The sequence below is a fragment of the Argentina silus genome (assembly GCF_951799395.1).
Source record: "Argentina silus genome assembly, chromosome: 5".
In the NCBI taxonomy this organism is placed as follows: domain Eukaryota; kingdom Metazoa; phylum Chordata; class Actinopteri; order Argentiniformes; family Argentinidae; genus Argentina; species Argentina silus.
Window position 1 is genome coordinate 20,613,236 of NC_139659.1, and position 70,312 is coordinate 20,683,547.

Genomic DNA, 70,312 nt, shown 5'->3' on the forward strand with positions numbered 1-70,312 from the left:
CTGTTATGTAGTCTGGTACTCTGTGGGAGTTGTAGGCATTTGAGAACAATGCATTCAGGGCTGTTCAACAGTGTTCTACAGTACAGGCCTGTTTAAGAGACTGAATAATGAACAAGATTAGATTAAATTAACTCCATTCATGACCAGGCTGGTAGCATGCTCGCCTGCTCAGAAAAGCATGTTTCATTCCGGCCATATTCAGGTAAATTCATAGTCAGTTAGTGGCAGGGGAGGCTGGTGGAGGTAGAAATCGGAGGACTGGCTCATTGTAATGGAATGAGGAATGGTGTCAAACACGTTCCACACATTCCAAACCACCGCATGAATTACAATGAGCCTGTCCTCCGATTTCTGCCTCCACCAGCCTCCCCTGACACCTACTCACAAAGCTCCTATATCACCGTAACAGACAGGATTATTAGAATCTCAGCACATTAAGGCACATCTGTTTCCTATTATCAAACCACACAGCACCTATAGATCATGACTCTCTGTTCACAACAGCTTTGTTCTGTATTCAAGCCCTGTTACTATAAACATTTATACGTAACTATTCCAGGTGCCGTGTTCCACGCCGTTTATTAGGAAACTCACACCGGGGACACAGAAGGACGATAATAAAAGGCAGCATTGAGTAGTTGGAACAGGGTCCCATAGGCTCCATAGAAAACAGGCACTCACCATTAAGGGCAAAGAGACTCTTTTATTCCCTACCAATAACGTGTTTAGTTGAAGGAATACTAGGCTGAGCTAGAGTCTTAATATAGATTCCCATTGCACCTTTCGAGAATGAGGTCTTTAAAAAGGCAAATATAAACGGTAAGTAGGTTTACATAGAAAGCATGTTGATGTAATGGGTTGTTAATAAAGGATATTTTTGTTCGGGGAAAGGTACTTATTTTGAATGATTGGCGTGTAATCCTGGCTTGGTACATTGGTATAAGAGAGTGAAGGACATAAGATATCAATGTCCTCAGTGGAATAATTCTCCTGAGCATGGGGTGATTCATGTCAACAAGTTTAGCGCGCGCACACACACACACACACACACACACACACACACACACACACACACACACACACACACACACACACACACACACACTTTATGTAACTCCAACTCTTGAGACATCAGTGGTAGTGTGTGTGTGTGTGTGTGTGTAATTCAAAGCACACAGTCTGATTCAGTCTGGTTAACGTTCAAGTCTCTCCTCCATAGAATACTAATGCTGTGGTCCTTTAACTCCCTAGCTCTTGGTTGGCACAGTCTCTACTGCAAAGACCCTTCATGTAGGGAAAACTGGAGTCCCTTGGATGCCAAAGAAGCATAGCCAAACTCTATTACTGAAGGGTAGGTTACTGGCCACTTGAGTCCCTTGGGCAGGACAAAATAAGGACAATGAATCTCGTGGCCAATATGGGCTAGGGTTAGGGCTAGAGTTAGAGTTATGGTTAGGGTTAGGGTTAAGGCTAGAGTTAGAGTTAGAGTTCGGGTTAGGGTTAAGGCTAAAGTTAGAGTTTGAGTTAGGGTTAGGGTTAGAGATAAGGATAGGTTTAAAGTGAGGTTTGGAGCTGGGATTAGGTTTGGAGTCAGGGTTAGAGTTAGGGAAGGCTAGGAACTTAACATCTTAACCCACTGTTAGATAGAAATACATTTAATGAACCAACCGTTCAATGAAACCCTGAAGAACAGCGGATTTTTAGTCCAAAGATGTTTCCGACTGGTAGTATCGTAGACATGACAAGATCACCACCTGGTGGATAAAAATGATAATGAGTTCCAGTTATGATCTCATGTCCTAACCTTAAATTACTCCAGAGCAATAAATGTTACAGCACCACCAGGTACAATCCAATAGGAACCTGTTCTTTGAAGAGGTGTGTTCAAAATGTGATAAAATTAATGACAAACAATGGCAACCCAGATACTTCGAGTTGAGAATGTATCTCACGTAACCTATTACCCAAGCAGCAGGCCAACCACACCACACCCATTAAATTACTATGTCTGCTGTGACTACGCATTACTAACCTGAAACAAAACACTAAAACCTGCACATCAGAAATGGATTAAGCCATGTCTTCTGACCTGCATAGGCTACTGCATGGGTGTTTTATGCAAGCTCTCCAGATGAAGAAAACAACGAATTGGTTGACATACTCACAGCACTTTTTTTTTTAATTTAAATTTTTACCCTAAATCACCTACCGAGACATTCGTGCCATATCAAAACACTGTCTTGTTTCACACAATGGGCAGGTATGAGATCAGGTGTCTCTACCTGAGTTTACGGTAGGCATACCTGTGGTTCCCTCGGTGGAGTGCCGGACGGGAGAGCGCTGGTGTGCCGGGAGCGGTACATGTGTTCATTTGCATAAGGGAGTGTCTTCTCGCCAAAAATGTGCACTTTGTTTTTTTATTGAAGACATACATGTGAAAAACCTTTCCTGAAACCAAGCGGAGTTATCAAAGTGGCAATTTGCAACAGGCCATATTCTATAGCGGAACATTGAAAGAATCCGATAGGTCAGTGAAGGTTTCATATGAGCCACAGTTGTGACATTCCCCCAGGACGGTTGGTAAACAACAAGCGAAAACATCCGCGTCGCACACACACACGGTCGGCCGCTGTGATATACAACTTCTGAACTTGGATTTATTTGACGTTTCGATTTTCGGTGATTATTGTTGGAAAGAAAGGTAAGTCGTCGGTATTATAGAACTCCTCGAGTTATTGTTATGAAAAACCATGGAGCTGAAGAATGCTTTATCCTGTCGTAGCCGAGGGGTAGGAATAGACGATTGTACAATGGAGTAAACGTTTTAAATGAAGACTTTTAAGTAAGTGGTGTTCCCAAGCGCTGTAAACATCCAACATCAAATGAACGGTCGCCTATACCTTGCATCCCCCTATTGTAATTCAGGTTTGTTTAATCTACTTCATAAAGTCTACTTATTAGCTAATGTCTATGTGCAGATGAACACACGCCCTTGGTTATATTTGTAGTTAACTGTGGTGGCATGGCGCAGAATCTCTTTCACACAGATAGTTGTGCTGCTGATTAGTGTAAGGTAGCATTTCCTCTATATTCAAAAACTAGACTGGGCTTCAAATAGCCTATCAGAGTGTAATGGCCTCTTTCAGTTTCTTCCATATCTGATTCGTTATCTTCTATGACTGTGTGGACAACATATCTGCCTCTTTCTGTCTCTTCCAGTGGGGTTTCAGTGAGCAGCACAGCCATGGACCTTTAACAACTCTACAACATTTCAGCATTCAGAAGTCATCCTCTCCCTCAACTGTCCACACCGACTCCTGAGTTTGACTGAAGAGATCTGGGAAACAACCCACGTGTTTCACTGCTCTACTCAACCGCTCCAGGGATCCTACTGTGTGACACCTCCTCGTCACGATGCTGCAGCAGATTTTGACGGACATGTTCATCAACCCGGAGCTCCTGGCTGAACTGAACGAGGAGCAGAAGCAGGTGCTGTTCTTCAAGATGAGAGAGGAGCAAGTCCGCCGGTGGAAGGAGAGAGAAGCCAGGCTGGAGAAGGAGGAGAGGAAACCCAGGAAAGGTGGGCTGTCAGGAAGGTCACCCCTGAGCTGTGGACGGTTGTCCACAATCACCTCTTCATGGGAAGACTGCTGACTGATTTGTGTCTAGATTAATTGAATTGCTTGTAGCTGATACCTTGGGAATGTTATCAATGCTGGTAGCACTGGTGAATAACTATCTATGGAAGGAGTTCAGACTTTTTCTTCAACCTCAACCCCACTGTTTCCCAGTGTTTTTACAACTCAGAAGGTGTCATGGTCATACTTCGACTCCCAATGTTCTGCTGGGTTGGCCTGAGAAGTATAGATCTAGTGAGGGAGAGGATATGTCCAGGCACAGACTAGCAGTGTCCAGCGGACTGACTGTACATGGAACAGTAGGTTACTGTACTCCAGGGCTACTGTAGTGTGCGCAGCGGAACATGACCTGAGGTAATGCTTTGCTACAGTAAATGTGTTTCTCTAACAGACTGTAGTGGGTGTGGGTGGGGGTGTGCACGCATGTGCCTGCGTGTGTGCGCAGCGGAACATGAATTGAGTAATGCTTTGCTACAGTAAAGTTGTTTCTCTAACAGACTGTACTGTGTGTGTGTGTGTGTGTGTGTGTGTGTGTGTGTGTGTGTGTGTGTGTGTGTGTGTGTGTGTGTGTGTGTGTGTGTGCCCCCCCCTCCAGACTCGAGGAAGAGTGTGTCATGGCTGACAGGATCAGACAGTGACATCTGGGTGTGGGTGATGGGGGACCACCCTGCTGATAGACCCTACGACCAGATCTGTGATGACATCATTGCCCAGAGGGCGGCCCAGCAGGCCCAGAGAGAAGCAGAGGAACTCAGGTGAGAAGAAATTACAAAGTGCTTACTGGTTTCTACAGTACAAAGGCTTCCTAGGCCTCTCACACACACACACACACACACACACACGCACATGCACACACTTCATCTACATCAAGAAATGGCCAAATAATGGATCACAAATGCCTGCGTTCCATAACATGTCATCACATGCTACATCTTCATGCCCTGCAGATGAACATGGTTATGATGATGCTGCATATGTCATCTGTCCATAAACAATCTGCATATACAAGTGTGCTGCTCTGCTCTGGTGCCATGAAGGAGTGTAAGATTATTTCCTCCCAGGACAATCAGAGCATTGTGCTTCAGTGACACCAGAGCAGACTTTTTAGATTAGGGGGCAGCATAAGAGTAAATTGAAAACAGCTCTAACTCACACACAATGCTATCCTACATGAAGGCCAGGCCTGTGTATATGGGCTATACATACACACACACACACACACACACACACACACACGCGCGCTCACACACTGATAAAATTGGATTCCACATTCCCATTGTCAGTGTGCTATCTCTCTATTCAAAATAACACTTGTATGAAGGGTTCTCTGTCTATTACTGTTACTCCATAAAAGGAAATGGCATTAAAATACAATGCACTCTATATATATATATATATATACACACACACACACACACACACACACACACACACACACTCACACACTCACGGATGTGGTAGAATGTGAGATTCACAGCTTGAAAGTGCACCTGAAAAATGTGCAGGAATTGCGTGATGTCATCATGGACCAGAATCTCAAAGGAATGTTTCCAACATCTTGTGGAATCAATGCCACAAAGACCTGAGGCTGTTTTGAGAGCAAAGGGAGGCTCTACCCAGTATTAATAAAGTGTTCGGTGAGTGTACTGTATTTCTACGTTTCCTCTTTTAGCAGTGTCTGTTCAACAGAGTCAGACTTTGCACTATAAACACCAGAGGTCAACTTCCAAGTAAATGCAACCACCGTAGTGTTCCCCTTGAGATAACGTCTTGGATGCTAGTAATGTTCGTGTCAGAGTTCAGACTGTACAAACTGGTGGTCACTGACTCGTGTTGTTCAGCATGCTTACCTGTAATCTACTGTATGTTTTAGGGCTTGTTGTCATCACAGAAGCCAATAGAACCTGTATAGTGGGATTCTATAGCTGTCAGTCGTGTGTGTGTGTGTGTGTGTGTGTGTGTGTGTGTGTGTGGGTGTGGGCCCAAATCTAGACATTGTTCTACTGTCATGCTACTTTAGAAGCATAGGATTGGTGTAAGCACCACATCTATTCCACCAGTCTGTTACTTGAGGAGTGAAGGGGTAGAGCATTGGGATGCAGCCCTGGACAAGGCTATGCCCTGCTCTCTCCTCAGCGGCCAGCCAGGAAGCCTAGTTAAACATTTTTCCAGCTCCAACTTGTCTTATTGGCCATAACCACTCCCTGTCTCCTGTCTGTGTGAGCTGGGCTGTTCCCTGGGTCCTGCCTGTGGGGGCTAGGCTGTTCCCTGGGTCCTGTCTGTGTGAGCTGGGCTGTTGACAGGGTCCTGCCTGTGTGAGCTAGGCTGTTCCCTGGGTCCTGCCTGTGTGGGCTAGGCTGTTTCCTGGGTCCTGCCTGTGTGAGCTAGGCTGTTCCCTGGGTCCTGCCTGTGTGGGCTAGGCTGTTTCCTGGGTCCTGCCTGTGGGGGCTAGGCTGTTCCCTGGGTCCTGTCTGTGTGAGCTGGGCTGTTGACTGGGTCCTGTCTGTGGGGGCTAGGCTGTTCCCTGGGTCCTGTCTGTGTGAGCTGGGCTGTTGACTGGGTCCTGTCTGTGGGGGCTAGGCTGTTCCCTGGGTCCTGTCTGTGTAAGCTAGGCTGTTCCCTGATAATGTTGTTGCCTGTGGCCTGGATTTGTGGGTGGTAGTGGTGCATGTGTCATGTATGGACGTGGGGGGGTTTATTTCTCTGTCATGTTGGTGATAATAACTGGTCAGACCTGGTTTGGCATGCCCAGTCATAGTCATACCTACAGTTTATGACAAGCAGGGGAGGCTGGTGGAGGTAGAAATCGAAGGATGGACATGGAGGCAAACTCTTTGTTCTGTATTTGTTGTGTTTTATTATTTTTATGTTACCTGTATCTGTGTTGTTCCATATTCTTTCCAAATTATGAAAACGCAATCAAAATGTGACAAAAAAAATGAAAAATCGGAGGATGTCTCATTGTAATGGATGGAATGAAATGAGGAATGTTTTGTTACTATTACAATGAGCCCGTCCTTTGACTTTTATCTCCACCAGCCTCCCTTGATGACAAGATATGGCTTGTGTAGGCTGCAAACAATTGCTTCACCTTCAGCTGAAAGGACAGGCTATAAGCATGTGAAGTCTGGTGTATTTGTTGAGTATCTCTTTGAAGTCACTTTGCTCCAACTGTTCAAATTCTTCTCTTGAGTTTGTAGTGAAAAGTGCCCCTTTCTGCACCTCCCTGGAATTCCCCCAGTGGAATTCCATTCCAGAACAGACTGTACAGAACTGTCATTCCAGAACAGTAATTCCAGAACAGTCAGTTCACTTCTGTCAGACACTGCTGTTCTGAGCTACAGGACTTGTGGACACCATAGAAAACATGTTTATGGTTTTGATACAGGAAGCAAGTTATCCAAAGGTAACCAACAATGTTCCAGTGGATGGCTAAAGCTGGTGTTATCCTCAGAAACACCCCCTTTCTCTTACATAGTTCATACTGTAGAAGTATCTCTGATGTGTGTGTGTGTCTGTGTCTGTGTCTGCAGGGCTAAAAAGGAGGCTGAGCTCGTGAAGAGGTTCTCTACCGTGTGTGTGGACGTAGAGCTGCAGGCCTGGAGGGAGGAGGAGGAGAAGGAGCAGAGACTACAGGAGGAGAGGAGGCAGGAGGAGGAGGTGCAGAGACTACAGCAGGAGGTGCTGAAGCAGGAGCAGGCCAAGCAGGCAGCAGCCACTGCAGCCGCTCAGGAGCAGACACGACTGGAGGAGGAACTCAAGGTATCCAGCTACCCAGCATGCTATAGGTCTACAGCCTCCACCCTGTCTGTCCCTATCCGTAACTCTAAAGATGAATCCCAAACAGACCCTAATCCCACCACCTAACCCCAACCCTAGCCCTTACCATCATCACCTCATCGTCATCTACAACCTCAACCCCAACCCTAACCCTAACCCTAGTCATCTCATCCCCAACCCCAACCCTAGCCCTTACCATCATCACCTCATCGTCATCTACAACCTCAACCCCAACCCTAACCCTAACCCTAGTCATCTCACCCCCAACCCTAACCCTAACCCTAACCCTAGTCATCTCACCCCCAACCCCAACCCTAACCCTTACCCTAGTCATCTCACCCCCAACCCCAACCCTAACCCTAACCCTAGTCATCTCACCCCCAACCCTTACCCTAACCCTAACCCTAGTCATCTCACCCCCAACCCCAACCCTAACCCTAACCCTAGTCATCTCACCCCCAACCCTAACCCTAGTCATCTCATCCCCATCTTCCAATGGGTATTTTCCTCTCCTCCTCTCCTCTCCTGGTACATCTCTGTCCATCATCCTTACTTAAAATGAGAATGTTTACTTACTTACTCACTTAAAAAATTACCAACAGTCATGAAATAAAATACTTCTGATATCACCTGTTGGGATCATAAGCACAGATTAATAACTGATAAGGAAGGAAGGATTCGTAAAACATATGTCGGGCGTCTTTATGACATCATTTTCCAGTTTATTGAGTGCTGAAGTTGTATAAACAAGGAAGTGGATTGATGCAATGAAATGAAATTACATGACATGACCTCACATCACAAAGGCTGTAGGAAGTTCATTCACGAACCACAATAGAACGGATGACTTGCAACAACTGTTCAATGTCGGAAGACAAAGAGATTTCTAAACTGCTCTCTCGCTCTGTTCCTGCCAGAAGAGAGAGGTGGAGGAGAGGAGGAGGGCTGAGGAGGAGGTGAAGAGGCTGGAGCAGGAGAGGAAGCAGGAGATATACATGGACCTGAAGGCGGTCAGGGAAGAGAGGGAGGACAAGGACTGGCAAGAGACCTGTAAGGATAGAACACACACACACACACACACACACAATTGAAGTTGATTGTTACTCCATATGAAACTGTGTTGAAGTGAGCGTTAAACTCGTGTCTTAGATTGCCAGAGGGAATGTAAGAATAGTTGGTGTACAAGTTTGATTTAAATCCTATAGTGCGAAGGATGATTCAGAGGCTCCCTGCTTGCTAGTCCCGCCAAATGTAACGAACACAAACGAGTTATAGACGGATTACACTTTTAAACGTTGTGGCCGCCAACGAGAGCACCACACTAGACTCTTTAAATGTCAGATTAGTCAGGAATCAATTATACAAAGAACCAGTTATTAAGAGATCTCTACTCACATGCTATATGTCGAGAGTAACTCTCCTAATTATGAGAGAAGATTTTAATTGCCGAAATCACAGCGCCTCACTCGCCAAAACGGGACACCTTTACCATATTTGTGCGTCGAGCATCGAGTTATGCAAACACAAACTAATTGATCCTAAAGATATATCTAGGCGTAACCAGGCCAAAATCATTCAAAGCGATGTGCTAGCAGATTATCCTAGCATACGGATTTCACCGTAGCATTCTTGGGACAAATGAGAGAAGTGTGATCATCAATTCAGAGGATTTATTTAGACGAGAAATATAAGGTATTTAGCTTTATTCATTCATTCTAGCGGTGCAAAATCATTTCCATTCCAATTGTAATGAGCTGATTGACCATTTGGCTGAATCTCTGTGGAACGTTATCAAAGATACACATCAAAATACTGACTGGAAAGAAACGTCACACAAGAGTGAAAATGACATCAAAATACTTTTCATAAAACACGTTAAGATAAGATCAAATATACACCCATCTATGAAACATTCAAATGTCATAATAGAGAAAAGGGGTGTAACGATGTGATTGCAGACAAGATGTCTGTTAGGTGTGCCCATTCTTCCATGACGCAATGAACCCAAAACACTTAAAATGATAGCAGTTGATCAAGGCATTCCCTTTGGCTCACAAACACAGAGAGTAGTTCACACCTAAACACATGTAAATAGAATACAGTGGTCACCATTTTAGCCAAAGACTGCAATCATATGTTGAGACCACATTACTAATCAGCCTGTCTTCAAATCCATCGACATTGTTTCATGCGTAGAGCACTCCCAAGAACTGTATATTAACAGGAACAACTAGTTCAAGCCCAAGATCAAATCAGTTAATATTTAACCCAAGTGTTTGACTGTTTGACAGAGATTGTAAGTGACCTGCAGCGGTACTACTAACAGTGTAAGTGCTAGGCTGGGTCCTCCTATGGAAGCCTCTCTCTCTCAGTCTCTCTGCCAGAGTGTGGGAAATACACCAATGTTTATCTAGTGTGCACTCTAAAGTTCAAACACTAGTCATGTTTGTCTCAAGTATACACACCAGTCTGAAATGTCCCCACGCTGAATATACTAAACCTTATCACTAAGAAGTGGGCTGGCCATGTTTAAACTGATTCGAAGGAAGAGCCCCGATTAGCTCTGGGGAGTTCTGGGGAGCAAAGTAGCAGCTGACTCACTCACACATGACCAGTCCCCGGCCTTGAGACACTACCCCTATGTTTACTGTACATTCAATTGGGCAACCACAGAAACTATCTCAGTGTGTGTGTGTGTGTGTGTGTGTGTGTGTGTGTCTGTGTGATTACATACACTCTGTGTATGCTGTGTAGGCCTACTGTATGTATTTGCGTTAATGTGAGTTCATGTATTTCCTAGTACGTAAGTCCAAAGCGGCGGACCTGCGTCGGCGGTCCATGGCCAAGCAGACTCGTGAGGACCACCGCAGGCGCTCTGTGAAGGCTCTGGAGCGGGGTCGCGTGGCTGCTGTCACCAAGACCTTCGGAGGAGAGAAACCAGCCCTGCCGCCCAAACCAAAACCCAGGCACCTCACTGTGACCAGCGACACACTCAACCCGTGAGTCCACCCATAGGGCTGGAGTCTGGAGTCTGGTTCAACCTCACTAAGACCCAGCAGGCCAACTGAGACTCAGTTCAACCTCACTAAGACCCAGCAGGCCAACTGAGACTCAGTTCAACCTCACTAAGACCCAGCAGGCCAACTGAGACTCAGTTCAACCTCACTAAGACCCAGCAGGTCAACTGAGACTCAGTTCAACCTCACTAAGACCCAGCAGGTCAACTGAGACTCGGTTCAACCTCACTAAGACCCAATTAAACCCTGCTATAGTTAATTCATTGAGGCGTGGAGGCATGGTTTTGGTTTAGGATCTATTCCAATTCCAATCTCACGGAGAAGGGAGCTACTTTGCACCACTTTGATGGAACAGTTTGTTGAACCAACTGTGAATTTACACCAGTGAACTGTATTGTACTGTGGCTTCATTTGAACCCAGGCTGAGATGGTTGTGTTTGATAGACTGTACCGTATGCGGAGTTACACTATCTCCCCATCCTAGTGGTGGTCTGTAGTCTCATTCATAGAGAGCTGATGTCCAGGGATTCCCAGGCGGGACAAAGCCATGCAGAAAAACACTGAGCTTTAGAGCTTAAACGCATGACTGCTCTTCACCGGTCCGCCTCGCTGCCTGGCCCGGTCTGACCCACTTCTGTCTCCCACAGGAAGCAAGGCGTGCAACGCACATTGTCCTCCTCCACCAGGGAGCACATCATCCGATGGTTCCAGGAGGAACAGCTGCCCCTGAGAGCAGGGTTTGTGAAGGACCAGAGTCGGATCGCGCCGTGGTTCCATGGTGAGGGTTCAGACTTGTATTGACATTGTTATGACCTGTCTGAATGGTTGATATGGGTCTGTTAGGCTGTCAATAGAGGTTTCCATTCATGCGATTACACAAGCAGTAGGATATACGTCAGTTATGAATAGAGCGGCCACGTCAACCAACCAGTGTGTCAAGAGGTTGACTACAATGGGGAGTTGCTTTGTTTGGTCCTCTGCTGCCCCCTGCAGGTTAGACACCACAGATACTCAAGGTTGATCGTGGTACTACTGCACCTGTGCGTGCCACACCCACGCAGATTCCACTTCTGTTATGAGAACAGTGTGTGAGTTCCCTGTACTGTAGCAGGTGAATTGCTGCCAAAATAACAACATGCTATTGTTCCAAAGACTGCACTCCACAGTGGTGACAGACACCATGGCCTTGACGCCATCGTCTCTTCTCCCTCATCAACTCCGTCATACAGTACAGTATCAGTAGAGGCTGGTGGAGGTAGAAACCGGAGGACGGGCTCATTGTAATGCATGGAATGGACAGTATAGAGCTACACAGAAGGAAGCAATATGAGCTGACCTAGTTTCACACACGGAAAAGAAGCTCTACAAGATTTCTGATGGAGCGTATCTGACACCTTTACCTCTCCATCCACATTCTGAAAGTCAACACCTGTTCAGTAACTAACCGTCATTTAAATTAAAAAATGATTGAAATTCCTCTTCGCCCAGGCATCATTTCTCGGCAGGAAGCAGAGGACTTACTGAGTGACGGGACCCCCGGGCACTTCCTGGTGCGAGTCAGTGAGAGGATTCTGGGATATGTCCTATCATACCGCTGTAAAGACACGTTTAAGCACTTCCTGATCGACGCTACAGAGGGATGCTACATGCTACTGGGAGACCAGATCAGATTCAGCTCCTTGGTAGAGCTGGTCGAGTACCACGAGGTAGCGTCCTGCTAGCGTCATGCTAGCTATTCCCAATGTGCTGTGACTACCACCCACCAATATTTATTTGACAGTAACATAGTACTGCATTAAGATAGATCACTAAGTTAATTTAGTAATTTTGTGGCCACAATGTGTCGAAGTACAGCAGTGTGAATATATTATGGACTGCATTCTCTCCTTGTGTCACCAGGGGGAGCCCATCACCATGTCCGGAGGGGAACAGCTACTTCACCCCTGCGGACAGAAGGCTGCTGGTGTGGACTATGCCGACCTCTTCAACTGAACCTTGAACCCTTACCTGAACCCCCCAGACCCTCACCTGAACCACCCACCCCCCCCCCCCCCCCCCACCTGTATCCCCCCAACCCTAACCTGTACCCCCAACCCCTCACCGACACCCCCCTGTACCCCCCAGAGATTCACCCAAAGTGCTGCTTCTGCTACGCTTGACCCACCCAGTGGCTGAAGAACAACCAGAGCTGATTTCAGAGCCATGCTGTTGGCCCATTGACATTTTATTGTTTACCACCCTCTAGTACCAAGCCCCCATTACAGTTTACTACTCCCTACTGTTGTCAGACACCTATCTTTCCCCATAGCTGATATCATATGAATAGCCCTGTATTACAATGTCAGGTACTGTATAGGGACCAGGGGAGGCTGGTGGAGGCAGACATCAGAGGACGGCTCATTGTAATGTGTTTGATACCATTCCTCATTCCATGCATTACAATGACCCCCGTCCTCTGATTTCTACCTCCACCAGCCTCCACTGACGGGGAAGTTACCTGAAGACGGTGGCCGTTAAGGTACATTCGACAGCAGGCTATACAACTGTTGCTAGTTCTGGGAAAAATGACTTGAATAAATTCTGCACTTTGTATCGCAGCTGTCTAGTTTGTCAGTAATAATTACCTGAAGGGGGGTTTGAAAGAAAGTCAGACAAGATGATACTTTAGAATTTTTATTTATAGTTTCTAAAGAACATACCAAACACTTTATTAGGAACACTATACTAATACTGGGTAGGACCTCCCTTTGCTCTCAAAACAGCCTCAATTATTCGTGGCATTGACTCCACAAGATGTTAGAAACATTCCTTTGAGATTCTGGTCCATGATGACATGATTGCATCACCTGCAGATTTTCAGGTGCACTTTCAAGCTGTGAATCTCCTGTTCTACCACATCCCAAAGGTGTTCTATTGGATTCAGATCCGGTGACTGGGAAGGCCACTGAAGAACACTGAACTCATTGTCATGTTCATGAAACCAGTTTGAGACGACTTTTGCTTTGTGACATGGTGTATTATCATGCTGGAAGTAGCCATTAGAAGATGGGCAAATTGTGGCCATGAAGGGATGCACATACACAGCAACAATACTCAAATAGGCTGTGGCTTTCAAGCGATGATTGATTGGTATTAACGGGCCCAAAGTGTGCCAAGAAAACATTCCCCACACCACCTCCACCATGAGAAGGTGTACAGTTGTTCCTAATAAAGTGCTCAGTGAGTGTATATGCACATAAAATACATTACTCGAAAAGCAACACACATATTTACAATGTTTAAAACAGATTTAGTTTTGGAGTCTCCACGTTGCATGTATCAGACACACAGCCCTAGAACAAGCAGTCATTCCACTCCAGCAATATTTAAACTATTTTAAAAAAAAAGAAAAAAAAAAAAAAAATAGAAAAGGAACATTGACCATAAAACTCTGTATGAAATTCTCCCTGCATAACGAGTCACTCTGATTGGTACGTTACAAAAAGGCATCGACTCCATAAAGGAGTGGAATGGAGGGCTTTGGAAAAAGCTAGTCGCTCCTAACCACAGATTTCCCTCCTAACCACAGATCTACGGTCAGATTTCCCTCCTAACCACAGATCTACGGTCCGACTCCCCTTCCCCAACTCTAACCTGAACCATGAGGGGAAGGAACGGACATCTGAACCGGCATCTGTAGTTAGAGACATCTTCTACACACCTCTCAGAGCCCACAGCGAGCAGAAATAGCAAACAGAAAACTTAACGATTCACAGTTGTTATGGTCTGGCAGCAGGGGAGGCTGGTGGAGGTAGAAATCGGAGGATGGGCTCATTGTAATGCATGGAATGGAATGAGGAATGGTATCAAACACACCATTCCTCCTTCCGTTCCATACATTACAATGACCTCCACCCGCCTCCCCTACATCTGTCTCCAGATGTACTATGTGCTTTAGCTAGCTCATGCCATAGACTGGGGAGCTGGTTAAAGCACTTCCATGTCTGGAGCCTGACAAGCCTGTATCCTCTACTATCATCCCTTTACCCATCCACTGATGTTACATTCAGGTGCCTTATCTCTGAAGAACCACGAACAACTACAAAGAGAGAACTGGTTCCAAACATAGAACTCAATGATCATAGCTTCAACTCGTTCAAGTACACTGTTGGCGCTCCTAACAAACTATGTATCAGAGGAGGCTGGTGGATGTAGAAATCAGAGGACAGGTGATACCATTCATTACAATGAGCCTGTCCTTCGATTTCTACCTCCACCAGCCTCCCCTGATGTAGGGGTGCACAGCTCCATCTCCGGTCCTCAAGGAATACAGTCCACACTGGTTTTGGTTCGTCTCATAAAAACAGATGCTACACTTGATCTTAGCCAAAAGGCCGGGAAGCTATGGGGCTCCATTTTCAGCCGGCGCAAAACGGACAAAGTCCAAACACGCAGGCATATTGGCAATTTGTGTCGGCAATAACAGGTGAAATTACACCAGCACTGTCTGTCTCGTCAGCACTCAGGTAGATGGAGTAGCAATAACATGTTGATGACCATGGGCGGGTCAAGTACCAGTATCAATTGTGCTGAGAAATTCTGGCCTAAAATAAGCACCAACATCTCAGACACGGCGCCCCCTAGCACCAGCGGCTGCTTTTACGCCTTTCAAATGTTTTGGTTTCTCTCTTCAATCAGAGGCAGATTTCTTTTAGACCTTTAGACCTTTGTATTTCCTATCGTTAACCGACAAACATGAATTGACTGATTAAAGTACAAAAGGAGAAATGAAACCATTCAGACTGGTGGATTGCTGCGCTGCACCCTTGAACTATGAACCATGTGCATGTTATAGTCATAATGTAGTGTAACGCCAAGACCCCCCCCCCCCCCCCCCCCCCACCTTCAAACACAATGTCTCTTGGCCTTGACACAATTACTTCGCTTCCCTGCTTTTACAGATCAAACTATTTCTCTCCAGATGTTCATAGACAGCATATGTAATAACACATATGTAATAACACATGACATGATTTAGCATTTCCAAAACGCTGGAGTAGTAACATTACACTCAGGAAAAACAGGGAGGTCAAGGTTAGAGGTCAAGGTGACGTGCAGTAACGTGATTGGTCAGTCTACAGTGTCACTCTCTGGGGAACGGAGGAGTTCTAGATACAATAACAATCCCACAGAACTCTCCCTGCAGCACAATGCTACTGGAGACCAGCTATGCAAGCCATAGAAAGCTTCAACTGCTTCATACGGTGTGTGTGTGTGCCAAAATTAACTGCATTCAGACTAAAACTAAAAATGTAAGTGTTGTGTTTTAATTACAGTATCTGATCAAATAAATAAATGAACTATACAATAAATATGAATCGAGATAAAATAACCTGAAACTAATTTTATGCAGCATAATGTTAGAGGTTTAGTCCAAGAGGGAAAGTCAATGCCCGTAAAAAAATACACTACCGAAATGATGGGAATTGCAGGGTTTGTCAAAATACTTGTATGAATTTTATGACGGGGGGGGGTAAATAAACAAAAATGTCTCTTATAGGCCTGAAGGTCCCACTAAAGCAAGGAACAGGCTAGTCATATTTCCCCAGAGTGTGTACTGTGCAGACCATCAGTCTCTCCCGACCGTGACATACTAAACCTCTATATACTCTACATACGTACATGACCCCAAACACAACCCACCCAGGCCCAGCCAATCACAGAGTGAGGTGTCAGAGTCTACATGAAGAACTGTGCAATCAGGTTGGCCACCCCCAGGACGATGAGGATGCTGTGGAAGAGGAGGGAGGGCCAGCGCAGCTCGCCACGCCGCTTCAGAGAGATCATGTGGACCATGGCGGGGAAGATGAACACCAGGACCATGCCGCACATCGCCCCCGAGTATCTGAGGAGGGGGGAGAAAGTTGAGTAATATAGGTCAAACTAGAGGATAGCTCTGTCTGAAAACCCCTAATCTTTTCCTTGATAACATACCACCCCCTGAACCTACTGCATAGTACAGTACATAGTCTTTTTTCTTCTTCTCTTTCTTGGTACATTGGTTGCTGAATCTCGACGTGGTCATTCAAAGTCTCACCGTATAATGGATCCGATGTTGGGGTAGTACTTGGCCATGAGGACCCCAGCACCCACGATGAAGATGTTGAGAGCCAGGACGTGGAAGAAACTAGGGAGAGGAGAGGGGAGACACAGCCAACAAACACATTGAAGTCTTCTGCTTCCGGAACGAATTCCATCCGTCAAATACAGCTGAGGACTGTAGAACATTTCCTATCAGTGACTATAAGCAGTGAGGAAATCTGCAGAGGAATCTCTCCTTCATGTACAGTAGCCGTATGAGGACCTTGAGAGTTGTGGTGCCCCCTAGGGCAAGCCTGTAGTTTATCCAAATCGACCTATGATGAGCGTTAGATTCTCCTCCTCCGTCCGCATGCCTGCCTAGAGCAGGTCTGAGGTGTCCAAATAGAGGTTCAATACAAGCGGAGCTACTGGTCCTCTGTGGCTCAGTTGGTAGAGCATGGCGCTAACAACGCTAAGGTTGTGGGTTTGATTCCCGCTGGGACCATATATACACTGAAATGTATGCACTCACTACAATGCAAGTAGCTTTGCATAAAAGCGTCAGCTAAACGGCTATATGCACTCCCAGCAAGAATCAAATCAAACCTAGGTATTGCTAGTGCCATGCTCTACCAACTGAGCCACGCAGGGACCTGAGGAGGCTGGGTGGTTACCTGGGGTAGTTCTTGCCGAAGATCTGTCCCATCATCTGGACTCGTATCAGGTAGCCCAGGAGAGGGTAGACTGTGGTCATCTGGAACAGCAGACAGAACCGCGCTACAAACACTTGCACATCTCCGCTGGGGAAGTTATCTAGAAAGTTCTAGATGAGGGAAACAGGAAACAGGGATAGCATTGTTAGAGTGAGGCAGAAATGGGGAAATAGACAAGGGGGAACTATCATACAGCCATCTGGGATATGAATGCCAAGGTAGACACCTGCTTTACTAAAGTGGCTTCTCAAACAGAAATCTGGACACAGACTAAAATGTATAATTAAGTGGGGGTGTTCTACTGATAATGTTATGTAATCCAGGACTAGGCTTAATCTGGGTCTGGGAAACCGGCCCCAAGAGATTCCAATTTATGACCTCTCTAGTCTTGACATAAAAGAGCTGAGATGTGACAGTAGAAGTCTTACTGGTTCGATGCAGTCTTTAGACAGGGGAGGAGAAGGGAACGTAGCGAAGATCAGCACTCCTACGTACAGGTAGGTTAGTCCTACTAGGAGGTAGGCTACTGACAGGTCCCGCACCTGGAAACAACAACAACATCAACAAACCCTCATCTTTACAAAGACAATTCATGTCATGTGACGTTCCTTTTCTGCAATGACTCGATGAGCGCCCATTTATTCAACGGCAAAGAGGAGCACCCGTGTGTATTCTTGTTGAATGTAGCTATGTGGAATAAATCAAGTGAATGGAAAAAGTCCTGAACGTTTAAACGTTTGACTTGTTCAGAGCTAAACGCTCGGTAAGCAAGGCTATTCTTGCCAAGACATTTCTGTCAGTCAGGGATGGAATTTGCTTCATCAGCAGTGACGCTGGACCCCATTGCAAGTTCTCTCCCAGTTCTCACCGGAGGGGCAGACGTATAAAGGTTCTGGCCGTAGCGACTTGTGACTGGGGAGACGGAGCCGTCGTGTAAAGAAGAAACGTGACATGAAAGAGGCAACAATAGACCAGGGGAGGGAAGTGTTGAGTCAGCTGTGGTCAGGCTGACACTAGGGAGTTTGCCTTGCTCAGGATGAGTCACATACAAACGCTCAGCAAAAACACCATGGAAAATATGTGTTTTACTGCATGTAAGTGATTAGTCAGCCAGCTAAGAGCAGTAAGCAACACTACTGCAGCCTATTTCATTGGTTCCACTGTACCAAGCTAGCTAAGCAGGTGTTTGGTGTGTGTATTTGACCCAGGTCGGATGTGGTGGTTGTGGTAGTTGTTTCAGGAAAGTGCTACAGTTCCAAATAACCTCTAACGTCACGCTCCGCAAACAGTAAATATATGTGCTATTGCATGTTAGAAGTTAGTCAGAGAGCTAAGACACGCTACTGAAAGCATTTGTAGTAGTCCTCTGTGGCTCAGTTGGTAGAGTATGGCGCTAACAACGCTTAGGTTGTGGGTTTGATTCCTGCTGGGACCATATATACTTAAATGTATGCACTCATTGCAATGTAAGTCGCTTTGGATAAAAGCATCAGCTAAATGGCATATATTATTATATTAGTGAGAGTCTGTGAGAGTATAGGGGAAGTGCTAACCACTTGCGTGTCTAGGCTGACTATAGTGATAGCTACTGTTTGCCAAGAAGTGTACTAGCGTGGCTAGCCAAGCCATAAAGACAGAGGCCATTTCTCAATTGTTAGAAATTCGATTCCTCGTGTCCTCTCCTCTGTCCTCCACTCACTTCTTCTCAAACAGCATTGGAGGACAATATCTAAGGGGAGGAACCTAGACCTTCACCTCTAATGCTTTTTGAGTAGGAAGCGAGTGGAGGAGGACGGGGGAGAGGATGCAAGGAATCATGTTTCTAAAACAGAAGGGACAAATACACATCAGTATCGATCTCTATGAGGCTACCAGCTAGCATGGCTAGGCTACCAGCTAGCATGGCTAGGGCTAGGCTACCAGCTAGCATGACTAGGGCTAGGCTACCAGCTAGCCTGGCTAGGCTACCAGCTAGCGTGGCTAGGGCTAGGCTACCAGCTAGCGTGGCTAGGCTTAGGCTTCCACTCACGTTGTTCTCCTGGTGCTTGTTGCTCTTCATGAGGGTGATGATGCAGTTGTGGATGAAGAAGGCCAGAGTGAGAACGCCTGTCAGCTGGGGGAACAGCAGACGGAACTCTGGACGGACACACACACGGAGATACAGACACGCGCACACGCACGCACACGCACGCACACGCACGCACACGCACACACACACACACACACACACACACACACACACACACACACACACACACACACACACACACACACACACACACACACACACACACACACAATGAGCAACTAGCTACTGTAACAATCAAGACAAGACGGGCCAGGCTGTGACTTGGGTATTGATGAAGACAGTAACCTCTACTTCACACTGATGTTTCTCTTGGGTGATTTCTATCATTCTTCCCTAACCCCATGCACAGACAAGACTACAAAACTAACATGTTATCATATACATTATCTGTGGGTCTGAATCTAGACTAAAATCAATGTTCTCAGTCAGACAGACACGTTGAACAGGAAAAGTACAGCCAATACTGTGATGAAGATAGCATTGTTGTTCAATGGGCTGAGCTTATCTGAGAATGTTCTGAATGTTCTTATCTGAGCTTTATTTGTGTGTCATAGCTGTGGAAACCACTGGCCTGGGCTACCTCTCTGTAAACAATGACATCAACACTACTCAAGACACGTTTTCTTTCTGCTTGGCCTTGCTCTTTGGGGGTCTTACTGTAGAGGTTCTAGCCACTGTTAAGCACAATTATGACCAATGCACTGTACAATGAAAGATCTGATTGATTGATTGATTGATTGAGTATTTGATGGATTGCTACCTGGAACGTAAAACTGTGTGGAGTCGAACCAGTGGAACTCCAGGTGGAAGCCCAGCCGGATGGCTTTCCATGTGACCAGGATGATCAGGTACACCACCGAGATGGTTCCTGGAGGAGGAGGAGAGGGGGGCTTAGCTCAGCCAGACACAAACATACACACTACTCATCCGTTTGTTTATTTGCTTGCCTCATTGACACACTGTAGCAATGCCATCACCTCACTGTTACCTCGGTAACGCGACTATTCTCTGCAAATCATCCCGTGGTCACACAGTCTGAGGAACATATAATGATGTTTGGTTGACTACTGTACAGCATGTCAAGAGACCCCACACTTACCATCAATAGCTGTAACCCCCTTCAGCTAACAACAACACCTGACCCAGATGGCTCTAGAAGGTTCCCCCAAGCTAGCTCTATATGCTAAAATCCACAGTTACTCCTAGCTCTTCAGGCTAGCATACTAGCCTCTTCCTATCTCTCTCTCTCTCTCTCTGTTAGCATACCAGCCTCTTCCTATCTCTCTCTCTCTCTCTGTTAGCATACTAGCCTCTTCCTATCTCTCTCTCTCTCTCTCTCTGTTAGCATACTAGCCTCTTCCTATCTCTCTCTCTCTCTCTCTCTGTTAGCATACTAGCCTCTTCCTATCTCTCTCTCTCTCTCTGTTAGCATACTAGCCTCTTCCTATCTTTCTCTCTCTCTCAGTTAGCATACTAGCTATCCTCCACAGCCCCTCCTTCCCAGCAGGGAAGAAGACTTTACAAGTGTCTAGGGTTAGGGACTAGGGACTAGGGTGTAGGGGCTAGTAGCCAGGCTCGGTTTAGGGGCTAGGGCTAGGATGGCCGCTCCTTACCCAGGAAGGTGAACCGGGCGAAGAAGGACGCAGAGCGGAAGTTGAGGAGTGGCAGCAGCAGGATGATCAGGTAGAGGGGGACGGTGTTGGTTTTACTCCAGTAGCGGTCAAACAGCTCCGTGGGCGACGTGTCATTGTTGTTGTTGATGATGTACATGCTGATGCCGCCGCTGCTGCAGTTCCCCCCGTGGTCAGTGTTGGGGTACGGACAGATGACTGGGGAGGAGGGGGGGCAGTGAAGAAATGGAATGACGGTTGTGTCCTCACAGACTGCTTATGGGGGGGGGGGGTCAGTAGAGGTGTGATACTACCAGACTTGGATCCAAATAGTGTTCAAATACTTCTGTGTTTGCTTGAGTCTGCCTAGAGTGCCAGATGGGCAGGGTTTGCACTTTTGGGACTATTCCATTGGTTCCATTGCACCAGGCAAACTCAATCGAGCACCGATAGGTATTTTTATTTATTTCAAATACTATTTGAACCCAGGCCGGGGTACTAGACAGAGGGTTGCTGTCCATAATAATGGAACATTTTTTGACAGAGACAGTTTGATGCCATATAAGGAAAGTGTCCTCACCTCTGTCTGTCCCGTTGGTTCCAAAGTCTGAATCTGACATGTTGACATTGTGAGCATAGTCTGGAGAGGGAGAAATATACACACTTAGTTCAAGATGAGACAGACAGACAGACAGACAGACATCTCTTCTGCAGGTCCACTCTGATAAAACCCAAGGCTAGTAAAGGTGTCTTACTGAATGTGATATGGAACCTGTCTTACTGTCTATGAATGTGATAGGAAGCCTGTCTTACTGTAGATGAACTTCCCAGTGTTGAAGAGGAAGTTAGACATGAGGACCCAGTAGACAACCATGGCTCCTATCAGGGACACCATGGAGAAGATCAGGCTTGACCACTGGCCAAACTTCCCAAAGTAATACCTGCACACATCAGGGAATTCCCAGTCTGACGTGTCCTGGTAGGCTGGGGGAGAGAGTGTGAGATTAACTAGGAGTAACACAAGTTAATGTACACCAGGGGAGGCTGGTGGAGGTAAGAAAAATCAGGAATGGTATCAAACATGACTCTGGGCTTGTGGCATTTCACACACCCTTCAAATAAACCAATAAATACACCAATATTCTATAAAGGCGGAGGTGAAACTGCTGGTCCACGTGTGACCGAGGGTAACCAGCTCTGACATCACTGCGTGCGTTATGGTATGAGGTGCTAATGTTAGCATGTCCCTGTGAGAGGAGCCCGTCCTCACTGAGCACGTGCAGACAACAGCTACTCTCCACTATGTACATGTGCTGGGGACGAACACAGCTGTCAATCATGCTGTCACACTGGTGATGAGTCATCAAAAAATAGATATGCACTTTAATGTTATACCGGTGCTGGGCCAAAAACAGAGTCTTCAAATAATGAAGAAAAGCCCACACACGGAATCTGGCGCTGCTTTATTCACCAAAAAAAACTTCAGCTGAAAGCAGAAGAATCCTCTTGTGCCACTGATGATACCAATAGGCAGATATCAATAAATAGCCAATAAATTGGACAGACATTTAAATCTAACAATGACATTTTACAGTATATACTGTCATCAAAACTATTGTCAAAAAGACTTTTGAATACTACCAATTCTATCTGTCAGATGTTGCCTCTCTATCAAGCCTTATTAGACCCTGTAAAGTAATGGCTGACTTATTTATTGACTTCAAAAAAGAGAGAGAGAAAAGAGAAGTAGCTATTAAAGCAGTTATTTTCATTGACCAGACTCTCGAAGGAAACTCTGGTTATACAACTCATGTATAGACTTGGTTGATTTGAGCTCTCTGGCTGACTTACGTATAGACTTGGGTGATTTGAGCACTCTTAAGCAGCAGTAGAGGGTCAACAGGCCCATGAAGACAAGGATGATGATCCCCAACGTGAAGCCTGCCTGCAGGGAGAGAGAGACAGACAAGTATGAGCATTCAAAACTAGGACGAGTTAAGGTTGAGTGAAATTCTCAATTCTCAGACAATCTAGTTAGAATACACCTGCATTTACCTGCGTTATGCCCCATGGTATACTAGTAGAGAATACACCTGTGATATTTACCTGCTTAATTCCCCATGGTATACTGAGTATAGAGGTCCCCATCATCGTATTCCATATGGCGAAACTAGGAGGAAAGGAAAATCTCCATGATCATTTCGAAGTCGTACATTTCAACATACTGAACATGGCACGGACCATGGTTGTGTTCTGTGGGGGTAGGGGACATTGGCGATAGGTGGTGTAGGTGGGCTAGGTAGGGGATATTGGTGTTTTGTGGGGGTAAGGGACGGTGGTGTTTTGTAGGCTCTCACATAGTGATGATGCTGGGGTTCTTGGACGAGCCGTCGCCCCCGGTAACCTTGAAGGCCGTTCCCAGAGGACTGTACACGTAGAGCTCCTCTGGGCCAGGGATCACATGGTCTGGAGGGCTCTGATGAGGGGGGGGAGAGAAAGAGAGTTAATCACAGGCCTCACTCAACAACACTACATTTAGTACAGGCTGAGCTCTGGCTCAATCAATAGGGGACAACGAGTTTAACAATGGGGTTAATCTACTGTACATCCAGGAAATAGGCCTGTAATGTTTATAATATTGATATATAAATATATATATATATAAAAACCAGGATTATCCTGTGCTTGTGCTGATATTCTTCTCTGTGACACATCATAGGTCACGGTCTGAGCTTATAACCATCGACTTCAAGGGGAAGTGTGAAAGTTTACGGACACAGTCGATTGATGTTAGAGGCGAAGAGACAGACAAGGCAGAGCCTTCATAGGCCAGAGGACTGTGAAATATGGCTTACTAGAACCAGAACTCCCGGGACAGGGGAGAGAAAGAAGTCATTGACCATCTCTTATCTACCCTCCCAATGCTTGTCATCCTCAACTGACACGCAATTCTCTACCCTTTACAAGGTGATATTAAACAAGTGTGTAAGTGTGACTGTGTGTGTGTGTGAGTGTGTGTGTGTGTGTGTGTGTGTTACCAGCAGTCTGTCGGAGGATCCAGTGAGTCTGCTGTAGTAGTGGACTCTGCTGCTCAGGATAGAGGCCTGATCAGACACCCTCTCCTGAGGGGCATCTGCTACGATGTTCCTGGGCTCTACGTGGAACGGCCTGGGGGAGGGGAGGGGAGGGGAGGGGAGGGGGGAGGAGTTAGTGACTGTATTTGTGAACAGAAAGTCAGGAACATCTGAACTGCATTAGCCAAAAAAAGTCTAACCTTAATTGGTGCAGTTAAATTGCTCATATAAAAAAACACTAAACAAAAGACATTGGACTCTCTCGTCATATTTTATGATGAGGGTGCATTTAAAGGGTCTGGAAAGTCAAATGGTGTTTTGTGTCAAAGTTCAGTGTCTTTTTGAACATCCACCAACATTCTAACCCCAAAAAACATCAATACGTATGATAAAACACAGCTTCTTGTGAGGCTCAACTTTAGGGTCAGACAGGCTGTGTGGGCGTGGACTTTGCACGCTTGATTGATAGGAGGCCTTGAAAGGGAGCTATGTCGTACAAACAAACAAACAAACAAACAACCAACCATGTTTGGAATGCCGCTAGCTTGCTGCGTTATCATCCATGTCATTCATCTATTAGAGGTGCTTATAGTTCTGTCCTTTAAATTACCAACTATTTAGCTACTGTTGAAATGTGTAATTCCTGAGCTAATTCAATGATTTGGCTAAGATGCTTATCGTTATAGTTATGGGCGGAGGATAATATGCAAGACAACTTTCTGATTTGTGCGTGCAATCAGTGGAGAAACATGTGCGTTGATCCCGTATGTGATGGAAAAAATGGGGAAATGTTTCGACCGATATCTCAAAATCGCAATGCAATACATTTCTCATACCTTTTTGGTGCTTATTGTATGCATACAAGTCCTCGAATGACATAATAACAAGCCAATCAGGCAATTGACCTGCCAGACCCTTTAAGCACCGCAGTGTGAAAAACAACACACTTGTCCTGTCCCAGGCAACAACATCAAACATACCTTCATGTTTTCAACGTTCAACTATAAATACCTCTCCCAGCAACTAAACCAGCTGCACGTGCGTGACTATTTGGAGGTGTGTGTCAGGGTGTCCTGGAAGGCAGGGGGAGAGAGGGGCCCTATTGTTTTTCGAAAAGGGTGCAGCCAAAAAGGCAGTACTCACACCACCTCGCTGGTGTTTGTGAAATACCAAAGTGGATTAATTGAGAGTGAGTGGGTGGGGAGGGCTATAACCTAAGAGCTATGCACGGATAGGAGTAAACAACAACAACAACAACAACAACAACAACAACAACACTGCAAGCCAGCTGACAAGCCTTTCTGAGGACGTACAGAAGGACTGTCAAGGACTGGAACAGGAACGATTGAATAATGAGATATTCCTAACATGAACTTGTTCTCTTACAGAAAAAAAAAAAAAAGTCTGTAAAAGTGCTTACAACTTCAGATATATACAGAACTACAAACGCAGTATCCTGTGTTTTGCAATGCAGAGTGTCTGTTTGTTTCAGACCACTGACAACACCAGCCAGCCGCACAGACTGTCATGTTCCTCACTCTGACATGTCTCCACCGTGCTTCAGCAATGTGGTCCTCTGTGGCTCAGTTGGTAGAGCATGGCTCAACACTTCGGTTGTGGGTTTGACTCCTGCTGGGACCATATATACTGAAATGTATGCACTCACTGCAATGTAAGTCGCTTTGGATAAAAGCGTCAGTTAAATGGCATGTATACTGTGTGTGTGTTTATATATATATATATATATATATATATGTGTCAATGAACCATATTATCGTATGTTATTTCTTAAAGTAATATCGCAAATGTACTTCTTTTTTTTTCTTTTTTATTATCGCCCAACCCTAGTCTGTAAGTTCAGGAAGGAGAGAGTCTCACTGCTAGTAAACAACCTGTTGGGACAGGGGTGGGGCAAGGCGCTACAGGGGCTGATACAAAAGGCAGCCCCTCAATAACAATGGTGAGTGTGCTTGCTCCCGTGGTTAAGTTACAGTACTCAGCCCCTCAATAACAATGGTGAGTGTGCTTGTTCCCGTGGTTAAGTTACAGTACTCAGCCCCTCAATAACAATGGTGAGTGTGCTTGCTCCCGTGGTTAAGTTACAGTACTTAGTGTACAGCTAGGTTGGGCCAGGGGACCGGGCTACACAGGACAGCAGCCTCACGTGCAGCATTAACTTCCTGAGTGGGCTTATATGACTTCATAAATAATCTACGTCATGTGTGTGCTCAGCAGTCAGTGATTAATTTAAATGGGCCAACTTTATTTTAGCTCAAGTTAGGAAGCTGACAGAATGACGTGACGGCTGAACACAAATCGTGAAATCATTCCGGTTTGCTCAATGCGTAAAAGATCAACATGACCGACATAAGACACAGCACAAAATCCAGATACGACAAAAATCATGATTCACTGTTTGTACGACTCCCTCTCGGTGTGTGAAGGGAGACGTCGGAGGACAGGCTCATTGTAAATCATGGAATGGAACGGTACCAAACACACCTCTGACTGTGTAGAAACACACGTGTTTGATACCATTCCTCATTCCATTCATTCCAATAACCCCCCCCCCCCCCCTGATGTCTACCTCCAACAGCGCCCCCTGGTGCTGCTACTGTATAACACACTCCAGCTACAGCGGTAGTTCACGCACGTCTGACTGTGTAGATCCTTCCGTACCTTTTAGCCCTGGGGTCCAGGGAGTCGGTGGAGCCTCTGTGTGTGTAGCTAGGGACCTCTCCCGTCCTCAAGGAGCCCAGTAGTGGTTTACAGTCGTCCTCCATGGTCACGCTGGGTGGGTTGGATCAGCGCCTTACGGTCATTACCTGAAAGGAGAACAAGGACAATACCGACCGTTTACCTCGAATACACCTGGAGATCTGCCCACCTATCCCAAGTCTTCTGAGAGGTGGTGTTGCTCCTACACAGTTACTGTCGGCTAGTCCACACACACACACACACACACACACACACACACACGATATGTGAACAGCTAAAGGAACTTATCAATTTATTGTACATCTAGTCATCTATTCTTTCCAGTACTTATTTGTCCTTTGTGTTGTTATTTATCAAAGTTAGTTCCATTGAGACATAAATCTCTTTTTCAAGGTCCTGGCCAAGCTGCACAGTAGCAGAAGAACTATAGAAATGACTGTGTAACAAACCCCCCCCCCAAAAGAACAGTTTCTTCCTTTCTTTAGCACTGTGACTGCCGATGGCACTTGTTGTTGTCGAAGGTTTTACTGTTGACTGTTGTATAGTTGATTCACTGACTTAGACAAATGTACTTAATGTAAGTCGCTTCGGATAAAAGCGTCTGCTAAATGACTTAAATGTAAATGTAGTCTCTCAGTCTCCCTGTTTAGGCCTAGGGAGGGTGGAGTCTAAGACAATGATGCCAACCTGTACTGTTCCAAACTGAAAAACAAAAATCAGCCTAATAGGCCGTTGAGGATGTTGGGGGTTATGCAGTTCACTTCCTGTTAGTTTCACACAATCACGCTGTAGCCTCACACTGCAGGCTCTGATGTGCCTCAAACACAAACCTGCAATCACTGTGCTGCCGGGGCCTGACTAATTAGTGGAGAGGTCAAAGGTGAACCTCACATACATACGCTTTCTCACCTCTAGGAAAGGGCGAAACAACAACAATGCTACACTCATCAGACTGATGATAATCAATAGATAGCCTCCCCCGAAATCCCTGACAGAACCCAGGCTCCCCCGAAATCCCTGACAGAACCCAGGCTCCCCCGAAATCCCTGACAGAACCCAGGCTCCCCCGAAATCCCTGACAGAACCCAGGCTCCCCCGAAATCCCTGACAGAACCCAGGCTCCCCCTAAATCCCTGACGGAACCCAGGCTCCCTCTAAATCCCTGACAGAACCCAGGCTCCCCCTAAATCCCTGACAGAACCCAGGCTCCCCCGAAATCCCTGACAGAACCCAGGCTCCCCCTAAATCCCTGACAGAACCCAGGCTCCCCCTAAATCCCTGACAGAACCCAGGCTCCCCCGAAATCCCTGACAGAACCCAGGCTCCCCCGAAATCCCTGACAGAACCCAGGCTCCCCCTAAATCCCTGACAGAACCCAGGCTCCCCCGAAATCCCTGACAGAACCCAGGCTCCCCCGAAATCCCTGACAGAACCCAGGCTCCCCCGAAATCCCTGACAGAACCCAGGCTCCCCCTAAATCCCTGACGGAACCCAGGCTCCCTCTAAATCCCTGACAGAACCCAGGCTCCCCCTAAATCCCTGACAGAACCCAGGCTCCCCCGAAATCCCTGACAGAACCCAGGCTCCCCCTAAATCCCTGACAGAACCCAGGCTCCCCCTAAATCCCTGACAGAACCCAGGCTCCCCCGAAATCCCTGACAGAACCCAGGCTCCCCCGAAATCCCTGACAGAACCCAGGCTCCCCCTAAATCCCTGACAGAACCCAGGCTCCCCCGAAATCCCTGACAGAACCCAGGCTCCCCCTAAATCCCTGACAGAACCCAGGCTCCCCCTAAATCCCTGACAGAACCCAGCCTCCCCCTAATCATTGTTAACATTATTAGTGGTGGCCTGTGTAGTACAGGAAGTCATAATTGATTGACCACTGTCTAAAGAGAATGATGCAAATCTACTAACAACAAAGCACTGCAATAGCCATCAAGAAAGCAATATCCTACAGCTAGCATTCGAGGTTTGGCCTAATCATTGGAAATACTAGGGCTTCTTTGAAATACAAATTGGGCCAGTAGACAAATTGATTAACATTCAACTGAAGTACTGTCAACAACAAAGGACCCATCACAACTGAGAGTGTTAATTAACTTGATCAATCAGGGCTATCTTCAAGACAGATTCCTTTCATATACTGTTGATAAATTGCCAAGACCAACAGCAATAAAAAACATTCTCAAAAGAAACGTTGAATTGCCATGTAGGCTACAGTAAGAGGCTTAAAACCTCTGACATCAGAGCAAGCTTCAGTGCAAGATGTAGAGATCATGCTCAAGTGTTTCCTCCCCCAGCAAACCAATCTGGTGTTTACCATCCCAGGTTTAACTGTTACAGGGGAGACACAGTCATGACCAGAGAGGGAACCTCTGTGTAAACGTTAAGAGCCGTGGGCAACCTAATTCAATGAGCTCTGATTAGGTAGCCTGAATCAAATATAGCCCAGTAGCTGGTGGTTGTCACAACACAATGGGAGTTGAGAGAAACAATGTCCCATTGTTCATCACATACCTCATATCTCATGAAAGAAACAACAATGTGAAAGCATTACCGAAACAATAATGGTGTACGGAACATTGCTAAGTCGCTTCGAGGAAGAGAGTTGACGGATTAATTCACAGCTCAGTCTGAAGTTCCTAAGAGAGGGAGACTGGCATACTGTAGGCTTGGGAATGACTAACTAGAACACATCCATACTGTAGGCTTGGGAATGACTAGCTAGAACACATCCAAACTGTACGTTTGGGAATGACTAACTAGAACACATCCATACTGTAGGCTTGGGAATGACTAGCTAGAACACATCCAAACTGTAGGTTTGGGAATGACTACTAAATCAAAATCGAATCAAATTTCATTTGTCACTTATAACGCATACAGTTGTAATTGACAAAGTGAAATGTTTTGAGATCTACAATAACACATCCATACTGAAGGCTTGGGAATGACTAGCTAGAACACATCCAAAAGATAGCTCGCCTGAAATGCCATTGGATCATGTGACAGATCAATCTCCATGTATGTGGCATCAATTCATCGTGATCTTAGTCACAAAATCCTACAGACTGAGATTGACAGAGTATACTGAAGATTGGCATTAAAATAATAGCCAAATAGGTCAAATACCATCATCAGAATCAATTTACACAAGAATATAGCTTTTACCTGGTCGCCCCCCCTGTTAGCGGTGTGCAGCCAACTACTATTGTTGACCAAACAAACAGACCTGAGACGATCAACCAAGTCACTAATGGATCAAACACATTTTCAACAAATCTGGCAATGTTGCATACAGCTATTTTCAGATCAGCCAGAAATATGTCAACAGGTAACATACGACAGTAGCAGCATGAGCTGACTAGCAAGCTTCTGCCTCAGTGGTTCACCAACTACGCGGTAATGACATTAGTCACCATGTCAACAATCTACTAAGCTACTGGGTAGCTACGCTAACCAGAGCAGAAAAAAAACCAGCTTCATCTAAGTTATTCGTTTGAGCCCTTGTCAGCTTCGAGATTCTGTCCTACTAGTCACATATTGCAAAAGCAATGATGGTAAATAGCTCACACTCATGATCCTAGAACGAGGATATGTGTGCCAGAGTAGCAGTACTCACCACCCGAGGCTAGCTGGTCGCCTCTGTCAGGAAGACTGCTTCTCCGGACCACGGACGTACAGTTTGAAAAAGAAAACAACGCGAACGTGAACGACACGTGCCAATTGGGAGTAATGCCTTGTGGGACATGTAGTGAATACTATGTCAAACGGCGCGCATCCTTTTTGTAGTTTAACGCTTGTACGACTACAATACCCAAAAATACCGTTGATAGTTTCATTTTCAGGTCAGCTGAGGCTCCTGGTTTAGCCTTTGTTCGGGTTGAGCAATCTTTGATATGAAAATCGGATTGAGAACAAAGTCGTTCAGTGGAATGCTGTATGTCTACTGTTGGTGTTTGTTGTATACGTGTGTTTTATTATGTGCGCCAAATGAGGTCCGTCAAATGAGTAGTACCTGAAGAAATCAATTAGAAATTAGAAATGTGAAGTACCATCGCCATCTAGTGGCTAAATAAAGTTGTCAAGGTAGCATATATTTGAGTTTCGGGGCGGGGGGGGGGGGGTGATTGTCAAGAGAACTGATTGAGGATCAGTTCTGCTTGCCTCAGGCATGAATCTAGCCACCACAAAAACCAAACAACCAAACTGATCTTGAACCAGTTTGTTTCGCTTTGACCAGTTAAGACGCCACCAGATCATTTCACACCTGCTACTGTGACTACGCAATAGCCAACTGATTAACTGGTACAGCTAAGTAGTTCCGTAACAGTTTACTGCCTTTAACAAAAAAACTTATGGCTACTTATGGAATCCATAGCTGCTATTTTCAGATTCAGATAACTTGAAAGTATTCAGAGACAATGTGTTAACAAAATACAAGACAGAATATTGGTATCCATAAATTAAGGTAAATTAAGGCAAACTTTAACTTGGTTGTAAACTATTTCACGATCTCACATTTTTACTGATAACGGAGTTAATTGCGTTGTTGTTGTTTTTTCAGAAGTACACAAATTCCCCCGCTTGTTTCCTCTCACGTGTTGCCTTCCCGCCGACAGGTAGATTTTATTCCCTAGTTGTAGACGAGTCTTTCTTTCTGACGATCCGCAGGCCGCAAGCTGCCACGTCTAAGAAGGTCCAGACACTGCAGAAAGCGTTCTATATTGTATGGAGAAGACATTTTTAATATTTGATCCATTTACATATGAATGTGTTAATGTATTACACGTGTTGCAATTATGTCACAGAATTAATCTTGCTTTACCCGTGTGCACGTCGTTGAACTAGCGGTGTCGGTAGCTAGGGCTGCGCAGACACATTTCGTCAGCCTAGTTGCCATTAATTAGACCTTTTGGTAATTAACGGTGGGCATACGGTCAGGTAATTAAACATAACTAGCTATGTGTTGTTAGCTAAAAACATTTTGTCAAGTCGACAAATTCGGGGACTTCGCTGAAGCGTAGTTGGACAATTCTGACGCTTTCCGATTAGCAGCTAGCTAAGGTTAGCCCGTCCGCACTCGGAAAACGCGCTCTAATCGATTGCTAGCTACCAACCAACCAACCAAGCTATCAAATGTAGCTAGTTGTGTTATTGTAATATAAATGTTATTCCAAATGCTGCACTTTGCCAATAATGTAGTTAGGCGTGAAACCAATCTGTACAGCATACAGCTACTCAACCCCCCCTCCCCCCTTAACCCTAACGGCCAGGTTGGCTGTCCGGACATGTCTATTAGCTGCTAGGTCAGTAGTACACGTGGTGGACACGTTTCGCTATCGTTTGAGAAGGACCTTGGGGGGGGGGTTTGGGTGCAAATGCGTTTGTCTACCTAATTGCCTAAGAAGGTGATCAGTAACATTTAACCCTAAAGATTTGTTGCTTTGACATCTTCATTCTTTTACTACAGCAAATCCCTTCAGAAACCAATCATGGACGAATGGGACGAGGTAATTTACCACCTGAACTGTCGTGCGTTATGAGCTTCACCAAACACACTTTGATATATGTTCAGTTTTTTCCCCAGTTTTTTTCCTCACACTCACTTTCATTTGCAGGGTGATAGTATCAGTACCAGTATTGGTAAGTTATCTTTTAAGACCCATTTCAAGTTGTGAAAAGTTACAAATGATCTATAGCCTGGTGGTTCCTTATGACACAGAGGCAGAGCTAGCAAGTTCACGGGTGTCATGGACATGGCTTTGTTCACAGAATAGTAAACTAATTATATCCTCATTTAAAGACTTAAGCATGTAGTGTTCTCCTCTCCCAGTCAATGGAGCGAGCTCATGGAACACAGTTGTATATTGGGTCTGGGAGCCGGAATGGTAGGATGGTGCCTGTTTCATATGGTAAATGCTAACTGGGATGCTTGGGACGGCCCGACTCTGTCACCCCATTTAAGTTGAAATGTAACGATTAGGTGAATCCCACTTGGCGTCTACCATGTTTGTCATCTTAAAAGGTAGAATATTAGATGTATTAGGTCAGCTGATTGGATGTCATTGGTGTGTTTAGATGACAAAGGTGCGTCCTGGAACAGTGGAGGAGGCTTTGGTGGTCGTGGTAAGTTCTTTAGGTGCGGTTGTTAAGCTCTGCCAGTGGACTGGTTGGGTGGAGTTTGCACTGAGCCAATTAAAAGGTAGTGTAAATTCCACCCAGGTGGTAAATCAAATGTGTATCAATTGAAGAAGCATCTGAATGTCTGGGATGAATGAATGCTAGATTGGTCTTATGCTGATCTGAATCTCGTGTACTCTTCCACAGGCAGAGGGGCTAGGGGAGGAGGCGGAGGCTTCAAGAGCTTTGCTTCAGGTGCTTAATTTTAGTACTTCTACAAAGAGTGTTTCAAGCCATTTTGTTCTTTGTTTTGAATTAAGAATAACAGACTAGTTACAGAAGGAAATTCAAGTCAATCTTGAGTTGCAACTGTAGAGTCAGTAAGACTAAATGAAGTTGCATTATGTGGTCCTCTGGCTCAGTTGGTAGAGCACGGCGCTAACAACGCTTAGGTTGGGGGTTTGATTCCCGCTGGGACCATATATACTGAAATGTATGCACTCACTGCAATGTAAGTCGCTTTGGATAAAAGCGTCAGCCGAATGGCATATTTATACTATGATAACTGAGTAGTTGCTCTACTCTGGCTGTTTGCTTCTCACCAGGGAGCACCGATGAGAATGGGAACGAAGGTAAGTGTTGACTGATTTCAGAGATCATACTGTTTCCCAAAAGATTGAAGTCCACAACATGAGCCCCCGGGTTAAGATCGCTTCTCAGTAAATGGGTTGCTTCTTTTTTCTTTTCTTTTTTCAGGTGGTGACGGAGGCAGTGCCTGGAACAGTGGTTGGGGACGAGGCTTCAGGGGGAGAGCACGAGGTGGGAATGGCTGGTGCTGGTTGGACCTGACTGGGGTCTATTCAGTCTGATGAAACTTCTCCAATGTTACTGGAGAAATGTTCTCAACCATACAGTTCTTATCTGAATGTTCTGAACAGGCCCCCTGAAAGGCATTAGTTTGAATGGAGAGAATTCAGAGTATTTTCACCAATGCTTCTAAACCCTCAAGTGTAAATGTTCTGTTGTCTTAACAGGGGGCGCAAGAGGTGGATTCAGATGCGGTATATTCAGTTTATCATACTTTCCTCACGTTTGTGCCTCTTGATGTGTTGATTTACCATTGTCTGACATGCTTCTTTGTAGTAAGACTTGCTGCAAAACACTTTACTGTCTTTACAGGGGATGGTGATAACAACAATGAAAACGGTATGATGGTTTTCATATACTGTATGCAGGATACATTTAATTTACATCATTTATTATTATGTAAATGTGTTGTTTTATTGTTCTATTTTGTACATATGTTTGCGGTTTTGTTAATATTTTTGCTTATATATTGTTTGTCCCATGCACCAACCTCACCAAGTCAATTTCCTGTATGTGCAAATATACATGGCCAAATAAAAGAATTCTGAAAAGAATTCTGATTCTAAAGTGCTGTATGCTGCTAAGTTCACAGCATGGCACAGCGCCACTCTTGCATTGTTTGGGGAGAACCCTGGAGATGTAATGGCTTAAACCATTGAATTCTCCTCAGTTCTGCTATTTCCCCCCTCAGGTTTTGGTGGTGCCAGAGGAGGCCGCGGGGGCAGAGGAGGCTACCGCTGTAGAGGTACATCTGCACCAGTTGGTGAAGGTAGAAATCAGAGGACGGGCTCGTTGTCATGAATGAGGAACCCCCCCCCCATTTCTCCTTCCGTTCTAATGAGCCTGTCCTCCGATTTTAACCAGTTTATCTGTGAAGGTGAACACCAACCCTCAATTTCACACACTGGGCCAGCCTGCTCATAGAAGTGTACTAGTTGAGTTGCTTAAGTTCTGATGGGTGTGATCTCAAACGTCATTACCTGGTTTCAGATTTTGATGATGTCGGTGGTGGAGGAGCTGTCGGTGGAGGAGAAGCTTTCGGTGGAGGAGGTAATTCAGTGGGTTTTTGTGTTTTTAACCATGGAGTTCCGTTAATGTCTGAGGACATGGGGTTAAAGAGTGTTGGATTAAACGGCTTTGCAGCACAAGCCCATCTCCTTACAGTGTGTCTTGTCTTTGTTCTCCTCAGGCTACCGTGGAAGAGACAAGGAAGCGTTCTCTAGAGGTTTCGTCTTTGAGATATTATATATTATTATATACTTATCAATGAATGGTTGTGATTTGATTTATGGAAAGCATAACATGATTTGTTGACGAAGTGGCCCTGCCACTCTCTCCTCCGATTTCTGCCTCCCTTGGTTGACACGGGAGATGGGCTCCTGCCCTATGTGTGTGCAAGGCTTGCTTACTTATAAGCTGGTTTTCTTGCCGTCTTACTGAGACCTGTTTCCCACCTACATCAGGCCTCATGGATGGTGAGGGAGGAGACGCTGAAGGTCAGTATGTTCATACCTGATGGCCATGGCCTCTAAATAAATATTGCATACTTTCTCTTTTACTGTAAACCATCTCTCCTGAGTGGTCTAGCTATGCAGGTGTTTCAGTCCATCTAAAGCCCCCCTAAGGACATTCTAGGGTGACCTGTGGCCCCCCCCCCCCCCCCCCCCCTTAGGACCTAGGGTGACCTATGTGCCCCCCGCCCCTTCTGAGGAGGAGGATGCTGTCTTCGCTCAGTTCGAGACAGGCATCAACTTTGACAAGTATGACAACATCCTGGTGGACGTCAGTGGCAGCAACCCCCCCAAAGCCATCCTGGTGAGTTCCTTCCTGGTGTCCTCGTGTGGCCTCAGTTGCCTACTTTCACCACTTGATGGTGCAATTTTCACAAATTAGCTTGAATGGTTTACATTTGCTCTTTTTGTCTGTGAATTGTATGATCTGAAAGTAACTTTACGGTAATTTAAGAGACCTTAACACTGTCCCTCCATCTCTGTCCCCCCCCAGACGTTTGAAGAGGCCGCCCTGTGTGAATCTCTGAACAGGAATGTCACCAAGTCAGGCTTCGTGAAACCCACCCCGGTGCAGAAGTACGGCATCCCCATTGTGTTAGCAGGCAGGGACCTCATGGCCTGCGCCCAGACGGGCTCTGGAAAAACGGTGAGTCGCCTTCTATACAATTAGATCTATCTATATATATATATATATATATATATATATATATACACAGATATTATCATTCACACTTGGCTCTAGCATGTTTTGAATTCATACCAGTGTTATGATGTTACAACTTCTAGCAGGCTAATATACCATTGCAGTAAGTCAGTTTCTGTGTGTGCAGGCAAATCAATGAATTAAATACAATTGACAAAACAATCTGTAAGGGACTCATGATTGTTTTTGCTGTAACCTTTGACCCCCCCCAGGCTGCGTTCCTGCTGCCCATCCTGCAGAGGCTGATGGCGGACGGTGTGGCGGCTAGCATGTTCAGCGAGGTGCAGGAGCCCCAGGCCATCATCGTGGCCCCCACGAGGGAGCTCATCAACCAGATCTACCTGGACGCCAGGAAGTTCGCCTTTGGGTACGGAAGGCAGCCTTTCTAGAATGTGTTCTACAACATTCTGCGGCTCCAGAAGTGTCCTGAACATTCCCCGGTTCTCGAATGAATACCAAATATTCGACAAAGCGTGAATGTTGTTTTGCCCAATGGAGCTAAATGTGATGTGACGACGTTGTCCCTCTCCTCTGCAGGACTTGTGTGCGCCCTGTAGTGGTCTACGGGGGCATCAGCATCGGCCACACCGTCAGAGAGGTGCTGAAGGGCTGCAACGTGCTCTGTGGGACCCCGGGGAGACTGCTGGACATCATTGCAAGAGGAAAGGTAACCTCATCAACTGACCAATGCAGTACAGGTGTATAGTTTACTATATGAGAGCTGTTGGTGGTAGGTGGCCACATGCCTTTAGTTCAGTCTTTCTATCCTCTCCATATCACATGCTTTACCCAACCGCTATAACTGACTGTCCTTTATGTACGGTCGTACAACTAGAGCACTTTATTGGAGTCGAGCACGAAGATCTGGAGTCAAGCAAACGCTCCCTCTGGAATAACTCCAACCCTTCTCTCTCCTACCTGTCTCCCTCTGGAGGAATATAACCCCTCTCTCTCTCTCTCTCCCCCAGGTGGGTCTGAGTAAGCTGCGTTACCTGGTCCTGGACGAGGCAGACAGGATGTTGGACATGGGCTTTGAGCCTGACATGCGTAAGCTGGTTGGGTCTCCAGGCATGCCCCCCAAGGAGGACCGCAGTACACTGATGTTCAGCGCCACCTACCCGGCCGACATCCAGAAGTAGGCCTCTCTCTTGCGCTCTCTCTCTCTCTTTCCCCACCCAAGGAGGATTGTCTGTCTCTTGTCACACCATTACTGTTTTTGTTTGTGGTGCTGAGAATACAAGCAGGTGATAAACTTATTCCAAATAAATCCAGACGTCAACAATGAACAGCAGGGATGATGGGCATGTGCAGAAGTATTTAGTTTGAATGTGTTGATCTCTGGCTGTTTTGATGCATTGAGGCTGAAGAAAAAGACTTGAGATTTGTGGTTGTGTAGGATGGCTGCCGACTTCCTGAAGACTGATTACCTGTTCCTGGCTGTGGGGGTGGTGGGCGGAGCCTGCAGTGACGTGGAGCAGGTGATCATAGAGGTGACTCAGTATTCCAAGAGGGACCAGCTCCTGGAGGTACTCAAGACTACAGGTGACTGGACGCAACTCTCCATGCATTACCATGAGAATTATGGTCGATCCTCTGAGGCAGGTTTCCCGGACACAGATTAAGCCTAATCCTAAAAACTAAAAAGGCTCTTCAATGGAGATTTTCTATAGAAAGTGTCCAGGACTAGTGTTAATTAATCTGTGTTTGGGGAACTGCACCTTGATGTCTGAAATGGGTTTTGTTTCTGTAAGGAACGGAGCGCACCATGGTGTTTGTGGAGACAAAGAGGAAGGCTGACTTCATCGCCACCTTCCTCTGTCAGGAGAAGGTTTCTACTACTAGTATTCATGGGTAGGTGGATCCTGGAGCCAGGCTTCACCTCAAGGTACCTGTGTTGGTGACCTGATTTTAATGATTTTGATTTGATGCAATGGATTACTAGTCATGTAAATCTATATTCTAGTAGCCTCTTTCACGTGAGCAATATCATTGTGTTGATATAAGAGCAATGTCACAATATGAGAGTACCTTTAACAGCCATTAGGCTTAGGTAAAGGTTTTCACATATTTGGATACTGGAAATAACATATACAGTTTTAAATCTCACCTTCAATGGGGTGTCAGTCTGGTCGTCCCAAGCATCCTGCTTGGCATTTACCGTCTTCTCACCAACAGAGACCGCGAGCAGCGGGAGCGAGAGCAGGCGCTGTTGGACTTCCGCACGGGCAGGTGTCCCGTCCTGGTGGCCACCTCTGTGGCGGCGCGCGGCCTGGACATCGAACATGTCCAGCACGTGGTGAACTTTGACCTCCCAAACCAGATAGAGGAGTATGTGCACCGCATAGGGCGGACAGGTCGCTGCGGCAACACTGGGAGAGCGGTGACCTTCTACGACCCGAAAGCAGACAGCCAGCTGGCCCGGTCCCTGGTCAGAGTCCTCTCCGGGGTGGGTCACTTCACGAGCACTGCAGCCTCCCAACAGTCTTTCCTCTCTTCCTCGCGTCCTCTCTCAAAACACACTGGAGGACAATATCAAGGGGGAGGAACCTCGGATGTTCTCCTCCAATGCGTTTTTGACAAAGAAATGAGGAGAGAAGATTCAGCTAACAGAGGAAAAACTATAGGGACATAGGGAAGCACTCATCCAGAATCCCAGTTCTCTACGTTTCTCCTCAGTGTGCGTTTGTTCACTTCCCAGTACGATGTAAAAGCAATAGGTTCTGAAGTAATTGTCTATTAAGTAGCTGTGAAGAGCTGCGTACTTGAGGGAGAAGGATGGAGAATTGGGACTCTGGGAGAGTACAAGTGGATTAGCAGGTGATTCTGACGACGGCCTGAATTTAAGAGATTAGCATGCGTTTTCTAACATGAGTCATTTATTTTTTTACTAATTTATTAATTGGCAGGCTCAACAGGAAGTGCCCAAATGGTTGGAGGATGAGGCCTTCAGTGCCCACGAGAGCCCTGTGTTCAACCCACGAGGGAAGGTGTTCGCCTCCACAGACACAAGGATGGTGAGCATCTGTCAGGCTCTGCACAGGCCCTGGGACCACCCTAAACCTTAACTTGGTCAAAGACTGTTTACTGTTTATTACATGCAATCAATTCTCATCAATTGTTGGAATGTGGTAGTTTTTTACACACACTGCACACACATACTGCACACCCCCAAGGGAGAACAGAGCTCTGGGCACAGGGTCAGCCATATTCCGGTGCCCCAGTTAGCCTTGCTCAAGGGCACAACGGCAGCGGATATGGATAGGATATGATATGGATAGGATATGATGCCAGTAACCCTCCAGTCACCAGCTCACATCCGGCTCCCTCCTGGAGGGATTAGCATTAACTCTGCATTGGCTTTCCACTGAAGAGTGAGTCACCTGTGCGGTCTTTGTATTACCAGGAAAAGCTGCACTAGCATAACTTTATCCTTCAGAGGTGCTAAGTAGCTACCTGTCAGGTTTGTACATGCTCACCTTCTTTTGAAACCGAATATAGAATTATAGTCCTGCTGTCATCAGTGGAGGTAGAAATCAGAGTATGAGCTCATTGTAATTTACAATGAACCTGTCCTGATTTCTGCCTCCCCTGGCTGTCACCTACCAGGCTAACTGGCTACATTATATGCCATTTAGCTTGACGCTTTTATCCAAAGCAACCTACGTTGCAGTGAGTGCATACATTTCAGTATATGGTCCCAGTGGGAATCGAACCCACAACCTAAGCGTTGTTGGCGCCATGCTCTACCAACTGAGCCACGGAGGACTAGCCGCGTACGTGCTGTGTACATGGCCTCAACCTACCGGGCTAACCGGCTACGTGTTCATGACTCTCAAATCTCTTCCTTGTCTCCAGGGCGGAGCTTTCCCCAGTGGTGACTCCAGGCAGCAGCCGGCTGCCGCCGCCGGAGGAGATGACGAGGAGTGGGAGTGAAACTCACACACCCAGCACCTCTGGAACCCTTCTTTTAGTTGCTGTGTTTCTTGTTTGGTTCAGTTTTACTTTTTCTTTTAGTCATTCTTTTATATTGTTTGAAGGGGGGGGATGTGAAAACAATAGTTTTGCACTTTGCTTTTGATATTGCTGGAAATGTGAATACTGTAGTCTGAAACTAGGAGAAGCATTACTGTGGTTTAAAAGAAGGGTCTCTGTCTAGAACCTGTGTGCTGGAGATGAAGACACTGAAGTTAATGTTCTGGGTATTGTTTAGTAGTACTGTGATCACCTGCACTTAATCATTGTTTTTCTCTTTCACTCCTGTTTTACGTCACTGAAAATGGGCGGAGATCCATAGTGTGTATTGAAGACATCTGAAGTGTGCGTCTGTTTTGACTGGAAGCGTATCAAGTCATGTCACTGCATGTCTGATAATACCTGTAACATTTTATTTCTGTAAACGTTCTTCCAGCTGTACTTGACAACCATGTGTGGTTCTGAAGCGGCCATGTTTGCTGTCGCCCTGTTTAACCCTTTTATATGAGAATGCTTATGTTTGTCAAAGAAAAAAGATGTATGGCATTTTGATGCCAGACTTAATTGGTAAATATATTTTTTTTTATTATTTACTTGTTTGTGTTGTATTAATGCGTTGTATTGAGACATTTGTAAATGCTGTGTGGATAAAGTGTTTTTTATTCAGAGTAAAGAATGTCTTAGAATAAATCCCCTCTGTCAGTTTGCATTAATTTGTGTAGTTCTGAGCTGCTTGTGTTTGTCATGTTCCATTTGCTTTAGACACAACTATTAGAGGAGAGCTCACCATCCATCCAACTTGATTCTCAGTACTCTGACCAACCTACATTTAGCTAAGGGGCTGGTGCAGAGATGTGTAAAATACACCACCACAACTACAGACTCAGAACACTACCACTGACTCATAACAGTATTCTAAAATACACCACCACTGACTCAGAACACTACAATAAAATACACCACCACTCACTCAGAACACTACAATAAAATACACCACCACTAATGATTGAGAGTATGAGGGTTCTCTTGATGGAGGATGCGGCTTATTACAAGGCGTGAACCACCCGCTCTCAGCCGTTCCCTGCCATTCGTCATTCGCCAAGCCACAGTTTCTAAACTTCCTGTTAGTCCTGTGACCGTTACCGCTGTTGTGCAATGCTTTCTACCCTAGCTGTTTTTGTCATTGTTTCGTTGTTTAGTCCTGTTCCGCGGAATCTTACCGTATTGTTGATACTTGAAGTTTAACCAAGTGAAGGAGAGGTACACATGTATACGTCGACATTTCACGGGACACGGTAAGTACAGTTGGCTTACTGAACGGGATGTGTGATGACGAATACTGCGCACTAGTTTGTTGTTTCTCGACCTTCATTGAATTGAAAGTGTGTTCTTTCGGTATTTTAAATCACGGAATGAACTAACATATTTGGTTAAACGTTAGTTCTTTTAGATATTTGATGTTGAACGACCGCAGTGGTTATAGTTTGTCTTCCGTCCGCAGTGCGTAATTGCGCACGTAAAATACATTTGGGGTGGTGCTGTGCGCGATGAAATTCTGTAGATTCTCTCTACGAAGTCTGTCATGAACTTATCACGCTCAAAGTTCTGACTCGATTTTCTGGTACATGGTATTTAAAATATACATGTTTAAAATATATTTTGAAATCAAATTCTCTTAATTCTTAACTGCTGAAATGTGTTTCTGTGTGTTTGCCTATAGAGTCAGAGAAAGATGTATTCCACGCCAGTTCTGTTGATGCTGCTAGTGTTCTTAGCCATCTCTAAAGGTAAGGCTGTCTTGTTCTAATGATAAAGGTAAACCTTTTAACAGATAGACCTGCAGTCCTTGTAACAATAGTAGGTTAATTCTGTGAACCTCAGTGTTTATAGGAACCGAAGTTCTTGTTATGGCCCATAAAAGATCTTTGATACCCTATTGATAATGATGATAGACGTACATGTATTATGAAATCATTTGGGATTTCATCTTTCAAGTTAGGGTTAGGGTTAGGTGCTTTAAGATGTTTGTCGTATTTCATCTAAGAGTTCAGAGTTTGCATTGTTTCATTGTTCCAACAACAGGACAGGATGATGGAGGTACATGTGAAGTTATCCCCAAAGACCCCTACATCGAGCTGGGCTCCGACATTCAGATTGTGTTGAGGAACACATGCAGCGGTGGAGGACACCTTCACAGCCACAACAAGATCTACTGGACGCTGAACAACCAGAGGGTGGATGAGAGCCTTTATGAGGTCATCAACTCCTCCTTCTCTGCAGTGGCCCTGGGGAACTTCTCCCTGCACAGGGCAACGGTCCAATGCCACAGCCTGGTTTTTGAGCAAGTCCTGGGTGGGACCATCATCAAAACATATCGTTAGTACAATATGGAGGATCGCTTTTAATCTAAAGCGTCACTCTCTCTCTCACTCACTCACTCAGTCACTTACTCCATTTTTTGTTGTAGTTTTTTGCTTGTTAACAAAAACTCATCAACATTCATTCACCAACATTCATAAATCCATTTTAAATCATCTTATGTTGTTTTTTTCTTTTTTTTTTTTCTTTTCATCAGAGAGACCCAGCAACATATCATGTGTCTGGTCTACATCGCAAAGTGGTTATACGTGTCACTGGGAGCACAAAATGAATGATTCCTCATTGAAAGTAAACTACACCGTCTATAGGAAATGGTGAGTTTTGACCTCGTATATACAGCAGGGGAGGCTGGTGGGGGTAGAAATCGGAGGACGGGCTCATTGTAATAAGTGGAATGAGGAAGTGTTTGATACCATTCCTCATTCCATTTCATGAGGCCATCCTCTGATGTCTACCTCCACCAGCCTCCCCTGTATGTGATTTTCCAACCTTCCTGTTACTGTATCCACAATGACCAACAGCTGCATGTCCCCGTGACCTTCTGTACGCCACAAGACTGTGTTAGCCCTCTGAGCTCAAGTCTAAGTGCTCAGTGCTAACACAGGTCTTCACGGTCATGCCACAGGTGTTGCTGGGGTTACCTGTCTGTCTCTGTGTAGGGGTTGTTACCTGTCTGTCTCTGTGTAGGGGTAGTTACCTGTCTGTCTCTGTGTAGGGGTGGTTACCTGTCTGTCTCTGTGTAGGGGTAGTTACCTGTCTGTCTCTATGTAGGGAGAAAGTTAACGGCGGTGGGAATTGGGAGAGCGATACGTGCACTTCTAGGAGCAGGTCGTGTACGTTCCCGGACCCGCCCATCGAGTCCCGTATTCAACACATCACTGTGAGAGCTACGACCACTGCCTGGGAGGTCGACTCAGTCACACAACCACTGGATCCATGGCAGACACGTACGTAATCAAAATGCATAGAGAGACGTGTGTGCGTCTGTGTGTGTGTGTGTGTGTGTGTGTGTGTGTGTGTGTGTGTGTGTGTGTGTGTGTACTTGCACGCCATCTTCCTGCTTCTGTAGGATTTCACCCATCACCCTGTGGACACACACACAGATGGAGAGGAGGGAGGGAAAGAGAGAGAGAGAGAGAAAAGAAACTGGATGTGTTCTATGTGGTACACTAATGTGGATATTGGAACATAGCCTATGTAAAGGTAAGATTAGGAAATATAGGGGAACATTGAATGCAGGACAAAATGGAGAGACACAACACATCTTAAATAAGATTTTTGTTGACATTTCACATTTTGTTGACATTTCAATTAAAAGAATTGAAAAAAAATCATTCTAAAACAACATAAAATTAAAATAACTAGAGAGAGAGAGAGAAATGGGAAAATGGCCAATAGATGGAATAAAATGCTGTGTCTGCATGGTGACAGACTGTGTCTGTGTCTGTGTCTGTGTGTGTGTCTGTGTGTGTGTGTGTGTGTGTGTGTCTGTGTGTGTGTGTGTGTGTGTGTGTGTGTGTGTTCTAGAGCTGCTTGGAAGTCATTACTGATATTTACTATAATCCATGGGAGAGAACAATCATAGTGGATATGTCTTGTTCATGGACTGGTATATCCACTTGTATGTTCCTTCTAAGAGATGGCCATCTTATCCGTAACACTGGGGATCATGCTTTCACAGTGAAGATCGACAATCCTAAATGGGTGAAGGTGGATCCACTGTCCAACCGTCTGAGGGTTGAATGGAGCAGACCCGAAGGAGAAGCCTATACAGGCCTTTTAATAAACTGTCAAGTCAAATATGCCCAGGTACAGTATGCAGCTTATTTCTCTAAACGGCTGTGTAGTGTCATAGTCCTGTTTCCTAGAGCAGAACAAGTGTCCCGTTGTGGTGACATTGGGTAGTAAAGCTTTGATAGTCCAGAGCACAGAGTAAGACTTTGTTTATCTTGTGGTCCTCTGTGGCTCAGTTGGTAGAGCATGGCGCTAACAATGCTTAGATTGTGAGTTTGATTCCTGCTGGGACCATATATACTGAAATGTATGCACTCACTGCAATGTAAGTCACTTTGGATAAAAGCGTCAGCTAAATGGCATATATTATTATTATATGATTATTGTATTATTATTATGTTATTATCATTATATTATTATTATCATTATATTATTATTATTATATTATTATCATTATATTATTATTATCTTTATATTATTATTATCATTATATGATGATTATTATTATTACTATTATTATATTGTTATTATTATTATATTATTATTATTATTATTACTATTATTATCATTATATATTATTATTATTAGTATTATTATTATTATTATTATTATCTTCCCTCTGTTGCAGCATAGCTCTGTTTTCTCAGAAAAACAATAAAAAAGGAAGCCATCTTGGTTCCCTGAAAAAGCATGTATCTAAAAAGAAGTGTGAGCTGAGCTGAGCCTATTTACGGTAACAAATGTGTGTGTCACTGACGTTTCTGTTTTCTCTTCTATCTATTCACTTCCTCTAGCATGTGGTCAACACGGCCATGAATGAGGATGCCATGCTGGGCTCTCTGGCCACAGGGGAGGTGGAGCCGTGCACCAATCACACGGTGTCGGTGCGCTGTGCGTTAGACCGCGCCCCCTGGAGCAACTGGACCAGGGAGAAGACAGCCCTCTCCTCACTCAATGGTAAGACACTGTTCAATCAAAATATGGGTGGGTGGGTGGATGGATGGATGAACGGATGGATTGATTGATTGATTGACTTTCTGGCTCTGGAGACATTCCATAGACATTCCTGATCCTGAATAATACTTTAGTATTATAATAATACTTTTTCTCAACAAGCCTCTTCACCTCATCTGATTGGATATGATAGGTGTGAGAAACACGGTTGGAATCCTGTTTACACACCATCCCTTTAATCACATGAGTATTGACAGACATTGATACTTGTCATATGGTTAGGAGAGAAGGGTGGCTTACGGTGCGTGACTTTAGTTGACACACAGGGCTGGCGAAATAGGTTGTCTAGAGCAACATGGTGAACCAATCACCACCTTCCCATGTTTCCTGACCACACATTCTTAGAAAAAAAGGTTCGGAAAGGTTTCTTCATTTGTGTATATATCCATATTTCATATACAAGGTCTTGATTGAGACAGCTACAGTACAGTAGCCTATGCTTTCAGATTTAGTATTACTGTTGTGAATGGCATTATGTGTTCTCCTGTTATTGACTTTATACATCACGTGATGACTTCCTGAAAACAAATACGGCTGCCTGTTGATTGAGCCGTGGGAAGAAAAGGAAACGGAGGAACCTGAAGTGGTTATGAATAGTGCATGATGGAAGCTAGGAAAGTAGGGAAGTTAATTTAGCTCTCCTGAACGAGAGCGAGGGGAGGGAGGGAGGGAGGGAGGGAGGGAGGGATGGGGGAAAGAGAGGGGGAGAGAGGGCTGGAGATGGCTAAGTGAAAGAAAAGGAGAGTGAGAAAGAGAGAGAGCATTGAGACAGTTGATCGGGGGGCTTGGCGAGAGAGGGAGAACAGAAAGGAGAGATGGATGCTTGTTATGATCTGTCAATGTTTAAAAACTAGAGAAGAAGATAATCGATAGATTATTAATTCAAAAGCATCTGTTGTCAGTGATCAGTGATCTGTGGGGTGATCTGTGTTGTCAGTGGGGTAACTGCAACCCGGGGGAGGCCGGTGGTGGAGGTCGACAAAAAAAAAAAAAGATAATAATAAAATAGTCTTATGATGACTGTTGGATAGATGATTCACTTACTTAAACAATATTGTATATGTATTTGTTGTAGGTCTGAGTCTGGTAGAGGAAGGTTTGAGTCTGGTAGAGGAAGCCGAAGTACAGTAGAGTAAATGGGAAACGTTTACATTTTTTAGGAACTCTGTATGATGAAAACAGGCTAAACTCTAGGGTGAGTTTCCCACAACCGTGATAGCACTAAGATTGTCTTTTCGACCATAGACTGCAATGAGCTAAAGATGATCTTAGTGCTAAGATGGTTTTGTGAAACTTACCCCTGGTTTCTTTGTGAACAGTGAGCTCCATACCATTGAACCTGTGGAGGAAGATAGAAGTTTCTGACATCACCGGGAGGAGGAGGGTGCACCTGATGTGGGAGGTAAGGTGACACACACAGGCGGGCAAGACGACAAGACCACTCTGGACCCTCACGTCCTCTCCTCAGTCCTTCACTCACTTCTTCTCAAACAGCATTGGAGGAGAGTGAGTAAAGGAAGGAGGAGAGGACGAGTCAAGTTTCTCTTTTTTTTTTTTTCTTCTTCTTTTTTTTAAATATGTTTTTAGGGCATTTCTGCGTTATTGAGATAGAGACAGTAGAGATTGACAGGAAGGATGGATGAGAGAGAGGAGGGATGACATGCAAGATAGGTCGAGGGTCGGAATTGAACCAGGAACCTTGCGATTACGTGGTGTGCGCATTAGATTAGATTAGATTAGATTAGATTCAACTTTATTGTCATTGTGCAGAGTACAAGTACGGAGACAACGAAATGCAGTTAGCGTCTAACCTGAAGTGCAAAAAAGCAGAAAAGTGCAGTGTGAACAATATATACAGGTAGTGCAGTATATGAGCAGTATAAGTAGTGCAGTATAAGTATAAGTAGTGCAGTGTAAGCAGTATATGTATTAGCAGTAACATTATAAGCAGAATAAATAGAATGCAGTATGAACAGTATAAGCAGCGTATGAGCTGTATAGGCAGTGCAGTATAAGCAGTATATATGTATTAACAGTAACATTAAAGCAGAGTAAATAAGCAGAATAAATATGGAATGCAGTATGAACAGTATAAACAGATATGTGCAGTGTATTAACAGTAGCATAAAAAAATATATGTGCATTATGAATAGGATATGTGCATTATGAACAGTATAGACAGATATGTACAGAAGAGCAGTAGTATGTGGTATAAGAGCAGTGTGTACAAGTGAGGATACAGTATGTACAGTTTATAGGAATACTATAGGGTAAGAGTAGTACAATTGTCTATCTTGGGCTTAGAAGTCGCAGGCAGGGCTACCTCATCACAAGAGTGTGATTCCAAACCACCTCCGCTGCACAAACATTAGAGCTTTACACTGTGGTCCTCAGTTGGTAGAGTATGGCGCTAACAACGCTTAGGTTGTGGGTTTGATTCTTGCTGGGACCATATATACTGAAATGTATGCACTCACTGCAATGTAGGTTGCTTTGAATAAAAGTGTCCGCTAAATGGCATATATTATATTATATTACACGGTATACAATAAGCCACACAGTTTTCAAATCAAACTTCTGCTGAATGCCATAAATGTAAAATGTAAATGTAAATGTAACTTTATTGAAAGTGTATTTCACACAAGTGTCAATGTCAACCCCATGTAATTTCCTCCCATCCTGTATGGGTTACAATCAAAGCTGTACAACATTACAAGATATTTCCATTCCCAAAGCGATGACCAAATATAGCTCCAAACAGACTTACTGATTTCTGAAAGGAGTTTGGGATAATACTGAATGGTTGTGATGTACTGTTCAACTCTGTTCTCCACCTCTCTATGCAGGGCATCTCACCATCATGCAAGGCTGTAGATGGATACAGAGTCAGAGTGATGGCTGTCAACAACCCCATACCTGTCAGACATTTCAACACAACTAGAGATAACACTAATGTTACCTTGGACAAGGAGGCACACAGAATCACCCTGGCTGCCTACAGCCATGACATCATGTTTCCAGAACATTCTACCTATGTACCAGCCGTCGGAGAGAGTAGGTCCTCCTATGAGTGTTCAGTTGCCTGTACCTCGTTGTAAACATGTAGGAAAATACATTAGTACACACCATGACAACATGTACAATCTGATATTTTTGCGTCCTACGCTTTAGTCCTCAAGTGTAATGCTGAGGTGGCTTTAGGCATCTCTCTGTTTACAAATTACAATACGGTAAAACTTTATTAGTTACAATGTTAATTGTTCTTCTGCTTTTCACTATGATGTACTGTAACACTGATGTGGATATTTTCTGCGCCATGCTGTAACAGTTGTGTGTGTGTGTGTGTGTGTGTGTGTGTGTGTGTGTGTGTGTGTGTGTGTGTGTGTGTGTGTGTGTGTGTGTGTGTGTGTGTGTGTGTGTGTGTGTGTGTGTTCTGTAGCTCTCCCTCAGGTCAGGCAGGTCCACACCTTGGCCCATGATGGCATCATCCAGGTCAGCTGGGCTGCTCCTGCTCCTGCCCCTGGCCTTCCCCCTGTTCCTGCCCCTACCCCTGGCTCTGCCCTCACCTCTGGCCCTGCCCTCACCCCTGGCCCTGGCCCTGACCAGCCAATCCATAGCTACATGGTAGACTGGACCACAGATGGAACCACTTACACCTGGACACAGACACCGGACACTCACATCTCACTGACTGGTGAGTGGGTTGAGTTGAGATGGATGGATGGATGGGTGGATGGATGGATGGGTGGATGGATGGGTGGGTGGGTGGGTTGTTGGATGGATGGATAGGTGGATGGATGGATAGGTGGATGGATGGATGGATGGATGGATGGATGGATGGGTGGATGGATGGGTGGATGGATGGATGGATGGATGGATGGGTGGGTGGGTGGGTGGTTGGATGGATGAATGGGGGGATGGGTGGATGGGTGGGTGGGTGGATGGATGAGGAGATGGATGGATGGGTGGGTGGGTGGGTGGGTGGGTGGAAAGCTAGATAGATGATCATTCTGTGTTATATTGCTGTGTTGGCTTAACATATTGTGTGACATATTGTAAATTGGCTGTCTGACATATTGTAAACTGAGAACTCAATTAGTTTTTTCATATAGAAAGACAGATAGAAAGATAGATAGATAGATAGATAGATGGGTACTTTATTGATCCCTGAGGGGACGCTTAAGGCGTTACAGCAGTTCACATCACAAACAACAACAACAAAATAAAGCGACAATAGAATAATAGAATAAAACAGACATCTGAAACATTATATACAGTAAGAACAGTCCAGTTATGATTTAACATTCCCCACCCCCACCCCGATCAAGCCAACTGGAGGAGTTGTACAGTCTTATTGCGGCAGGCGAAAAAGATCTCCTTTAGTGCTCCTTAGTGCAACATGCCATATATGCCATAGTCAATCAGGAGCAGGAGTTTGTGATTTAACTGCCCATTGTGCTGCAGACTCATTTAGTTTGTCATTGCGGTCGGGAGACTCGGAGAAGATTGAGAGTGTTTTAACAACTACTGGCACAAGACTGGGTGTTTCCATAGCCACACACCACTTAGTCTCAGCTTGTTTGCACTTAGAGACCTTCCAGACAGCTATTTTTCTTTCTCCTTCTCCCCCCCCCCTCTCTCTCCTTCTCTCTCTGTCTTTCTTTCTCCCTCTCCCTCTGTCTCTCTCTCTCTCTCTCAGGCCTGCAGCCTTTTAAGCAGTACACTATAACAATAACTCCTTTGAGTAATGAGAAGACCGGACAGGAACACATTACTCACATCTGTTCCAAAGAAAGAGGTACAGACCACATTTTCCCCTCTAACTTTTCTAACTTTTATTCATGTGTCTAGGGCCAGTTTCACAGACACAGATTAAGCCTAGCCCTCGTCCTGGACTAAATCTTTATTGAAGACGCTTTTCAGTCCAGGCCAAGGAGTAGGCTTAATCTCTGTCTGGGAAGCCGGCTCCTTCCATGTTCATATCCTGTTGTGTAACGGTGTTCCTCTTCCTGTGTCCCAGCTCCAGGGCACATTTCCTCTGTCCATGTGGAAGCTCAGGACCGGAGCGCCTGGGTCAACTGGACTGCGGTGCCACAGACCCACTGTAGTGGAGCGGTGGTCAACTACACAGTGTTCTACCAGACAGAGCCAGAGCCTGAGATGAGTATGTCTCCTTATAATCTGTTGTTGTTGTGGTGGTGGTGGTGGTGTTTGTTTGTTTGTTTGTTTGTTTGTTTGTTTATGTGAGAATTGACATCAGCCAGATGGAAATTGAGATACTGTGCCTGTCAGAGAGTCAGGTCTCAGTAAGATCTCCCCTGTACAAATAAAAGATCAATCGAAACATATTGTCTTTCTCCCCTCCCAGATGTAACTGTTAACAGCAGGAAGCTGGTCATCTTAGAACATCTCCAACCAGGCAGGAAGTACAGAGTCCATGTCATGGCCACCGCTGTTACTGGGGCAACCAATAGCAGCATCACTGTCTTCACAACAAACAGATACAGTAAGTCTGATTGGTCCATAGAATACAGAGCTGAGTTGAATACATATAGCTTTACTCCTAGTATAGTTCACTGATTCAGTATATTACTATCCTATAGTACGTTAATTCAGTGTATTTCTATGTTATGTAGTACGGTATATTCATTCAGTGCATCTGTTCTGACTTCCATTTCAAACTCGTGTTCCAACAAAACCACATCTGCTGATTGAACACATTAATAGTTATATTCTGCTCAAGATAAATAAAAGCCTTTGTTTACATATTATAGACTGCACTAAATTATTTGTTTATTATTCATCTATATTTCTTTCTCTCCCTAGATCGCACCTTCATCCTCCTGCTGGGGGTCTTTGGAGGCCTCAGCATCTTCATCATCCTCTTCACTGGACTGTTCTGTGTTATTCAGTAGGTCCTCAAAACGGTGGATTCACCTTTAAACCCTAATTCACCCCACAGGGCTGAACTGAGCTGAGCCGTACTGAGCTGGACTGAGCTGGACTGAGCTGTACTGAGCTGTATTGAGCCAAGCTGAGCCATACTGGGCTGAGCTGAGCCAAACTGGGCCGTATTGGGCTGTTCTGGGCTGTACTGGGCTGTTCTGGGCTGTTCTGGACTGTACTGAGCTGTTCTGGGCTGTACTGACCTGTTCTGGTTACACATCTACCATAGTTGCTGAAACAGTGCTGGAAAAGACAATGCAACAGTAAAATATCCAAGTCAGCACAGTATGGTTCAGGTCGGCCCTGTGGTGTGTAAAACACCTAACTGTTGACAGTCTGGCCTCAGAGCTATTGTGTGTGTGTGTGATGATGTGTTCTGGCTGTTCTGTTCTAAGCCATGGAAGCCAAACACAAATGTAAATATGTATACCATAAATTAAGAGTAAAGCTTTTGAGCTTCAACTTAACCGACTACTTCTATTCAAACAAACAAACTTAAAAGTCAATCATATCAAAACAGCCAATTAGGTCCCCTGACATACTATACAAGCTTATGGATTATCACGATTGCAGGATTTTCTGTGTAATTGTGCGATTTGTACACTTCAAATTGGGTGTCTATAAAGGCAATGTAGTTATTATTATGAATGATCATTCATTGTAATGTGATTGGTAGGTGGAGGAGGTTTATGGAGAAGATGGTGCCCGACCCTGGTTTCAGTTCCCTGGCTCACTGGTCTTCTCAGACTGGTCACATGGTAAATAACAACAACAACAACAACAACAACAACAACAAGATAGCTGAACACCTCACATCCCTTCACCTTTAAATACTATACACCTGTTCTATTTACTCTTCTATGTACTCTTCTATTTACTCTTCTATGTACTCTTCTATTCACTGCTCTATGTACTCTTCTATTCTTTCTGCTCCTCTACAAGGTATACCCTCCAAGGTATAATCACACAATCTCACCTTTAAATGCTTAATATCTGTCCTATTCAATGGACTACAAATCCCTACACCACCAATTCACCATAGTTTGAAGCAGAGTATATATATTCCTATATATGTAATTGTCTAAAATGTCTACAGTTTTAGAGCTTTATTCCATTATTGATGAGTCAAAACCTAGTGAGTAATGAACCTCCCTTCATGTTGGCCCAACAGGCTGCAGTTTCCATCATCCCTACTGTTTTTACCATTCCCTTTTGGAAACATGTGTGTCCATGTCACCCCACAGACCCAGCCCTTCAACCACCCCCCGCAACGAGAGAGCTTCTGTGAGTGGGTCCCCTGGGAGGTGGACGCCATGATGGGTGACATCACTCCAACGACCACAGAGGACCAGGAGCCAATCAGTGACCAGGACGAGAACCAGGAACCAATCAATGACGAGGGAGAGGAGCCAATTTCCCAACTTCCCAACTTCTGTAGCTGGACCTCCTGTGAGTGTGATCCCAGAGAGAAGAGCGTGGACTCGGGCGTAGGCCCAGGGAACCCCCCTGGACTGAGGCACCCAGAGGAGCGACAAGCCCCCCCTGAGGAGATGACCATCTCTGACTCCTCAGTCATCCAAACCTTCGAGAGCTGTCCCATCAACCCCTACAAGAACCAGAGCCCGGTGGAACTTCCTGTGGGGTTTGGGTTGGGGAGAAGTCAGCTGACGCAGGGCGTCAAGGAGGAGAGCGAGCGTCTGTTGGAGACGAAGCAGCTTAGCAAGCTGACCCCGACCCCGCTCACCGCCTATGTGACGGTCGACATGTTGGAACAGAGACAGGGCAGGTGAAGGAAGGTGATTGGACACGGACATACGCCAGAAGCCAATGAGCTTCTCAGCCTCGTTGTCTCACTCATTCTGATTTACCAGTCTTCAAGGACTTATGTGTTTATCGGTTTGTTGTTACGACCCAGAGTTTTTTCTGACCATGTGACTTGAGCAGGAAAAAGGCCCATTGTTTGTCATGGTCAGGTCCTACTGTGTGTATGTCTAGTCTAGTCATGTGGTCAGGGATAACTCCAAGGTTATTGTGGTACGGTCATTAACTTGAACTGAAATATTATTTGTATATTTGTGGATTATTGTAAAGTGTGGCATTAACTGGTACTTTCGTTTTATACTTCAGAGAAATGTGGGCAAATGCATGACTCCTTGTATGTTATACAATATATTGTATATATCATTGATTAAGTTATGAAAATGGTCTCTTCTTGTCATGATGTGTGGGTGGGTATGTGCAGGGTTTTACCACTACACCACTTCCTGAGAACAGAGCGCAAGTGTGCCAAGAATGTGTCCTAGAGACTGGAGGAGAAACGTCCCCAGAGTGCAGTGATACACACTGACTCTGAGTCATTCACTTACTCAGACCCGGTCTTAACCTTCACAAGCCATCCATCAAAACATGATCCACAGAATTCCTGTTTGTGTCATTCCTGGGAATGTGACATGGTCGAACCTGTAACTCAGAGTCTACCTGGTAGTCTAGCGATATGAACATGGCTGTGGTGTTCACCACACGATGAGCCACGATGAGTCATAAAGACATTCAGGCGGCCATGTAGATGGAGCGTATTCTGATGATGTGGCTTATCCACGTATGTCTTCCACTCGCTTGTCTGTCCATCTGAATGGGTTGCTTTTATTCTTGCCTTTGTTGTCCCCCAGGTTTCTGAACCATAGAGTAACACTGATTTGAAGATGGAGTTGAAGAGATAGGAGGAGATAGTGCCACAGAAAAAAACTGATAATTTTGCAGTGGTCTCTTAATTTTTTCCAGAGTGAACGTGAAAGTGAAAGTAAAACTTTGTAGTAGAACTGCTATTCAAATAGGCGTAGCACAACTTGTGTGCGAATTAAAGAAGACTCGGATATACATAAGTTGGATAGTAAGTAGATATATTAAATTCAACCATTTAAAAAGATGTAATGGGTGATGTTGCGAATGCAGATTCCGTTTATTCGTCTATAAACTTTAATATTGACAAGCAGCGAAAACATCAGGAAGTAGACTATATCCTTTCCTCGCGAAATTTAGATTCGATCCTAACCTTGACCATAGCCTACCCCTCCAAAATAGTTCATTTAATGGTAAAAAAAATGTTAGATATTTCGACGATTTACTTTGCATCACCGACATGGAAGTATTAGTCATTCATGGCTATATCTACATCAGATGCCTTTCGTAGCAGAGGCGGCAGTGTTTAATAAGAAAATAATAAAAACACATTTTTATTATATATCACAGAATATATTCGCATTATGATTGAAATAGGACAACATAATCAGCTGTTTCTTATTTTTTTAAAACGAAATATAGGCTATTTATTAGACATAGCCTATTGAGTGGATTTGTAGTTGTAGTTCTCTTTTTATTTATTTACACATCTGCTGTGCTCAAGGGTACTTAAAAACAGCAACACAAAATTCATGCTGATACAGATATGTTTAAGTCTCCATCAAAAACACATCAATTGCATGAGGTCACTATTGATTTGGTATTTACAAGTCTTATTCATAACATAACCAAAGAATATACAATATTTCATTATTTGAATCTGAAGCTCTGTCAAAATTCAAATAGGCAATGTGGTCCTCTGTGGCTCAGTTGGTAGAGCATGGTGTTAACAGCGCTAAGGTTGTGGGTTTGATTCCTGCTGGGACCATATATACTAAAAAATGTATGCACTCACTGGAATGTAAGTTGCTTTGGATAAAAGCGTCAGCTAAATGGCATACGTTTATATTCAATGTAATTGCATGGATATGTGAATTTAGGTATTGCAATTTCATGTTTATGTGGATTTTTGCATTGTTTTTTTTGTTATTCCTCACACAGGACTTGACTCAATCCCAAATACTCAAAATGGTCATACCCTCAACACCAGGTGAGCCTGAGGCTAGGAACAATAATCAATGGGTATATTGATCCTACTGTAGATCTGAGTAAGGCAGTAAAACTGTAGTTCAAAGGAGCAACTCGAATTAGCCCAAATGACTTTCAGAGTCATAGGGCCTTATTTTTATGTTTACATTGACATATGCTACAAGCCTCAGTTTATAACATGATAAATGGAATGTTTGTGAACCACCTGTTTTTATCTTCTGTTCAAGATATCGGCCTGGCCCTGATTGGCATAACCGGGTCAGGGAAGAGTGCCTCTGGAAACACCATTGTGGGCCGGCAGCACTTCCATTCAGATCTGGGCTTCAGCTCCCTGACCATGACCTGCCAGACAGATGTGGTGACCCTACCCAATGGGAAAAGTCTGATGGTTGTGGACACACCAGGTTTCTTTGACACCAACCTTCCCGAAGACATAGTCCACACTGAGATTGCCAGATGTTTGAACTTGAGTACTTCTGGCCTCCATGCTTTCCTTTTTGTGGTTGCTATCGGCCGACGCTATACTGAAGAAAATGAGAAGGTTGTGGCACAGATGGTAAAGGTGTTTGGGGAGGAAGCTGTGCGAGATTATGGGTTGGTGCTGTTCACCCATGGGGATCATTTGAGCAAGCCAATAGAAGATTACCTGCAGACAGCTCCAAGCGGGCTCAAGGCTCTGCTGGGGAGATGTGGGAACAGATACCACATCTTCAACAACAACAGCCTGGCCAACCGTAACCAGGTGAGAGGGCTGCTGGAGAAGGTGGAGGGGATGGTGCAGAAGAACGGAGGAAAGTGCTACGACAACGAATTGTCGAGAGAGGCAAAGGCGCTCATACAAAGGAAGATGGAGGCGGAGGCCCTCCCTTCCTCAGAGTCTCTCGTGTCAAAGTTCTGTCAATGGTTGAAAGCTGCCAACTCTCCTGAGGTCCTGGATAAAGTAAAGATGTGGGTGAAGGCTATATTGCTTGGGGCAGCCATAGGGGCAGTCATAGGGACAGCTGTGGGGTTAGGGGTGGGCAGTCTGGTTGTAGCAGGGTTAGTCATAAGTGAGGTGGCGGGCATAGGGGCCGCAGGTGCAGCTGTAGGAGCAGCCATAGGAGGGATAGCAGGAGCTGTGAAAGGGCCTGAGGAGCTGCATGGTGCCGGTCTAACAGGTAAACACAAGCAGCAGTAATTAGACCAATAGCAGACTGAGGGACTGTTAGCAGTAGAAGGGGCTCCAGCTGTGGATCAGGGAGTTGTGGCTGTAGCTTCAGAATAGTTTTTTGTAACTTTCTTCAGGGCATATCTTCTATCTTGTAGCAATAACCTGGACAAATTCTTCATTCAAATATAGAGGGGCTCTGTGGTGGAATTCCTATATTTCGTTTGTCTATAAATGTTCTTCAATTTATATAAATATATATATAAATAATATATAAATTTTCTTGCATCTTGATAATTAATGGTATGAAGGTGACATTTCTATACAGTACATGTGTGTAAGCCCTTCTGGGTTTCTTACCTCACTCACATTAACACTATGTTTCTTGTCCTTGCACCTGTATTGTATATATGTGTGCAAATAAAGACAAATAACAATTAAAGACAAATAACGAATTTGACTGGATGTTGATGCTCAGGGGTCATAGTAGTTTTAAAAATTTAAAAAGCATTTTCACCTGGGGTTGTTTTTATTTCATCGGGAATGTTCCTAATATTTGGTGTAGGCAACCTAACATGTTTAGTTCCATAACAAAACAAAAAAATGGGAACAAGTGTACCATTTTAGTGCCAGTGCTTGGGTCATAGGAAGGGGGCCAGGTGAAGAGGCCAGTATTTCAACTCAGCTCTCTTGTTCCCCAGGAGGTGGTACTACAGAGATACTAAGAGGGAGTTTCTTCTTCACTCATCCTCCTTTCCCTTGCTCACCATGTCGGGTTAGATCACAGGCCTGTATATGGGTTCTCTGATTAGATGTTATCTCGTTCCCAAACACTGGACCAGATTAGATGAGAAGGTATAATCCCATAAGAAATATTGAGTCATGATGGATAATGTTGTAAAATGATGCAGACAGAAGTCTAAGAAATTAAATGTTGTTTATTTTATATTGTTTAATGTTGCACATTCACATAGGCTACATGCTCCAAGTAGGGCACATGCTGGTGTTCTACAGCACACATACTGTACTATATGAACAGTAGGCCTAACAGTGTTGCCTAACCCTAACACTAGATAAAAGATTTGACTGACACCAGATTAGGTAATCGCCTCTGGGCCAATCAGATACTGTACCAGAGTTCTACTACTGTCTGTAGAACTTGTTTTAGTAGTCATGTGATTTTTTTCAAAAGTCATTCATGCATACACACATACATACATAGAGAATAGAACAGAAATAGAAATAATAATGGATTAAGAGTAAATAATGGTAAATAAAAAGAAAACAAAAATAGAAGTGCAAATGGGTTAAGAGAAAGCTGAGCTAAAAAGGTTTGTCTTGAGGTTTCTTTTAAAAGTGTTTATGGATTGTGACGCCCTAAGCTCATGAGGTAAGTTATTCCAGAGGCAAGGACAATAGACACTAAAAGCTGCCTCCCCGCATTTCTTTGTCCTCGCCCCGGGTATGACTAAAAGACCAGTGTCAGAGGACCTGAGAGGTCTCGATGGACTGTAAACTGAAAGCATATCTGACAGGTATTCAGGCGCTAGACCATTTAGTGATTTGAATACCAGTAAAAGGATCTTGAAATCAATTCTAAAACTGATAGGCAGCCAATGAAGAGACTTTAAGACAGGAGAGATGTGTGTTCTTCGTCTGCTGCTGCTGCATTCTGAATGATCTGTAGCTTGTTTAGTTTTTTTAGGTAGACCAGAGAAGAGAGCATTGCAGTAATCTAACCTGTTAGTGATAAATGCATGCATAAGTCTCTCAGTATCTGCCTGGTAGAGAAATGGTTGCACTTTGGCAATATTTCTAAGGTGATAAAAAGTGATATTACTGATGTGTGATTCAAAATTCAAATCAGGGTCTAGAAGTACGCAAAGATTTTTTTGCAAGGGGCTTGGTGTTTTGTACTAGAGACTTTAAGACAGTGCATAGTTTCTCTCGTTCGACATTTGTTCCGATGATTAAGACCTCCGTCTTATCTTTGTTTAATTGCAGGAAGTTATGGGACATCCACGAGTTGATATGATCAATGCACTGAACTAGTTTATCAATAGGGCTGATGTCATTGGGTGATAAAGAATTAGGTAACAGATTAGGTAATCGCCTCTGGGCCAATCAAATAATGTAGTTCTACCACCGTCTGTATTTGTTTTTAGTAAAAATGTGATTTTCAAAAGCGAAATTTTCTGTATAAGAGTTGTGAATCAGGTAGGTGGGGAAATACCATTTTGTGAGGGCAGAGACAAAAGAGCAATAAGCTACTGCAAACCAAATAATCTGGATAACGTAAATATGCTTATTTTTACTCAACGTATTGGAAACGGAAGCTTATGGAGGCATTAATGGATTTTTTTCTAATCTTCCTTTAATTAATCTTTCACACAAAAATAACAGGTAGTTGTAGTCTATATCCTTTCCTCCCTAAATTTAGATTTGATCCTAACCTTGACCATAGTCTACCCCTCACACTTAATAGGATAAATATAAATTAAGACCAAAATAGTTCATTTATCTCATCAATTTCATAGATATTTCAACGATTTACCTTGGATCGCCGACATGGAAGTATGCAATTAGTCATTCATCGACATCAGAACATTTAAGTTTCTATCTTTACATGAATATTTCTAGTACGGTACTTAATTTTCATTTGTTCCACAAACATCATATTCAGAAAGCGAAACTTTCTGTATAAGAGTTATGAATCAGGTACAGATGTAGGTGGGAAATACCATTTTGTGAGGGCAGAGAGAGACGAGCAATAAGATAATAATCTGGATAGACTGGACGGACTGAATTTATTGGAAAGGGAAGGTTATGAAGGCATTTTAAAAATATTCCTTTAATAAATATTTCACAAATGTAAATCAGAGAGAAACATTTCACTGCATAAAATGTAGTATGACCAGATTTGAATCTCACATCGCCTTTAGACGCACTTATTATTCGTGATGTTCGTAAAGTTGTAAAGTCTATGAGTTATTTATGTTTTAAAACATTTTAATTTGAGCGACATTGACAATTCATTGTATGATTAGCCATCTATTTTGTACATATTATATAGGATGTAACCTAATTTTATGTAACATGTATAGTCTATTAGTTAGGAAATTTACGAATGTATCCTTAGATGACCTTCAGAAAGTTAGTAGTCATGTGATTTTCAAAAGCGAAACTTTCTGTATAAGAGATATGAATCAGGTACAGATGTAGGTGGGAAATACCATTTTGTGAGGGCAGAGAGAGACGAGCAATAAGATAATAATCTGGATAGACTGGACGGACTGAATTTATTGGAAAGGGAAGGTTATGAAGGCATTTTTAAAATATTCCTTTAATAAATATTTCACAAATGTAAATCAGAGAGAAACATTTCACTGCATAAAATGTAGTATTAGATTAGATTAGATTCAACTTTATTGTCATTGTGCAGAGTACAAGTACAGAGACAACGAAATGCAGTTAGCGTCTAACCAGAAGTGCAAAAAAGCAGAAAGTGCAATGAACAGTATATACAGGTAGTGCAGTATATGAGCAGTAAGTAGTGCAGTATAGTATAAGTAGTGCAGTGTAGCAGTATATGAATAAGCAGTAGCATTATAAGCAGAATAAATAGGTTGCAGTATGAACAGTGTAGCAGCATATGAGCTGTATAGGCAATGCAGTCTAGCAGTATATATGTATTAACAGTAACATTAGGGTAGATAGCAGAATAAATATAGATATGGAATGCCGTATGAACAGTATAAACAGGTATGTACAGTGTGTACAGATATGTGCAGTGTATTAACAGTAGTATTAAGAAAATATAGGGATATGTGCATTATGAACAGTATGGACAGATTATGAACAGTATAGACAGATATGTACAGAAGAGCAGTGGTATGGAGTAAGAGCAGTTTGTACAAGTGTGTATACAGTATGTACAGTTTATAGGAATACTGTAAGAGTAGTGCAATTGTCCGGGGGGGGGGGGGGGGGTGCAGGGGTTGGTAGGTTGTCACCTAGGTGCAGAGTTCGAGTTCAGTAGGGTGACAGCCGCAGGGAAGAAGCTACCTCTGAACCTGCTGGTTCGGGTGCGGAGAGACCTGTAGCGCCTCCCGGAGGGGAGTGGGGTGAACAGTCTATGGTGAGAAATGTCCTTGACGATGCTGCGTGCCTTACGTAAGCATCGTTTGCCCTGGACAGCCTCAATGGAGGGGAGTGAGGAACCGGTGATGCGTTGGGCAGTTTTCACCACCCTCTGCAGTGCTTTCCGGTCAGATGCCGAGCAGTTGCCATACCATACTGTGACACAGTTGGTGAGGATGCTCTCGATGGTGCAGCGGTCTGGGGCCTCTTCCGGTCGGTGTAGCGGAGTTAGCTGGTCCCGCTGTTTTGGTAATCTCGGGTATAGCGTCGATAAAGATGTCTGGAATGCCGGAACCGATGTCCAGAAGTTCTTGTCGGTTGTACGATATGTACGCTAAACTGTTTTTAGCGAGAATACTTGAGATAAACAAGCAAATAACTACTAATTCGCAAACTCTGGAGAGACACCGGGCGTCGCGATGCATGCGCGCCGCCATCTTGGTCTTTATTCCGTTAGTATGACAAGATTTGAATCTCACATCGCCTTTAGACGCACTTATTATTCGTGACGTTCGTAAAGTTGTAAAGTCTATGAGTTATTTATGTTTTAAAACATTTTAATTTGAGCGACATTGACACATTAGCCATCTATTTTGTACATATTATATAGGATGTAACCTAATTTTATGTAACATGTATAGTCTATTAATTAGGAAATTTACGAATGTATCCTTAGATTACCTTAATATCTGTGAGAAAAGAAGAAAAACAACTCGTTTTCTAGAGACCACTCCAAATTTTTCTTAAATCAGCATCATACAGGCACACCTCATTCCATTTAATGAGTTACTGATTAGGTGATCACATGAACCCAATCTTATTTAATGAGGAAAAGTATAAAAACCATTGCTGTGGTCATCACTATCCTCTTGCAATAGGACCAGCTGGATGGCAAAAACAGTGCTAGTAGTACCTCAGAAGTAAAAAAATAAATATTGATCACGCCAAAAGAGTTGAAAAGAAAAGTTTTGAGTGAGGAAAAGAAGGGTTCAATTCTGGCTTTACTGGCAGAGGGGTACAGTAAGTCTCAGGTTGCTTCCATCCTTAAAATTTCAAAGACGGCGGTTCATAAGAACAAGGTCAAGAAGCAGACATTAGGGACAACAAAGCTACAGACCGGCAGAGGGTAAAAACGACTCTCCACTCACCGGAATGACTGCCAACTAATTCGAATGTCACTCAACAACCGTAGGATGACATCAAGTGACCTACAAAAAGAATGGCAAACAGCAGCTGGGGTGAAGTGCATGGTGAGGACGGTTTGAAACAGGCTCCTAGGGGCAGGGCTGAAGTCGTGCAAAGCTAGAAAAAAGCCCTTCATCAACGAGAAGCAAAGAAGAGCCAGGCTGAGGTTTGCAAAAGACCATAAGGATTGGACCGTAGAGGACTGGAGTAAGGTCATCTTCTCTGATGATTCCAAATTTTCAGCTTTGCCCAACACCTGGTTGTCTAATGGTTAGACAAGACCTGGAGAGGCCTACAAGCCACAGTGTCTCGCACCTGCTGTGAAATTTGGTGGAGGATCGGTGATGATTTGGGGGTGCTTCAGCAAGGCTGGAATCGGGCAGATTTGTCTTTGTGAAGGATGCATGAATCAAGCCACGTACAAAGTTGTCCTGGAAGAAAACTTGCTTCCTTCTGCTCTGACAATGTTCCTCAACTCTGAGGATTGTTTTTTCCAGCAGGACAATAATGCCACGCCACACAGCCAGGTCAATCAAGGTGTGGATAGAGGACCACCAGATCAAGACCCTGTCTTGGCCAGCCCAATCTCTGGACCTGAACCCCATTGAAAACCTCTGGAATGTGATCAAGAGGAAGATGGATGGTCACAAGCCATCAAACAAAGCTGAGCTGCTTGAGTTTTTGCGCCAGGAGTGGCATAAAGTCACCCAACAGCAATGTGAAAGACTGGTGGAGAGCATGCCAAGACACATGAAAGCTGTGATTGTAAATCAGGGTTATTCCACCAAATATTGATTTCTGAACTTTTCCTAAGTTAAAAACTTTTCTTTGCATTATTCAAGATTTGAAAACACTGCATCTTTTTTGTTATTTTGACCAGTTGTCATTTTCTGCAAAGAAATGCTCTAAATGACAATATTTTTATTTGGAATTTGGGAGAATGTTGTCAGTAGTTTATAGAATAAAACAAAAATGTTCATTTTACTCAAACACATACCTATACATAGTAAAACCAGAGAAACTGATAATTTTGCAGTGGTCTCTTAATTTTTTCCAGAGCTGTATATATACAGAGGTGCTATACAATTGTCATCGGTCTGAATGAATCGTTTACACACAACTGTGAAAGTGAAACTTTGTAGTAGAACTGCTATTCAAATAGGCGTAGCACAACTTGTGTGCGAATTAAAGAAGACTCGGATATACATAAGTTGGATAGTAAGTAGATCTATTAAATTCAACAATTTAAAAAGATGTAATGGGTGATGTTGCGAATGCAGATTCCGTTTATTCGTCTATAAACTTTAATATTGACAAGCAGCGAAAACATCAGGAAGTAGACTATATCCTTTCCTCGCGAAATTTAGATTCGATCCTAACCTTGACCATAGCCTACCCCTCCAAAATAGTTCATTTAATGGTAAAAAAAATGTTAGATATTTCGACGATTTACTTTGCATCACCGACATGGAAGTATTAGTCATTCATGGCTATATCTACATCAGATGCCTTTCGTAGCAGAGGCGGCAGTGTTTAATAAGAAAATAATAAAAACACATTTTTATTATATATCACAGAATATATTCGCATTATGATTGAAATAGGACAACATAATCAGCTGTTTCTTATTTTTTAAAAACGAAATATAGGCTATTTATTAGACATAGCCTATTGAGTGGATTTGTAGTTGTAGTTCTCTTTTTATTTATTTACACATCTGCTGTGCTCAAGGGTACTTAAAAACAGCAACACAAAATTCATGCTGATACAGATATGTTTAAGTCTCCATCAAAAACACATCAATTGCATGAGGTCACTATTGATTTGGTATTTACAAGTCTTATTCATAACATAACCAAAGAATATACAATATTTCATTATTTGAATCTGAAGCTCTGTCAAAATTCAAATAGGCAATGTGGTCCTCTGTGGCTCAGTTGGTAGAGCATGGCGTTAACAATGTTAAGGTTGTGGGTTTGATTCCTGCTGGGACCATATATACAAAAAAATGTATGCACTCACTGCAATGTAAGTCGCTTTGGATAAAAGCGTCAGCTAAATGGCATATTTATATTGCATGGATATGTGGATTTAGGTATTGCAATTTCATGTTTATGTGGATTTCTGCATTGTTTTTTTTGTTATTCCTCACACAGGACTTGACTCAATCCCAAATACTCAAAATGGTCACACCCTCAACAGGTGAGCCTGAGGCTAGGAACAATAATCAATGGGTATATTGATCCTACTGTAGGTCTGAGTAAGGCAGTAAAACTGTAGTTCAAAGGAGCAACTTGAATTAGCCCAAATGACTTTCAGAGTCATAGGGCCTCATTTTTATGTTTACATTGACATATGCTACAAGACTCAGTTTATAACATGATAAATGGAATGTTTGTGAACTGCCTGTTTTTATCTTCTGTTCAAGATTTCAGTCTGGTCCTGATTGGCATAACCGGGTCAGGGAAGAGTGCCTCTGGAAACACCATTGTGGGCCGGCAGCTCTTCCATTCAGAGCAGAGCTTCAGCTCCCTGACCATGACCTGCCAGACAGATGTGGTGACCCTACCCAATGGGAAAAGTCTGATGGTTGTGGACACACCAGGTTTAGTTGTCACCAACCTTCCCGAAGACAAAGTCCACACTGAGATTGCCAGATGTTTGAACTTGAGTACTTCTGGCCTCCATGCTTTCCTTTTTGTGGTTGCTATCGGCCGACGCTATACTGAGGAAAGCGAGAAGGTTGTGACACAGATGGTAAAGGTGTTTGGGGAGGAAGCTGTGCGAGATTATGGGTTGGTGCTGTTCACCCATGGGGATCATTTGAGCAAGACAATAGAAGATTACCTGCAGACAGCTCCAGACGGGCTCAAGGCTCTGCTGGGGAGATGTGGGAACAGATACCACGTCTTCAACAACAACGACCTGGCCAACCGTGACCAGGTGAGAGGGCTGCTGGAGAAGGTGGAGGGGATGGTGCAGAAGAACGGAGGAAAGTGTTACGACAACGAATTGTCGAGAGAGGCAAAGGCAGTCATACAAAGGAAGATGGAGGTGGAGGCCCTCCAAAGGCAGATGGATCAGCCACAGACGGCCCATTCCTCAGAGTCTCTCGTGTCAAAGTTGTATCAATGGTTGAAAGCTGCCAACTCTCCTGAGGTCCTGGAAAAAGTAAAGATGTGGGTGAAGGCTATATTTGCTGGGGCAGCCATAGGGGCAGCTGTGGGGGCACCGTTCGGGCAGATGGTCACAGGTGCAGTTGTAGGAGCAGCCATAGGAGGGATAGCAGGAGCTGTGAAAGGGTCTGAGGTGCTGCATTGTGCCGGTCTAACAGGTAAACACAAGCAGCAGTAATTAGACCAATAGCAGACTGAGGGACTGTTAGCAGTAGAAGGGGCTTCAGCTGTGGATCAGGGAGTTGTGGCTGTAGCTTCAGAATAATTTTTTGTAACTTTCTTCAGGGCATATCTTCTATCTTGTAGCAATAACCTGGACAAATTATTCATTCAAATATAGAGGGGCTCTGTGGTGGAATTCCTATATTTCGTTTGTCTATAAATGTTCTTAAAGTTATATTAAAAATATATATATATAAATAATATATACATTTTCTTGCATCTTGATCATTAATGGTATGAAGGTGACATTTCTATACAGTTCATGTGTGTAAGCCAGGGGTGGGCAATTATTTTTCCCAGGGGGCCACATGAGAAACAGAAAATATTATGGAGGGCCGGGCCAATAGCCTGAACTCAATTCTATATAACATTAATTTTATTTCTTTGTAAAAAGCGGTAAATTGCATTGTTTTGACAAGCTGTGACTGGTAAGAGTAAATGTTATGATTATTAAGCAATGAAAAAGTGAGGTTGCCTTACAAGAAATGTCATTTATTCAATCACATTTTCAAAAACAATGGTACACAAAATAAGAATGTTTTTAACAATTGTGACTTGCGCATTTCTCCACTCAGTCACATTAACCCCAAAACACATTTTAGTTTAATATACAGTATTGTTGGAAAGAGGAGATCCTTAGCTTTCTAAAGACATCAATATTGTCTTTGTACTCCAAATATTAAGCAGTCTAACCATCTAATTTACTGTTTCAGTTTTTTTTTCTTGTTCAGTGAGAGAAATCTAGTCTCTGTTGGGCTTTAACAAGTGTATCAAAGTCAGGCTGAATGTCTGAGGTGGCTATGCGAAGCACAGCTGACAGATGATCATCAGTGAGAGAGGATCTATACCTGGATTTGTTAAACTTCATCAATGAAAATGTTTGTTCACATATGTAGGTAGATCCAAAGAGAACCAACATCTTCTGAGCATGTCTCCTCATGTTTGGAAAGTTCTCCTTTTTGAGAGAGGAGTAAAAGTCCAGCACTGATTCTGACTTAAAGTGCTCTGCCAGTACCACATCAGACTGCAGGTCAATGAGCTCCAGCTGAACGTCACTGGGTGCATTATCCACAATGCAGGTGAAGGGAGAGAAGATCATGCTCATTTCATCCTCAACTGTTTTGAAATCTTCAAATCGCCTTGAAAACTCACCATGCAGTGCTCCTAACATGGATGAGTACCTGTGGAGGTGATCAGCTGATGGTTTGACTTCTTTCAGGGTTTGCATGTGAGTGAGAGTGTTGCACTCCAGTTGGCTTGAAAGAAACTGCAACTTTCTCATGAAAGCCTTCACCAGGCTGTGCATTTCATGAACAAAAAGGCCCTTGCCTTGCAGTTTGGTGTTCAGTTCATTCATCAGTGCAGTCACATCCACAGCAAATGCAAAATCTGCCATCCAGTCCCCATCTGAGAGCTCTGGGATGTCTTTGCCTTTCTTCTCACAAAACTCCTGAATCTCTGCTTTCAGATCCCAAACTCTTTTCAGCACTTTGCCCAGGCTGAGCCATCTGACAGTTGTGTGGTAACCAATGTCACCATGTTCAGACTCATGCTCCTCCAAAAGCTCAACAAACTGTCTGTGATTTAATGCTCTTGCCCTGATAAAGCATACTATTTTAGTTACAACATCAGTAACATGGTTCACTTTTAACACTGACTTGCACAACACATTCTGATGTAGAATACAATGTAAAAATACCAATTTCTGTTCTGGGTCGATTTCAGTGACTTTATCTTGCATTCGTTTCAAAAGTCCAACATTTTTCCCCGTCAGATTTGGACAACCATCGGTTGTGACACCTGCCAGTCTGTCCCATCTCAGTCCCAGCTCGGCTTACACTGTAAGCCCTTCTGGGTTTCTTACCTCATTTTCATTAACACTATGTTTCTTGTCCTTGCACCTGTATTGTATATATGTGTGCAAATAAAGACAAATAACAATTAAAGACAAATAACAAATTTGACTGGATGTTGATGTCATGGTAGTTTTAAAAATTTTCAAATTTCAAAATTTTCAAATTTACGAATGTATCCTTAGGCTACTGGTAATTTGGATATATTTTTACGCACGGAGTTCGGGGACTTCAAAGTAGGACTACGCACAGTACACGTACGGTACTTGTATGCTACAATACAACAGACTGCTATCCTAATCAAATAACTCATTATTAATCTGTTGTAATCGCAGAATCTACTCAACTCAAATAATTACGAATCTGTCCCGATATTAGGGCATGCGTTTCTTCATACGCTTCGCGTGTGAGACATCTGCGCAACTACACCTACAGTAGATGAATTCAGATTGCTAGAGTGGGAGTAGAGGCACTGTTCTAATAACCACCATTGCACTTCCCAACATTTCCGACTTGTGAGGGACCTGCACTTAATAAATACCTGCACTTGTGCACAATGATTAGCCTACTTGCAATGATTGTGATATATTGTTTCACTGACTTTAGACAACTGCACCTATTGTGCATACGTGGCTCTAGAAAAGAGCGTTGAATGGCTAAAGTGTAAATGTAAAATGTCAAAATGAGTTATAAATAAGTTATAAACTATAACAACAGCAGCTTGTGTGTAGTCCTACAGTATTAGTCATATTTAAGTGTGTTGGCATAACATAAGGGGAGCGACAGACACACACACACACACACACACACACACACACACACACACACACGTCTACCTATATGCAAACACACATACACAAACAAACACACACACACACACACGCACACGCACACACACACGCACATTACTCAGACTGGCTAAATGAGAGCTAGACATTGAGACTGTGGAAGTCTAAGCTAGAACAAAGTGAACTTGAATGAGAGTGGGTGGATGATAAACACAATGGAAAAAGAATACAAGTCAATGATGTACTTCAGTCATGGTGTTTAGGAGATAATCAGATGGTTTATTTATCTCAGTCCATTTGACAGAAAATGCTATAAGGATCAAAATAAGACTATAAGGAGAATTGGGTTAGGGTTAGGGTTAGGGTTAGGGATGAAGAGAGGGAGGAGGGGGGAGGGAGAGAGAGTTGGGGGCTGAGGGCTGGGGGCTAGAGGGCTGGAGGCTAGGGAGCTAGGGGGCTGGGGGCTAGGGGGCTGGAGGCTAGGGAGCTAGGGAGCTAGGGGGCTAGGGGCTAGGGAGCTAGGAGGCTAGGGAGCTGGGGGGCTGGAGGACGGGACTGGGGGGGGGTTGATGGGAAGGTAGGAAAAGTGTGTGGGGGGGGTGGGGGTGGTGGGGAGGGTTTGCAAAAATAAAAAGAAGGACAGCAATCATTCTTAACAGGACTCCTTCTTTTTCTTCTCTCTCTCATTCCTGCCATTCACTTTCTTTCCATCCGGGATGTCGGCCCTGTTCTGTCGCTTGAAGAACTTCATGAATCCTTTCCTTGAATGGATCTGAAACGAGATATGGTATTAAAGTACAAAACCACATAATGACAACAACTTCGGGCTTTATAACATGATGATCAACTGTTTTTGACCCTGTTTTCATTAAAGTAATGTAGATAAGTCCAATGATTCATTGAAGTGCCAGTACTGTACCTTTTTCTCAGCTTTCTCCAGCTCTATGGCCTTCATGGCGAGCTGATCTCTCATCTCCTGTCTCTCCTTTTCATCCTCGCAGTCCTTCAGCTTCTGCAGCTGTCGCAGCTCCTCCCTCTCTCTTTCCAAGGTCTCCACTTCTTTCTCCTTGGTCAGACACTTCTCCACAGCCTTGTTCATCCTCCTCTCCATCTCCCTCATCTCCTTCCTCTCTCTCACAGAGAGGGCCCGGAGACAGCTAGCGGACTTTTCCATTTGAACAGAGTAGAGTTGGGAAGAGTAGAGGGCCTCGCTGAGACTATCTATCTCTCTGGTCTTCTCATTATTGTCCATTCTCCGTTCCTCCTGCTGAGCAGCTAAGAGGGTCTGGAGGTCCACGTGGGCCTTGGACATGTCATCCAGTTGGGTTTGTAGAGACTCCAGGGTTTGTTGGAGGGTGGCCATCTCATTTCTCTCCTCCATCTTCCTCTGCTCTGCCTCTCTGGCCTGCCTCTCCATCTCCTCCCTTTCTGCTCTCCAGTTCTTCTCCTGTGAGGCACAGAGGTTCTGGAGGTCTGTGTGGGCTTTGGCCATTTTGTCCTGTTTTCTTTTAGACCTCTCCATAGCCTGAAGGAGATAGTTGATTTGCTTCTCTTTCTCTTTGACCCTGAATATCTCCCTCACCTCTACGTCTCTCGCCCTGCTCTCCATTTCGCTCCTCTCCTCTACCCATTTCCTCTCTCTCTCCTTGGTAGCTTCGGCCTCCTTCTCAAGGGACTCCACTTTGAGGCCAAGAGAAAGAATGACGTCATCTTTTTGTTTGAAGGTGGAGAGTCCCCACTCGACAACATGCCTCCTCCCCGTCTCTAGACCTTCTCTCTCCTTCTTCCACCTATCCTCCAGGGCCCTGATGGTTCTCTGCTCGTTTAGCTGGTGGTTGTCTAGGAGCTGCCGGAGAGAGTAGAGCTTCTTGTCCTTCTCACTCAGAGCGGCCTGGTACTGTGCAGTCATCTCTCTGCTCTTTCTCTCCATCTGGAGCCTACACATCTGCATATTGTTACCTATAAAGTCTCCCGTAGACATATTTTGGAGGGTCTGTCTTAGGTGAAAAATCGTGTTGTCCTTTGATTTAAGCAGATCAACAATCGTTCCTCTCTCCATCTTTAATTTGTTGTGAATAAAGGCATGCTAATTAATCGGTTGAAAAGTTGAGTGTGAAATCAAAGCAGTCTTGTCTGAATACTATTTTAGAATCATTATGTTTTTATTGCGCATTAAACGTCGGGGCATTGTTGCGTCTGTTGTCACGACAACAATGCCCAGCAAATCCCCACGCAGTGCTAAAAAATGTTCTCGCTTTGCCAATATTCTAAAATGACGTGGTCATTTTTTTGCAAAGTGTAAAATAATGTATATTGACAATAAAGTGGCCATTTAGATCGTTTGAATGCTTCAAATATTGTTTTGCTCCTATATCTAATAGGTTACGTATGTTGCGTACACCTGCACCAGTGAACAGTTTTTAAAATGTAGGGTTAGGGTTAGTGTTATTTATTGTTTCGTCAAAATCTACTGCCTTACAACTTCTTACTTTTAAATGTGGGACCATGAGCAATTTCCAACATGAATCCATTTTATGCGTTACACAGTCAGCATATCACGGTTGGGAATCTGTAGCCTAGGCCAGTGTTCTTTTTACCACCACTCATACTAGGGCCTTCACCTGGGTCAGAATCTTGTCCAGGGCCCAGTTCGGAGTTTGCATTTTTCCATTTGAAAAACTTCTCCATCACTGTCAACCACGACCTGTCGCATGCGTCACTAATTCTCTTGTCTCTATGCAGGAAAGAGGCAATTAGCTACCTGCTGCCACCCGGACGAATATTACATTACTCTGCCAGTCACTATATTACAGCACAGACACTCGACAATGGCATATTATTTGCAGATAATAATTAATAAATGTTAATTAAAAAAAAGTGAAATTGGATAATTTCTCACGGCACACCCAACGATCTCTCACGGCACACTAGTGTGCCGCGGCACAGCGGTTGGGAAACGCTG

General features: G+C 44.2%; 7 protein-coding genes across 7 annotated transcripts; 5 read left to right on the plus strand and 2 right to left on the minus strand.

Moving 5' to 3' along the window:
* The first annotated feature begins 2,396 nt into the window (after nt 1–2,396).
* sh2d4a (SH2 domain containing 4A) lies at nt 2,397–12,474 on the plus strand. Its single transcript, XM_083670064.1, has 9 exons — nt 2,397–2,701; nt 3,220–3,580; nt 4,234–4,393; nt 7,172–7,400; nt 8,336–8,468; nt 10,219–10,417; nt 11,083–11,213; nt 11,924–12,141; nt 12,335–12,474. The coding sequence occupies exons 2-9, from the start codon at nt 3,415–3,417 to the stop codon at nt 12,425–12,427; spliced, it is 1,329 nt and encodes a 442-aa protein (XP_083526190.1). The 5' UTR covers nt 2,397–2,701; nt 3,220–3,414; the 3' UTR covers nt 12,428–12,474.
* A 2,835-nt stretch (nt 12,475–15,309) lies between these two features.
* slc38a9 (solute carrier family 38 member 9) lies at nt 15,310–30,348 on the minus strand. Its single transcript, XM_083670063.1, has 15 exons — nt 30,325–30,348; nt 26,661–26,806; nt 23,946–24,075; nt 23,265–23,383; nt 23,014–23,077; nt 22,759–22,852; nt 21,721–21,891; nt 21,488–21,547; nt 20,911–21,126; nt 20,058–20,165; nt 19,238–19,344; nt 17,637–17,750; nt 17,170–17,318; nt 16,512–16,601; nt 15,310–16,319 (listed from the first exon to the last, which is right to left on the minus strand). The coding sequence occupies exons 2-15, from the start codon at nt 26,762–26,764 to the stop codon at nt 16,154–16,156; spliced, it is 1,692 nt and encodes a 563-aa protein (XP_083526189.1). The 5' UTR covers nt 26,765–26,806; nt 30,325–30,348; the 3' UTR covers nt 15,310–16,153.
* Nucleotides 30,349–35,160: 4,812 nt separating this feature from the next.
* Nucleotides 35,161–39,898, plus strand: ddx4 (DEAD (Asp-Glu-Ala-Asp) box polypeptide 4; the record flags this gene model as incomplete). The annotated part of the gene is made up of 11 exons (XM_083670797.1): nt 35,161–35,188; nt 35,365–35,507; nt 35,697–35,849; nt 36,119–36,273; nt 36,444–36,573; nt 36,875–37,041; nt 37,303–37,448; nt 37,658–37,757; nt 38,082–38,352; nt 38,813–38,920; nt 39,762–39,898. The coding sequence occupies 11 exons, from the start codon at nt 35,161–35,163 to the stop codon at nt 39,837–39,839; spliced, it is 1,479 nt and encodes a 492-aa protein (XP_083526923.1). The 3' UTR covers nt 39,840–39,898.
* A 1,123-nt stretch (nt 39,899–41,021) lies between these two features.
* LOC310804362 (interleukin-31 receptor subunit alpha-like) lies at nt 41,022–53,133 on the plus strand. Its single transcript, XM_083669561.1, has 16 exons — nt 41,022–41,173; nt 41,599–41,665; nt 41,961–42,254; nt 42,454–42,571; nt 43,029–43,204; nt 43,939–44,066; nt 44,786–44,948; nt 46,325–46,407; nt 47,852–48,059; nt 48,445–48,699; nt 49,705–49,803; nt 50,026–50,169; nt 50,374–50,511; nt 50,832–50,916; nt 51,628–51,709; nt 52,196–53,133. Exons 2-16 carry the CDS (start codon nt 41,611–41,613, stop codon nt 52,739–52,741), a joined length of 2,574 nt encoding a protein of 857 aa, XP_083525687.1. The 5' UTR covers nt 41,022–41,173; nt 41,599–41,610; the 3' UTR covers nt 52,742–53,133.
* Nucleotides 53,134–53,356: 223 nt separating this feature from the next.
* LOC310805154 (uncharacterized protein) lies at nt 53,357–56,423 on the plus strand. Its single transcript, XM_083670725.1, has 3 exons — nt 53,357–53,841; nt 54,792–54,840; nt 55,067–56,423. Exons 2-3 carry the CDS (start codon nt 54,819–54,821, stop codon nt 56,014–56,016), a joined length of 972 nt encoding a protein of 323 aa, XP_083526851.1. The 5' UTR covers nt 53,357–53,841; nt 54,792–54,818; the 3' UTR covers nt 56,017–56,423.
* A 5,997-nt stretch (nt 56,424–62,420) lies between these two features.
* On the plus strand, nt 62,421–65,874 carry LOC310804508 (uncharacterized protein). The gene is made up of 3 exons (XM_083669773.1): nt 62,421–62,529; nt 63,468–63,513; nt 63,740–65,874. The coding sequence occupies exons 2-3, from the start codon at nt 63,495–63,497 to the stop codon at nt 64,663–64,665; spliced, it is 945 nt and encodes a 314-aa protein (XP_083525899.1). The 5' UTR covers nt 62,421–62,529; nt 63,468–63,494; the 3' UTR covers nt 64,666–65,874.
* A 2,128-nt stretch (nt 65,875–68,002) lies between these two features.
* Nucleotides 68,003–69,301, minus strand: LOC310805216 (uncharacterized protein; the record flags this gene model as incomplete). The annotated part of the gene is made up of 2 exons (XM_083670798.1): nt 68,003–68,122; nt 68,270–69,301. The coding sequence occupies 2 exons, from the start codon at nt 69,299–69,301 to the stop codon at nt 68,003–68,005; spliced, it is 1,152 nt and encodes a 383-aa protein (XP_083526924.1).
* Nucleotides 69,302–70,312: the final 1,011 nt, after the last annotated feature.

What these genes read in the sequence shown, in the direction of transcription:
- sh2d4a (XM_083670064.1), top strand. Translation starts at nt 3,415, where the DNA reads ATGCTGCAGCAGATTTTGACGGACATGTTCATCAACCCGGAGCTCCTG. An exon ending in CAAGGACTGGCAAGAGACCT is followed by an intron (nt 8,469 to 10,218) that starts GTAAGGATAGAA and finishes TGTATTTCCTAG; the next exon opens with TACGTAAGTCCAAAGCGGCG. An exon ending in ACCAGCGACACACTCAACCC is followed by an intron (nt 10,418 to 11,082) that starts GTGAGTCCACCC and finishes TGTCTCCCACAG; the next exon opens with GAAGCAAGGCGTGCAACGCA.
- slc38a9 (XM_083670063.1), bottom strand. Translation starts at nt 26,764, where the DNA reads ATGGAGGACGACTGTAAACCACTACTGGGCTCCTTGAGGACGGGAGAG. An exon ending in AACCCCAGCATCATCACTAT is followed by an intron (nt 23,078 to 23,264) that starts GTGAGAGCCTAC and finishes CTTTCCTCCTAG; the next exon opens with TTTCGCCATATGGAATACGA. An exon ending in AACATCGGATCCATTATACG is followed by an intron (nt 16,320 to 16,511) that starts GTGAGACTTTGA and finishes CCCCCTCCTCAG; the next exon opens with ATACTCGGGGGCGATGTGCG.
- LOC310804362 (XM_083669561.1), top strand. Translation starts at nt 41,611, where the DNA reads ATGTATTCCACGCCAGTTCTGTTGATGCTGCTAGTGTTCTTAGCCATC. An exon ending in TACACCGTCTATAGGAAATG is followed by an intron (nt 42,572 to 43,028) that starts GTGAGTTTTGAC and finishes GTCTCTATGTAG; the next exon opens with GGAGAAAGTTAACGGCGGTG. An exon ending in GGACTGTTCTGTGTTATTCA is followed by an intron (nt 50,917 to 51,627) that starts GTAGGTCCTCAA and finishes TGTGATTGGTAG; the next exon opens with GTGGAGGAGGTTTATGGAGA.
- LOC310805154 (XM_083670725.1), top strand. Translation starts at nt 54,819, where the DNA reads ATGGTCATACCCTCAACACCAG. An exon ending in GGTCATACCCTCAACACCAG is followed by an intron (nt 54,841 to 55,066) that starts GTGAGCCTGAGG and finishes CTTCTGTTCAAG; the next exon opens with ATATCGGCCTGGCCCTGATT.